The sequence below is a fragment of the Papaver somniferum genome, chromosome 8 (assembly GCF_003573695.1).
Source record: "Papaver somniferum cultivar HN1 chromosome 8, ASM357369v1, whole genome shotgun sequence".
Taxonomy (NCBI): Eukaryota; Viridiplantae; Streptophyta; class Magnoliopsida; order Ranunculales; family Papaveraceae; genus Papaver; species Papaver somniferum.
Genome location: NC_039365.1, coordinates 14,505,412 through 14,577,500, shown reverse-complemented (window position 1 = coordinate 14,577,500; position 72,089 = coordinate 14,505,412). Strand labels below are relative to the sequence as shown.

Here is a 72,089-nt window from a genome sequence, read left to right as displayed (position 1 = left end):
GCACCCCTAAAAATATATTTTTGCTACCTCTGGCAAATTTGTGCACCCGTCGCGTAATTCCTAGCTCCGCCCCCGTCTGTATTACGAGGAATTAATCACGAAGAAACCATTTTCCGCCAAACCTAATGAATAGTACTCCTAACTAAGCCAAAATATAGATATAACGACAACCACAACAGCAAAACAATAACACACTCGCCAATTATTCCAAAGGTGAACATAAAATGTCCATCAAAGATAAGAAGTTGAGAAGATGAATTACAGCCATCGACGAAGACCTAACTGCATCTGCTTGGTAAATTCGAACAGTTGTGTGAATTGTATTTGGTTCTGATCTTTAGGATAAGTATTGTAGAGAGTGTTTTAATTATATGTGGCTTGTTAATTTGTTTCAGAATATAATAATCGATATAGGTCAAGGTTGTTTATATTGAAGTTTGTAACTTGCCACCAATATAGCATGCAGTTTAAGCAATTAACCCAGTTGGTGTGACGAAACTTTACTCCCTGTTCCAATCTCTATATAAATATCCGTTTCAATCAAGTGCACATTAAAAGAGCGCCTGCAAAGTGAGTGCATATATAATTTTATCTCCGCCCGGATAAATTTACTTCCACCTTGTTTGTTTGCAGCTGACTCATCTGAGTCATCTGGATCTGAGTCGTCTGGATCTGAGTGAAATCACCTGACTCATCTGGATCTGACTCACTAAGGTCTGAGTCAGAAAATATGTTTGTTTTGTGAGTCAGACCTGACTCAGCTGACTGGATTTTTTTGGACAAAAAATGCCCTTGTGCACGTTTCAAACCATAACATTTATCACAAATTGTTCCATTCCAGTCTAAACAACTTCCCTTTTTGATGGAATTAAACATATTAAACATCATAAGACAATAAAATCTAAAGATTAAAGTCCTACAAACATAAAAGAAGCAACAAAATCTAAAGGAGACTAGCTATCTCATCACGTAAGTTGTTCATATATATCTGCTCTTGTCGTCCAAACAGACGAGGTGCATTTTCTTCCGTTTCCGCTTCCACTTCGACTTCCACCTGTGTCTCATTCATATCAAATGTCTCATTCTCATATTCTTTAAATAGCCAATCATCCAATGCATTACGACGTAGAAAGTTATGTATTGACATGCAAGCAATAACGATATCTCTTTGAGTCTCAAATGAGTAAGAAGGCATTTTACTTAAGACGGGAAATCTTACTTTCAATACCCCGAATGCTCTCTCAATCACATTCCTCAATCGAGCATGGGCTTGATTAAACTTATCCTCTTTTGCCGTTGGAGGTACTCTTCGGTAATCACCTATCCAATACCTTATGTTGCGATACGGACACATAAACCCTTGTGTATGAGAGTACGCAACATCACATAGATAGTATTTGTCTGCAAATTTTCAACAAAAACATTATGAAGTCATGCTGATGAAACTGCAGCAAGAGGTAACATATATGCTAGTCCAAACTCTAATCACATCCTCATCTGCCAAAGAAACCGGGCGCCTCTATGCTATTAAGGAGGGTAGGCACAGAGCTAATCACTACTATGACTACTGTCTCACGCTTTCATATGTTCCCTTAATAAAATAATTAGGTGTAAACTAAGAACCTACTGATGACCATAAGTTACTACAGTGATTAACATGAGGGACCGTCAAAAACTTTAAAAAAAAGAAAAGAGAAAAATAGAAGAAGATGAAGAAGCAAATGCTGGATTCATACGGGAGATCTCACATACGGTATATATAGCTTTTGGCGCAAGTGGGGTTAACTGAGGACAAGTCATAAGGCATTGATGAGTGCTAAAAAGTGCATATTTCTATATATTTTTCTTGGCATTTAACTCATCTTTTGTGCATTAATTCTACATTTTATCCCATATTCTGTATTTTCATTGTTTTAAAGAATAAATATTTTTATTAATTAATTTTGCATTTTTAGGTAATAAATAAAGTTTGGATGAATAGCGGAGCGAAAAGAGCAGAAAAGTAGCGAAAAGCCGGGAGGAATTACACAAGGAAGCCGCGAAGAATGTTGTGCACAAGACCAAAAGGCTAGAAGTGGGCTTGAAGAGGAAGAATTGTTCTTAAAGAAGATATGGGCTTGGCATACCCAAGGCCCAAAACCCTCACCCAAACCCATTACCAATATCCATACCCGCATTCATCTTCAGCTGTCAGATTGGATCATCTCAGCATCCTACGGTCGCTTCATCGTCGTGCATCGAAGTCTGAAGCTCCTGTCAAACACTACAACACCTAACTCCATCTTGGACCGTCAATTTTGATGTATTCCATATCCAACGGTCGCTCCACATCCATTTACATCACATCGTTGGATCTTTCCCTCATCCTATCATCCTACGGATTCCCCTCACAAAACATCGAGATTTGATGGGTCTGCTCAACACCCAAACAACCAAATACCCTATACCCAAAACAAACACACCCTAGCCAAAACCCATCGAGCCATCTCCTTCTTCCCCTCTTCTGCAACAGCGACGCTGTTTCCATCACCACCACCATAACCCACAAATCACTCAACCACCACCACTCGAGCCATCATCACTTCTAACAACCAAGACCTACCTTTCTAGCCACTTATAACATCACCTCCTAATCGTTTCATCTCACAGGAACCCTAGGTTAGGAGTTGATGAAATAGGTGAGGTTAGAGGATAAATCGAAGGCATGGGTAGCATCAGCAGACGACAAGGAAGCATGGGTGAGAGCTATCAATCGTTTTCAGAGATTAGGTAAGGATTTTTTGTAAAACCCTAATTTCATAAATTGGGGATTTTTGGGGAAAGTTAGTGTATGTCTAATTAGAGGCATGGGTGAAAGTTCTCGAGTAGTTTTCAATGTATTAGGTGATTTAATCTCACTTTTTGTCAGAACCCTAGTTCACTGTTTTGGGGATTTTAGGTTAAAAATAATTGTTTGTATAAATAGATGTGTCGGTGTGTAATAGAATGATCCTGGGCTAGCCAGTGAACAACATGCTTTGAGTTATAAATTTTACTTCTTAAAAATTGCAATATTAATTTGATACTTGATATATTTTCACCTTGACTGTGTATGCTGTTATGATGATATTTTTGAGTATGTCTACACCTGTGAAGATGATGATAATGGTCATGTATATGTTCTAGTTTCATCTGCTAGGGATTTGAGGAAGCCCTAACTTACTATTATGTATTACACTATGATTATGTTGTTCTTGATTGATAAACAAGTCTAGGAAAGAATCAAAGTTAGTAAATCATCATTCTACTCTCACATTGTATGTTATGAATTCATGGTATGTTATGAATACATTGTAGTTAGACTTATAGCATGTTGATAAAACTACAACTCATGTTCAACCAGACCACTCTTAATCCTTAGACTAGTTGTGTCTTAACCAAGACAATTAGTGCTTTGGAGTCATACTTTAGTTGATTTGATCTTTCTATAGGAGAAACTCCTTAGATGTAGAGAACCAAGAATGGAATCTTAATCCTTGCATATTATAAGGCAAGAATAGCATAATCTAGTGAATACATGGTGTAAGTTAGAGGTGGACTTAATAACCCTAGTAACTCAATCCTTTTTATCAACTTTTGTCACTAGCTCCTTTGAATTCAGTTAACTTTTGAAACTTAAAGAACTTTAGCAAATCCTCCAAGTCCCTGTGGACAAAACCCTTATTTACTTTTTCTTGCTTCAACTTCCCTGTGCACTTGCAGGCTATTTTAGGTACTTCTTTTCCTTTCTACCAGGCATGAGACGCGAGGACGCCAGCATGACAGAAAGTTTAGGCGAGCAAAAACAGAGTAGAGCATATATATCCTAATTCCTAAGTAGAGTTCGGTATTGTGATCAATTTCCTAGTTATAATGGAAACACACTTTAGTTTTCCTACAATTCAAATATATAAGAACGCAGTGCACAAGAATCTAAATAAAATTGAGTAAAGAAAACAAACCCAATGCAGAAAAATGAGACTTAAAATAGAGATGTTACCTGGTGGAGGTAAAGGAAACTTGAAATATGGATCACGTACTTCCTCGGTCAACACTCTCGAGTCATGAGCAGTGCTTTCCCATCCAACCACTACATACAAAAAGTACATATCCCAATCACATATTGCAAGCACGTTTTGGGTACATTCTCCTCTTCCCCTTCCTCTATACGGTGTTTGCTTCTCGACTGGAATGCTCTCACTAATTAGAGTGCCATCCAATGCACCAACAACACCTTTGAAAGCATCTTCTCTGAGACGTTTATGCCTTTTAGTTATAGCTGGCTTGTCAAATACATTAGACGGAGGAAATAAAACTTCAGCATACCAAATCTTCATAGCAGCCAACACTTCATGAAAATACTTACTAATCGTTTCACCCGAATGTTGAAAGTGATACAAAATTACACGATTCCTACAGTTGTGCCCAATTGTATATAAGAACATTGCCATTTTCTCCTCTACTTCTATATATTTACTATCCTCTAAAAGTCCTTTGTCTCGGAACTCATTGCATAATAGGGTAAAAGGAACCTTACTCATTCTCAATAGGTTGTACATATTCCTCGGATTTCTATCTAACAGGTCTTGGGTGAAAGCCTTTCCCGTTAAAATTGACTTCTTGTACTTCGGGCGTACACGCCGTTTAGCCTTCTTAAGTTTCTTCACTAACAAGCATAAAACTACTAGTTGAGATAATAACGTTTTCATTTTCCTGAAAAGACCAAGTAGATGAAAGAAAATCAATTTCAATACAATATTTAGTAGAGATGAGGAACAACAGACTCAAATTTCAAAACAAAAAACCGACCAATGGACATTAGAAGAGAAACTCAATTAATCATTCAACTTGTAAGGAAAAAAAATGAAGGAAATACCCAAACTTCAATTGAATCATAATCCGAAATAAAAAGCACTTAATTCAAAAACCCACTGAGTATGAGATGTAGAAAACAGGAAAGAAAGAATAAGATCTACAAAGATTTTTAATCCTAATAATGAAATCTCTAATTTTAACAGAGATTTGTAGAAACCCTAACTCCAAAATCTCTAATTTTAACAGAAATTAGTAGAAACCCTAGCTCCAAAATCTGTAATTTTAACAAACATTTGTACAAACCTAACTCCAAAATCTCTAATTTCAACAGAGATTTGTACAATCTCTGACTTTGATTTGATATAAGGGACGGGAAAAAAAATCATAACTTTGAAACCTGATATTTCAACTCAAAAATAATTATTCATTCATTCACAAACCTATATAAGAAAATGAGTACTTGCCTGTATTTAAGTTCTCCCCTTCTCTAAACCCTCTTCCTTGTAGCCTTTCAATCTGCAATGAAATGAAAGAAAAAGGTTAAAAGCATAAATAAGAAAATAACCAGCAAGCAATTCAATGTAACCAATAAGAAAATACGTATTCATTCATTCAACATTCACTCATTAAGCACAAATAATACTGATTCATCCATTAACTTCAATAAATACTCATTCAACATTCAACATAAAATAAAACTCGAGTACGTAAGTAACAAACACGAATGTTTTGCAACCCTAACATCTCTAACTATTTCCTAATTTCTCAACATCTCAGTGGATGAGTATTCAAGATTTCTCAACGTTCTTTTGAAAGTTTGTGTACAAAGGCAACACGACGCTCATCGCTTTTCAAACTGACAAACAATTTCTGCCAACCAGGCATCTCTGAAGCTTTTAGAGTTATGCTCAAATACTCATCCACTGTGATGCAATCAGTCTCAAGTAAATTATCCAAAGCTTTCACGAATTCGGCTGCGCTATCCTTTTCTAGAGCAAGTTTCTTATGTTGAAGATGAGTCTCCATCAATGTTACAATAGAAAAAACTTTCTCAGTTAATAGATCACTTGATTCTTCCTCCATTTCCTTCTTCCTCTTCCTGCCACTCCCCTTTGCATTGAGACTAGAATCAACCTCGTTGTCATCCTCATGATTTTTTTCTTTTCCATGAATTGTACGAGATTCAGATCCATTATTTGAAACCCCTGCATTTATAGAAGTTCCAGCTGAACAAGGCGGTTCCACTCTTCCAGGCGTATCTCTTTTAGCTCCAGTGGAGAATTTCCCATCAAATAAATTCTGCAACTTCTCTGCATCTTCCAGCCCCTTGTTCTTGAATTGACTAGCGTTTTTGATTGTCTGCATCAATTACAAAGTAAAAATCAATAAATATGTTCAGTTGTTTATACAATCAAAGTTATAATTAGATGCACCAAACAGAACATTATGGTTCATTAAGGTTATGGAAACATTTAACACATTGCCTTAACTGGCTTAACCTGATGAACTATATAGAAACTTGTTTCATAAAATATATACTTGTTTCATAAAGTATATATACAGTGTGGATTATAACGGAAGTTTATTTGCTTGTCCTCAATCAACTATACAGAAACTTGTTTCATAAAATGGTGAGCATATAATAGAAAATCTAAAGAAACTAAGAGCAAATAGTGAAGAAAGACATTGTTGACCCAAGTCCTAAAATACCTCTCAAGCGGGTATAATTGCTTTCCACGACCAAACTGTAGCAAAATCATAAATTAACAGATCACGTAGGTTGATCAAAAGTTGTCTTCCCTCCATATGAACCAAAACATGATTTAGTTTATAGGTTGACCAAACTTATTATCCCTCCATCTGTACCAAAACATGTCTTGTCGATTTGTCTGTACCAAAACATTTAACTTCTCTAATTGAAGTGGCTAATTGGCCCTAAAGCCAAAACACATTGCCTTAACTGGCTTAACCTGATGGCAAAGCGGCATTTAAAGAAAAACAACGATAGAAGTAAGCCAGACCAGGGCTTACAAGCATAAATTTAATTCAATCATAAAGTCCAAACAAAACTGAAATAGTCTCTTACCTTGTCTAATTCAATCCATTGCTCTTCGCTCCAATCAAATGTGTTCGTCTCCGCGTTATACCCATGACCGGTTCTTGCTAAGAGATGGGACCAAGTGACATATTGGGTTCGCAAGTAATCGCAGTGGTTTCTCAACTTTTTTTGTGTGATGGTGCAGTCATACTTCTCAGAAAAGAACTTGCACAAATTTCCCCACGAAGTTTGCTTCAAAGAAGTTCCAGAAAATCCATACTCAGTAGCTTGTGCCAAACACTGGTCAATAAATAGCCCTCTAAATTCTGGGACGCTCCTAAAAGTTATCTTATTTGCTTTCTCATCTTCCTTTTTCTCCATAGAGAACTAGCATAAAGTAAAACAAATACAAGACGTGGGTAATTTGAAACAAAAAGAGTGTGCTAACTTTTGAGAATTACCATACGAAGTAATTTACCACTAGGCATGACCTTTATGCATTCAGGATATACGGGTTTAAAATGAAGATAGAATATTTGACAGCGAAAAGTAAAAGCAATGGTTGGCACCAGATCCTCATTACTGTCCTAATATCAAAAGAGAGATTCGCCAAAAGTAATGATCACTAATCCATAAGAAACCATTTAACAAGCCAGGACAACATGCATAATATTCGATTGTGTGTATTCCTCTCTGCAACATGTTCTCATCCAAAAAGTTATGCTTCTAAACAAATGACAGGGTTTTCTAGAGACAGTAGGGGAATTTTTTTTATCATTGCTGGTTACCAAGAGACATGGATCCACCTTAGCATCTAGATTATCATTGCTGGTTACCAAGATGCTAAAACAAAAATTACAGTTCGGTAGTGTACTCTGGTTACCAAGATGCTAAAACAAAAATTACAGTTCGGTAGTATACTCTGGTTACCAAGATGCTAAAACAAAAATTACAGTTCGGTAGTGTACTCTGGTCCTCATATGCTAAAACAAAAATTACTAGTACTGCTCTCCTAACTGTAAAAAGGAAAAACAAAATGAAATCCCTAGTTGTATGGTCTAGTATCCTAGCTATAAACAGGAAAGACCCATGTTCTATCATAATTAGCAAGCACAGTTATATTTCTCCCCTAGGCATTTTCACAAACACCATCAAATATTCAACCAGAAAATCTAAATAAAAACCCATCTTCTAAATCAAATAAAACCCATATGAAAATGAAAGAACCCATGTTCGACCATAAAATATTAATAAAAACCCATGTTACGAATCACATAAAACCCATATGAAAATGAGTATGGATGAAGAATTATACCTGAAGATGATGAATGATTCTAAAAGAAATGATTTTAAAGAGATGGAAAGATGAGACGAGAGTGATGATTGAGATAGAAATAACTCGATTTGTTGAGAGAGGTGAAGAAGATATCAGTTGAGAATAGATCTAGGGTTTGGATCATCATCACCCGTCTCTGCTTCCGACGGAATGAACGAAGAAAATGAGAAAGGAAATGATTTTTTTTGATATAAAACGTGAGGGCATTTTTGTCGATTTTAGTGAGTCAGGGGTTTGAGCCACTACTCAGTAGCATTTCAATGCCTGACTCCCTAGGGCCCGAGTCAGGGGTTAGGTTCGACTCAGATGTCGAGTCAGGGGTTGCTAAATTTACAAAATAAACAGTCTGACTGCTGACTCGGCGCGAGTCAGGGGTTGACTCAGACCCAGACGCCGAGTCAGCTGCAAACAAACAAGCTCTTCCTCTCCTAGAAGTCAAGTTTACCTTTGCAGTTATAATTTTATCTGATAATTCACTTCCGTTTCACCAAAAGCTAAACATGGAAACCAAGTTTACCTTTGCATATTTGGTTTTTTAGCTTTAGTGACGGCGCGGATGCTCTTAATAGTTAGTATAATATGGTTTTTATATTTTGATCGACAGGTGTATGGAGAGGGTTATTCTGTCATCTTTAAATTACAGGGGTTATTCTAACTTGTATTAATGTACTACGTCCTCAAAATGAGAATTATCAACTGAATCTTCATCTGTGGTTCCCTAATAATCTTCATGTACGAAATATATAACCTAGGTTCTGGGCAGGGACGGACCCAAGAACTCTTAATTATTTTTTTTTGTCCGGGCTAATAGCCTTGTCAAGCATAACATCTCACATTTTTAGACATTTGGGCTGTGACGACTACCTGGGCTAAAGCCCAGGTTAGCCCAGCTGTAGGTCCGTCACTGGTTCTGGGGGGATTTATGGATTATGGTCATGTTCAGGATACATTGCACTCAATAACAACGAAATTCTGGAACATTTTACGCTCCATCAATAAGAAACTAGGTAATCGAAATCCCACATAAATGCAATAAAAACAAAGGAAAAGTAAATTGTATATTAATCAACTAAATGCATCATTACTTAAATCGAACTGATTCAAAATATTAGATGGTAGGGGTATACAACACCTACTAATGTGCCATCTTGCTAGATCTTGTTTCTAATGAAGGCCTTCAATTGCTTCAAGGTAATCTGATCTTTCTTGTTTACCCCCAACCAACTTTCCCGAGTTAACTGAAACCAAGCTCTATACATACACATAAACATTACGTCTATCATACTTACTAAGTCTTTCATACTTCTCTACTGGAAGACAGTTCGGTTGAAATCTAACAGTTTTTTGTTTGGGGTCATATAGAATAAAACTATCACTCTTCTCATCATCTAATAGGATCTTTCCGTTTCTTAAATCTACTATACTCCTCAAGTAATTAAAGGGTCTTGTCACTTGGTCAATCTCGAACAGTTTAGCCCAAGATTCTTTTATTCCATAATCGTTCATCACCCATACTTCAAAACCAACCTTTTTAGAGCATATCATATGGGTAGTCCCCAAATGAAGACTAACTCTTTTATATGAAAGATGACTCATTCATATGAACGAGTGAAGCCACTATGGGTAAATTTAAAAAGGAACACTAAACGGGGGACAATTTCCTGTCAAAAGAAAAAGCAAAAAAGTTACATAGACGGGGGACAATCCCCCGTTAAAATAAAAAAAAAAGCAAAAGAAATTATAGACGGGGGACAGTCCCTTGTCAAAGAAAAAAAAAGCAAAAAAAAAAAAGAAAAACAATTTTTTTAGACGGGGGACTGTCCCCCGTCTAGTGTTCCACTTACAACCACTCGTTCGACTGAACGAGTGCACGGTAATGTTGGGGTGAAAGTGAGGTTGGTAGTCCCCACTGTGATCTCTAATTAGACCAATTTGGTTGTCACTCTTTCCGAACAAATTTATAATCAAATTTGTAATCAAGTGATTTGCTCTTAACAGCAAAGACGGTCTCCCACCACACCAACAAATTTATAATCAAATTTCTCCCATTTCCCATCAGGTTGAGATATTTCCGATTCTTTCGTCTTCAATACCAAAAGAAAGTAAAACCTTTGATTTTATTTTTCCTTGAAAAGAATACACCAACCACTGCAATGCTCCACTTAAAAACACCCCTGGCAAACCATGTCCACTATTTTTTTCATTGTAAGGGATGCGATAAGGAATGGATTGTGGAAGTATTTTCCATGAATTGGAACCTAAAGTATAAATCCGAACCTTAGAAACACGTTTCTTCTCATCATTGTAGAACACTATAACCTTGTAATCCCGAGTTTTGGAATCATAAGAAAACCCGTATCCGATCTGGTCTAAATCCCAATTGAAGCCACATCTATTTTGTATTGTTAATATTACTCTGTACTCTCCCGTACATGGATTCCAAATATAAAGACCAAAACCAAAACTTGCACAAACCAACCCATTACAAGTACCTAAAACATATATATCTCTATATATATTGGATGTTTGATTTTCACTGGGATTTTTAACGATTCTGATGATAAAGAGCTATCATCTACAGACCATACATACTGACGCTTATTATCCTCATACCGAATTGTGTTAACAATTAAACTATCATGATTTAGGTTCACCCTAGCAAAACTACTGGTCAGTAAATTATACCAAGACTTGTACACGCACCTGAATCTTACAGTGGATCTCACCGGTAAACGTAACAAGATTTCTATGATTACATCTTCAGTGAAATAATCCGTTAATCTATTCAGCTCGTTCTTCTTCACCATTAATCTAGTCTCCACCATCTTAAAAACAAGTTTAGGGTTTTGCTTCAGCGTTGGTTTCTTCGGGTGGTCACTTCGTGGTAAACAGTCAGAGAGACATGTTTTTTGGGCTTAGGGCCGGCAAATTTTAGAATGTTTTTTTTGGGAGCATGGTTTTTTTTTTGAGGGGACCATGGTTTTATCAGGCCACCTTCCCTGTAGTTATATGGGGTGTCCTAAAGTGTTGAAATGACTAACCTACCCTTAACCTAATTTAATTTAAAACCAACCTAATAACCACCTATATATATATATATAACCACCACCTCTTCCCACCACCATCTCCCACCACCGCCGATTACCACCACCATCTCCGATTACCGCCACCACCAACCACCACCACCTCTATATATACAGCTTAATTTAAAACATTAACAAAGATATTCTCGCAAATCCATTACTCGTCATTCGTTTTTGGTTGAATAAATGAGAAATAATCATCAAAATGAGTTGAAAATGAAAGTTGCAGAGAGGTTTAATGGAGGTTTTTCTTTCAGAGAAAAGTTCGGTTAGTCGCAAAAAACAAGTCTCAGCCGAACTTTTAGTTCGGTTACGTCGCAAAACGTTCGGTTTCGTCGCAAAAAGTTCGGTTATCACGAATTAATTTTTTCTTAACCGAACTCAGAGTTCGGTTGATTCGCAAAAAATACTTTTAACCGAACTCCTTGTATTAGAACAACACAAGTCCATAAGTTCGGTTCCTTTGCAAAATAAGGATATCACCGAACTTGAAGTTCGGTTGGTAGAGCAATTTGATATGTAACCGAACACACAAGATGTACCCAAATAGATTGTTAAGTTCAAAGTTCTGTTACCTACCATTTTATACTAGGTAACCGAATATAGCACTATAACTTTGGTTTTTTTTTTTATCGGTGAGTTCGGTTAGATACGCTTTTGGATAAAAGTTTGCGAACCAACCGAACTATGTACAGTTGGTAAAATTTTATTTTCACGTAAAGTTCGGTTAGTTATTGTTTGCAAAGCAACCGAACTTCTAGACCCTAAAGTTCGGTTACATTGCGGGCAAACCAAACATTACAGTGTACGACCAAAACCTCCATTAACGAGCGAGTTTGGTAACCTGCGTGTTTGGAAAACGTAACCGAACTACACTTTCAGGTGTGTTCGGTTACATGTTCTTGACATATGGTAACCGAACTTGCCCAAATTTACATTAAAAAATTCATGTTTTTGAAAGTTTGGAGCAATTAAACCAACATTATCTAAGTTTGAAGTATACCTGATAACCCAAATGCTCTTCCTCCGGTTGTGGTTGGTAAATTTTTTTCATGTTTTTCTTCTTCATCTTCTCTAACTTTACTCTCTCAACAATTCTACTTCTTTAGCTTAATCATTTCACTAATCATTATCAAAAATTAATCAGGAGGGTAGTTTAGATATTAATATAAATATCTAGATAAGGGGTGACCTAGATTTACTTCTAAATGTCTTACTAAAAATACAACCATGGTCCCCAAAAAATCGTTCAAATTTTAGGCCTTTATAACTATTAAGTTGTCTTTTTACTGTTTTGTCCATAATGAATGTGCCATTTTAATCCTCTCTTTCAGTATTCAGAAAAAACCCTAATCATAACAAAATTTATTGACATCTTAGAATTTGGGAATCATCTTGCAGCAGTTCAAAATGCTCTTATGCATAGGAACAATGGGCACTTTACAGAAAATTGGGACAAGATTTGAAGAACAAGAAGATGAAGAGAAAGAGAAAATTATTCTCAAACAGAAGAAACAACGTGGTATGTGGTTGCAACACTTTGGATCTGTGGAGCAGGAGGAAGAAAAACAAAGTGATCCAGAAAGATTCTTCTTCGATTGTGAGATCTATACGGAATCAAATCTTCCTCTAAATAAGAAGTTCAACAACAAAGAGAAAAAAACAGCAGATTGCTCATCAAAACATCCATTCTGTACGGACTGTATATCCAAGTATATTCAAGCGAAAGTTGTGGACAACAATTCATCTGATATCGTATGCCCTGATTTTGATTGTAAGGTAAACTTGGATATATTGTCATGCCACTCCATTGTGGCAGAGAAAGTATTTGTCAGATGGTCTGCCTTGCTTTGCGAGTCAGAAATTTTATCAAAGTATGCTCAGAATTTAGCTTACTGTCCTCATTGCTTTGAATGTGTCTTAAATGAGTGTGGTGATAGCATTGGTACTACGAAATCAAAGTGTCCAAATTGCAAGAAACTTTTTTGTTTTTCTTGTGTGATCCCATTGATTGAGGGGGAGAGTCATACGTGTAGTAGACAGAGTAATGGAGACGCAATCAACCTGACAGAGAAAAATGATCTTCTGCTTATGCAAACTGCTAGGGAAAACGCATGGATCGGATGCCCAACTTGCAAACACTATGTGGAGCGTATCAGTGGCTGTCATGTCATTACGTGCAGGTGGCTTTTGTTCTATTTCTCAACTTGTATTCAATGTGCATGTCTGAAGCTTTTATGCATGGCTAACTTAACTGGTTGTTGTTTTACTTTTGTTTTACAGATGCAGGACCCAGTTTTGCTATAAGTGTGGTCGAAATTTGTTAGGTAGCGGTTACGGTTATTGTGGTTGTGCAGCTATTGTGTGGCATCCTGCGAGACCTCCTAGGTGGGATTGGGATTTCTATCTTGAAGTACTGAGTTGGTGCGTAGGTTTTGGTTTATTTGTAGCTTGGGCTTACTTTTGTTATATTATGTATATGTTTTTTGAAGCAATTGGTAGTCTTTTTACCACTGTGCATAGTCTTTTTACCGATGTGCATAGTCTTTCTACCGATGTGCACTGTCTTATTACCAATGTGCATAGTCTTTTTACCGATGTGCATGATGTATTTCAAGAAATTGGTAGTCTTTTTGTTGACAACTCCGAGAAGAAAGATTACAAGTTCTTCAAGACAGTTGAGAACTTACTAGCTACATTAGGTTCATCTGTCCAGAAACATCAACATCACAAGTTCTTTAAGACAGTTAAGAACCTACTAGTTATATTAGGTACATCTGTATTTTGAAGAAGTTGCTGGCTAGTTTTAAACTTTTACATCTGTATTCTGATTTCAATAGCAATATTTCTTCTTTGGGGATTTCAGAATTGCTTGATGCATTGGAATTTTTTTTTTTATTATTATTAAGAAGAATAAGTGGGATATGATTTATTGTTGACCAGCTAGCTAGTTGAAGCAGCTTGTTTATTTCTTTCAGTGTTATTTGAATTGTTTGGTGTTGCCTGTTGGAATTGGTATTGTGATTTAAGCCATGCCACGACTATGTATAATCTGTGGCTCCGAGTTTAGATTTGTTGAGTAATATGGAAATAATAAGAACAGAAAAAGATGCATTACTTTCTCAAGAATTGTGGAATTTGTATACACTCATTATGCTGCACAACTAAGAGTTGAAACGTGAAGATTACATTAATTAAAACTTATAAATCTGAAAGACTGAAATTTATTGACAATGTGCAATCATCCATTGATTGTTCTTTTCACTGCATCATATACTTTTGAGTACAATTGACTGCAAAAGAGATAAAAGAGATATAGTGATGATTTCCAATATTTATTTTGTCCCCCGAATTGAGTCTTATAGTAACTGTAAGAAGTCGTCCCTTTTAGGATTTACATTTCGTTATCGCTGTTTTCAAAAATTTGCTTGCTCTTTCTGGAACTAAAGAATATAACCAAGAACAAACTCATAAATTAAGAATTCGATAATAGTGAGGGGTTTCATGACCATGGTGAATAAAATGGCCTAAACATTTCACCGGTGGGTGTTACATTGTTAACCGCAGCTAAGAATGATGCAGATTCGAATTACTTTGTGCATTCTTAGGCTCCTAATGATTTCGGGATCTTGTTTTTGCACTACAAGAAAAACCGGATTAAGCGACCAGGCACTTTAAGTTGCAAAAGCCTATATTGAGTCGTTCTAACCCTTATAGCGATTTAATGTGGCACTCGCTCTAGAGTTGGTAAAGGTGGGATTTCTATAAATCTAGAGCAGCTAGGAAATCGCTTTAGTAATCAACCAACTATGATGTAGCGTCTCTTCCGTTAATTGCTCCACATCTAGACCGACCACCCTAGAGCAAGTAAAACACCAATCACTTACTGGCTAGACCAAGTCCCTGTGAGCAATTAAATACCTTGTCGGTATATACATCGAACAACTTGGGCTGAAGTGGGTTGTTTAAGTTTTCAAGCTACCAAATTTATTCAGATTGCTTCATCACTAGACCTGCCAACCAAGGAGCAATTAAGTATCTTCTTGATAGATACATGGAACGACTTGGCCTGAAGTGGGTCGCTTAATTTTTTAGGCAATCAAATTTCTGTATCCGAAAATGTAATTACAATATACAAATTAATACTGGACGTAATTACTAATTAAGATTCTATAATTATAAATAATCCACCTCTTAATTATAAAAACCTTCATTACATGTGGTATGTACTTCAATATTCCCACCCATGCAAAATACATTAACTTGTTACAAAAAGAAACCATCAAGTTAACGTACTGGTTTGCAATCCATCCCAAAAAAGAGAAAAAAAAAACATGTCCAAAGAACAAAAAGCATACAAGTCCAAACAAAAAAATTGGACCTATATGTTTACCAAAATAACTGCACATTCAACATTCAGAGGTAAGAAAAAGAGCCGATGGAAGGCACTGGACCTGTAAGTTCACCAAAAAAAACTGCACATTCAGCATTCAGACTAATCATCCTCTCTAGAGGATTCATTCTCCTGATGATCATCAGCACATCCATCCTGCAAATCATCATCATCCCCAGCATAATCATTATCATCTTCTTGCAAATCATCCCAAGTAAATCCATTATCTTCAGGTCCACGTTCATCTTGGGACTCATCTTCTATATCATCTGGCACAGGTTGACAACCAAGGGTCGTCAAAGCCTCATTCAAGTACTCCCTGAGATTACGCTCCCTCCTTTGAAGCTTTGAGATTTCTTTGTCTTGCTTAGCAACTTTCTTCTTTTCAGAGTCCAGCTGTTCTTGGAGAGCAGCCAACTGTGCTTCATTTTTCTCATATAAACTGAAGCGGGCAGCAACTTTCGACTTACGAGCACCCTTAGCCCCAATACGGCGTGGATCAACAACCATTGCATATATTTCCTCGGGAGTGTAATTGACTTCCCCTCGACGAACCTGCTCACTAATCAGGTTCATTTCTGCCTCTATACCCATTGTAAAAACAAGCAACTAAGTCAAAATTCAAGTTTATGTAGCTACTATGAAGAAAAGACAAAACAACACAACAGTTATAGAACTATCCTTGTCTTTTAAGCAGAACTTTCATTCAAAATGCAGTAACTATAGTTAAAAAGCAAAAGATAGATTGATCAAATACTATCCTAAAACTACACTTAAACAAGTATGGTTCTATAAGTTCTTATGTATGATCAAAGAACCCAAAATCTGCAACAAAAAAATAGTTCATAACAAATCATATTTTGACAGTATAAAAGCATGCAGACAATTAAAATATCAACAAACAAAGTATTAATGGATCTTAAACATGGAAAACTATGCGCGATCATCATATTTTATATCATAGTATCATACCAACAGTAAGAAATGCATAGTCAAAAATATAAACAAATTTGAACAACACATTGATATTATACCAACAGAAACAAATAACACATGTTGCGTATCTCGACCTTGTAGCTTGGGATGTTTAGTTCACATTTACACCAACAGTAAGTTGCAAGCATTATTAAATCTATTACTAGTGAGGAAATTTTTACCTGCCAATCTGCACACAGTTTACCAAGCTTACTAGCTTTGTGAGTTTCCATGAACATACTGAGTGGATCAATCGGGAGATTTTTGCGCGCCTAATTAAATTGAACTTGTAAGCTTACCACAATTTAAAATTTATTAAGACATGAAGAACAGGGATAAGACATCAATGAACAATTTAAGGCTTACCCTATCATACGCTTTTCTGGCGAAACTCTGTGTACCATTGGTATGGTTCAGAGCTAGTGCCTTTCGCGCAGCCCTTGCTTTTTCGGACGCAGCCTACCATTAAATATGAAAAATAAAAATGATAAGCACTACCGAATTCACCAATAATATAGATTTTTTTTGTTTCTTATGATAGAGAAACCATAATCGGTTTTATGAGCTCATAGCTGGACACCACTCCATGTTAAAAAGTCAAATCATCAAAGTACATTGCAAAGGGTAAGACCAGAAAAATTATATACCTTAAATTTTACATCAGTGTTAAAGAAGTCACACATATGAGCCCAATCATCAACATTGCGGATTCTTGGGGATGGATTTCGCAGGGCTTCCTCATGACTATCAAACGATCTGTAGTGCGATGCTAACTCAGATCGATATCTAACATAAGCCAGTCTTATCTGTGTTCTTATAGCCTCCTCAGCATTTTCATCATCAGGTACTAAGATATAGTAATCCTAGGAGAAAACTAATTTGTTAAACAATGACCAATGTTTAAAAAACTCAACGAAACTACAAAAAAAATAGAAAAGGTGAATTAAGTATTACCCTGACAAGTTTAGATACTCTTGATATCTTTTCTTTAGGCATGTTTCTAAACAAACGGACAGTCAAAGGGAAGTTGTCACCTTGGCGCACCCACATTCCTATCGCAAGAATACACTCAAGGCTGAATGTATCCACCAAGCTCTTTTCAAAAACTTCTACTTTCAGTTTATCCAAATCAGTATCTCTAATAGCAACTTTAGGAAGAGTGGTGATACCCCTAGTAGTCTCTGTGTAAGAAAGGACAGCAACCAACAAAATAAGTTATTAAGATAACCATGTTAACTATCAACTATGGCAGAAATAGATAATAACAGGTAAAAGACTTCAATTATAGCCGGTGGATTGGCAGAGTTAGATGCCAAAGGAGAATTCGAAGCCTCATGCGAAAAACCTCGACGACTTAACTCTGGTGATATATCTTCATTATCATCTAACTGATTTTGTTGTCGACGAGACAATCGAGGACTTCTACGAGGTGTTGAATCATGTTCATCACGAGCCAACAAAGTATGCCGTAGAGGGCTCCTACGAGGTGCTGAATCACGTTCATTACGAGCCAACTGAGTTTGTCGTCGAGGAGACGCCCGTGGACAGCTGCGCTGCACAGATGTCGGATGACAAGCTGAAGTAGATCGTTGCCTACTGCAATCTCCAAATTCAACACGCTGTGGAAGAGATAACTGCCTAGAAGTAGAAAGTTGCCTATGGTCATCTTCAACGTCATTATGTGGTGGAACATATGATTGCTGCTTTTCTGCATCGTCCAACAATAATGATCGCTTTGCTTGAATCAAAGTTTGGGGCCTTTGACGTAGAAGTAGAAAGTTGCCTCTTCTATCCTCTCTTAGATTGTTTCTCCAGCACAAACACTTTTAAATTTAAGATCCATATTCTTATTTTCACAATCTCAAGATTCAAGTGAAGATATCGATCTCCATGAAGACGAGATTTAGGGCAGCAAGATTGAAATGAAGAAGTTCTATTCCTGATTAGTTCGTATTTAGCTGTAGTAGAACAAAATTTTGTACGGTAAGAACCCCAATTTTGTTTGGTTTTACCTTAATTTTGCATTTGACACTTCAAACTTATAGATTCAAGCTTAGACATTCTGTAAAAAATAACCCTAGATTTGTTTCTCGTCGGTGATATTTAGGTGTTTCAATTTGATCTGTTTCCAAGTTAAATTCTATTGCTTTCTTCATATTTCTTGTTTCATTTGCAATTTATTTAGCTATATTTTCATACATTCGTAAGGGCATTGTTAATTGTGTTTATTCGTAGTTCAATATTATCCATGTAGTTTTTGTAACTTACATCAGTTTCGGCATTTCAACTTAATTATGCGTGTTTAGTACAGATATTATAGCATCGATGGATAAGAGTTGGATTAAAATGCATAGGAATGAGGAGGCGTTCCGCAAGGGAGTCAAAAGCTTCCTAGACTTTGCGTTTGTGGTGTTACATGTCCCACCGCCGCTTTTTGCCAATGGATCATAAATGGCGCGATCACAAGGCAGCCTTCAATGGAGAAAAGGAGAAACGACCACCACCAAAGATATTAAATGGGGCCGAAATACTTGAGCAGTTGGATCATCTAGAGCAAGTTGAGTTTGGTAAGAACTCCAATCAACAAAGTCTAGTAGAAAAGATACCCTTTGATCACAATTGGAAGAAAATTAGCATTTTCCAGCTGGAATTACCCTACGTGAGCACGATTTTATTGTTCCACAGTCTAGATGTGATGCATATCGAAAAGAATGTTTGTGATATCGTGATGGGGACTATATTGAAGGTCAATGGGAAGACAAAAGACAACATAAAAGCTCGATTGGACCTACAGGGGATGGGTATACGGAAGGACTTATGGGCGACGAGAACAGGGGATAAGTATAGGGTGCCAAACGCTTCATATGTGATGTTGAACAAGGAGAAGGATTCATTTTGTAAACTTTTGAAGGAAATTAAGGTTCCTGAAGGGTACGCATCAAACATTTCTCGATGTGTGAACCTTAAAGAGCGGAGGCTTATTGGTCTAAAGAGTCACGATTGCCATGTTCTATTGAAACATTTGTTACCTATAGCAATTCGTGGAAATTTGCCAGATGATGTGTGTGAAGCAGTGACTGAGTTATGTATGTTTTTCAAAGTTCTGTGTGCTACTGTCCTTAATATGGCTGACTTAGACAAACTGCAAGACAGTATTGCAATCACATTGTGCAAGTTAGAAAGGATATCCCCACCATCTTTTTTTGTTGTGATGATGCACTTGCCCATTCATCTAGTAGAACAAGCAAAGGTTGGTGGTCCGGTGCAGTATCGTTGGATGTATCCAGTTGAGAGGTACGAATATATATATCAATGTCATTTTACTTGGAAATTTTACCTTTTCTGTGATCTGATGGTATTGGTAAAGATTTTTTATTACGGTTAATGTATATATATACACACTATTAAGATACTTTGGAATTTATTAATGTATGCTATTTGGAATATACTATCGAACATGTAAATAGCTTGTGAATGGTTGTTACTTTAGTCAGGATCATATACGATTTGTCTAAGTGATATCACAGATTTTAGCTATGGATGAATTTCCAAATGAGGCTTTATATATGTCATAGTTACCCTGATATCAAAGATTGATTGATTTTCACTTGTTCATTTTGGTTACTGTCAATTTAGTTGAACTTTGTTTATCCTATGTATCAGGTACTTGCGGAAGTTAAAGTGTTATGTGCGGAATAAAGCTCATCCCGAGGGCTCGATGGCGAAAGGGCAAATAATAGAAGAATCCCTCGTATTAATTGAGCGCCATATCACTAGTGTAGTTAAGAAGTTTAATCAACTTGGTAGAAACGAGGATAACACTCGATTTGAATCAACAGATGATAAGTTTTTTGTTTTCAGACCATCCGGTGAATTTCAAGGTAAGAAACGTGTGGCCTCGTTTTCAGAGGAAGAGTTCCAACAAATGAAAATGGCCGTTCTCAAGAATTGTGATGACGTGCACCAATATGAGGAGTACGTGTTCTCTACTTGCTATTTCTCCTTATGTACAGTGAATAATGCTAGAATGTGACATTGTTTTCGTGCACATGTAATTTGAATGATTTTCTTATGGCAATATACAGTGAACACAAAGATATGCTTGAAGGAACTAGCCACGCACATACAAAACACACCCAAGAATTTCCTAGCTGGTTTGAACGTAAAGTTAGTCTCAATTCCAGACTATTAACATGCATGTTTTGTTCGCCGCAAAGGCTTCTTATGATTTTTGACTTCGGTGGGATTTTTTCTATAACAAACAGATTTACCAACAGCACAAAGACACCGGTCAGGTGAGTGAAGAACTATTATCATTGGCCGGAGGTCCTTGTCGTGAAGCTCTGTCTTTCAACATTTACACGGTCAACGGGTACCGCTTTCAGACAAAACTTTGGGAGCAGGGAAGAACGACACAAAACGCTGGAGTATGTGTAACTATCGAGAAGGATTATTTTGGAGTGTTAACTGATATTATAGAGTTGAGGTATGTGGGTGGATTCCGTGTTGTTCTTTTCAAATGTGATTGGAGGGATGTAGATAGTGATAGGGGATGCAGGAAAGATAGACATGGAGTTGTTACTGCTGTTAATAAAACCGTAAGTTGTTGGAAGGATGACCCTTATGTGTTACCATCTCAAGTATCCCAAGTTATGTATGTGAATGAAGGAGAGGAGTCCCAATGGCAGACGATGATAAAACTAAAACCTCGGAACTGTTATGATATGCCGGTGCGTGATATTAATCCGGAGTTGAGTCCTAGTGAAGCAGCACAGGATTTGTACTCGGCTTTTTCTATGGAAGATGTACAACGTGAACCGCATCAGGATGATGATGACAATTTTGTTTGGGGTAGGTGTGATGTTCCGTAAGAAACCGTCACTTATGTTGCGCCAGAACAAGGTCGAGGGAAAGCTGTCGATGAAGATGATGCTGATATAGAAAGTGTTTATACTACTAGCGATGACGATGATTTGCTCGAATTTGAAGATTCTGACAACGAGATGAACTTGGATTAATTTTAGTTTGTTTCCTTTCATACTGCGGTGAAACTGTAAAAGAAGCTTTTTAGCTTTGTAAAAGAAATTGGTATCTTTTTTTTAATGAACAAAAGAAGACTGATATCGTTAAAACCACGCAGACAATATTACTTTTACTTCTTTAATATGATGAAAAGAGAATTCCATTTGAAAAATGCTCATTACATTGGACCCATTTTCAAATCAATATCTGAGAAAGGAACAAGAAATTTAACAAACCCATCCTATTGCATTCATTTATGCGTCCATTACAGAATTTACTGGCACTATTCACTGGCCGAAGATCTGAATTGTGGATAATTGTTTACACCGATGAGTGTTGATTGATCACGTTTCTCATTCGATCAGTTGTTTTAATTGGGGGTTTTTCTTTCTTAATAATCTGCAAAACAAGACAATTCAACTAAATGAAGCTAATTTTAAAGAAAAAGTCATTTAATCACGGGTATGGGTAATCATGGAAAATCAAAATTGAAAATTGATCAACATCGCTTACTACTGCTAATCGTGGACGACTCCTTTTCATTACAACTCCAGTTTGTGATTTTTCCGTAACCCTTCTAGTCGATGTTGGAGTTTCCATTGACAAAGAGAAGTTTTAATTTTGAATTTGGCCATTCATGTTTTACATCAATTGCTTCGGGCTTGAAGAAAAAGAGAAATTATTTCGAGATTTTGGTAACACATTGTTGGATAAATATTAAAATCTCATATAATCTCTCTAATGAACGGGTGGTGGCTAAACTTAGTCGCTCATATAGGTTTGACCAACCAAATACTTATTGAATCGCTGGTCATCCAAGCTCGAAGTAAATAGCTACCAAACCTACAACGGCGGTTGCTCTATTCTTACCGGGAAAAGCATTTGACCGACTAAACTACTCTATGTGGTCGCTCAAATTAGTGGATATATATTAGTACCGAGTCGCTAGTTTGATGGTCGCAAGTTTAGTAGCTTTATCCTTAAACCGACCAAAATTTTGGGTGCTCGCTAACATTTTAGTTGCTTAAGCCATGTTTTCTTGTAGTGTTGGTTTAAACCAATCTAAGAGTTTTTGGTTTGAATCAATTTAAGATATTGAATTTCTTGTTAGTTATCGGAGAAGTAGACTTGTATTGGTTAAGATTATGCCAATTGTGGGTACAAAATACCGCACACTCATCTAATATGCGAAGAAGCTGCTTAAGCATTAAGCGAATACGATCGCATACAACATATTCAAGATGACGAACCAGATGATCACCTAATCACGAGTAAAGTGTGAAGATCTATGCGGTAATATAGAAACCATGCATCAACGATAAATCACTATGCGACAGTGAGGCACACCAGATCCGAAATAAGGGGCTTTATTAGCTTTCCTCCACTATGTAAACTCCTATATAAAGAGCCGAGCGCCATTGTAAGAGAAAGAGATCTTTTAGAGAGCTTATACAAGATATTGAGGAGAGAGAAAGAAAGATTATTTGATTCCCAAGTCAGGGTTTTCTCATATCTTTGTAATTGTTCTAAAGATTTTAATAAAAGTTCTTGAGATTCTCATGATGATTTCTTAAATTGTTCTATAGATTTTACTTAGGGTATAGTTGTGAGATTTCTCGCAACTACATTTTGGCACTAGAAATTAGCTCGGAATGATATATCATGTTGGTGAATTTCTTTACAAACAAGTTTAAAAATATTTGAGAGTTTTGAAAATGTAGATATAAAAGTTTCAACAAAAGATTTTATCTCAGAAAAAACAATTTTTCTAGTGAAGATTTCAATTCCTTGGAAAGTACCTTTTCCTTCGCCAAGAGAAAAAAAATCGTTCACAGACAAACAAATGGTGAGACCAGAATCTGCAGCAGAATAAGCGGTAACAATTAGGAGGAGCAGAAGAATCGCTGGAAGAAGAAGAAGTGAAATTGCTGAATCATCAAGGATGGGAGAAAGAAATAATCGAGAAAATCAAGTCCAAACTCCGATTCAACGCGAGCCAGTGCAGAATAACACCATTGACTACGATAGAGTAAGTGTTCATACTACACATACAGATTCAACAGAAGAAGATGAGCAAAGAACTGGAGATGGAGGACCAATAACAAATAATGAGGACAATATGACCATAGAGGAACTCCGACAAAGATTAGCCGCATAAAGAAGGAGAGAAGAAGAGGTATGTGTGAATCTGACGCGTCAGAACAATGAGCTACGAGAAGAGAATATCAGATTACAAGAGCAAAGGTCACGAAGTACAACGCGTACATGCTCAAGATCTAGAACAAGTAAAAGCACGTCAAGGCGTAGTAGATCCAACCGAAGAGATGCCAGACAAGAACAACTTTTAGAAAAGAACATGGTAGATGATAATATACAAGAACAACGCGATTATAACTGCACAGAGCATCAACAAAATGATGATCGATATATACAACAAAGCGAAAACTACCACATACAGGAAGATTATAGAGGTGAACGACATGAACAACAAGGCGAACGCTACCAGCATGCACCAGAATCAGGATGATGAAATTGATGAGGAACAAGGAAGAATGATATTGCAAGGAAGAGAAATGTTAAGAAACCACGTGGCCGCGCAAATGAAGCTGAAAGATACAATGACGCACAAAACAACGCAAGGAACAAAAGAGAAAGGCGAAGGAGAAGAAGTTGAAGAGCGAGAAATACAAGAAGCAATGCGTCAAAACAATCATGACAACCGAGTAAGACAAGCAAGGTTGAAAAGGCCAATGCAACAGGATACAGATCAAATCATGAACAAACAAATCTTAAGAGAATTAACAGAAGTTAGAGATATGATGACAACGCGAAGATATGGAGGCAAGCGACAATTGGATGAGCCATAGAAGAAGCGGGGAAAACAGCATTCGCAAGAAACATCCAAATAGCAGGGATACCAACTAAATGTGTTTTACCAGTATTCACCAATGTTTTCGACGGAACCACATGTGCAGTGCAACACATAAAAGCTTACAGCGGATCTTTATTGCAGTGTGAAGATAATGACGCAATATTGTGCAAATATTTTCCTTCGAGTCTAACAGGAGAAGCTTTGAAATGCTTCGAAGGCCTACCCATGGAACTATAAGATCATTCAACCATCTACAGACTATATTCTTGGGAGCGTACATCAGTAACAACGTGATACGTCCTGGAATAAAGAAGGTGTTTAGTCTGCAAAGAAGAACCAATGAAAGCTTGTGAAGTTTAACCACGCGTTGGAGAACTATGTGTAGCGAAATGACTGGAAGAGTAGAGGAGGAAAATCTTATACTAGCTTTTATTAACGCGCTCTTTCCTACAGACTTATTATACACGCAGATATTCAGAATCAAAGATACCATATCGATGACAAAGCTGCCCGAGTACCAAGAAGAGTACATCGCTCTGGAGGAAAAACAAAGAGAAATGGAATCTTATCCTGTTGCGAATACAAATTTAAAAGAGGGGAACGCAAGTCTACTCCCAAAGATAACAAATACAGTAGCAAGCACATCTCAAAGGAGTCAAGAAAATATGATGATGAAAGATAACCAAAAGCTAGTAACCATGGGAAGCAGATATTAACAGATATATGAAAGAGAAGGTAGAGAGAGGCAATACAATAATAATGCAGGCAATAATAAAATTCAAAGACTTAACAACCAAGCAGAAGGTTGTGGAGGACAAAAGAGATACCATAACCAAGGCTCAATAGGAAATAAAACAGTATGGGAGGAGATCAAGATGCCGCGCTTGAATACCGCAATAGACAAGATCTGGGAGGCGGTTATCTTAATGGAAGACATACCATAACCACCAAATATAGGTAATGAACCGCCAGTAGGAAGCAAAAGTAGAGAATTTTGTGCTTATCATCGCTTTCACGATCATATTACCAGCAATTGCAGAAATATACAGAAAATCATACTAAGAATGATATATCAAGGAAAGTTAAATCATTTCCTTGTGCATCCACAACAGAATTTACCACCACCACCAGAAGGGCAGGCGTCAGGAAGGGAAGCTAGAAAGCCAACATACTTGATTGAAGTAGGAGCGAAAGAAAAGAATTTATATTGTAACTCTATAATACATTCATCTAAAAGCATGGAAGACTTTCACGATAATGTTTTAAGCAGTGTGTACGCAAGAGACAATGATGGAAAAGAGATACTCAACCTGGAAAAGATATCACCATTGAAGGATTGGCAGAGGAAACCAATTTCATTTAACGCACAAGAAGTACCAGAAGGTGGAGAACTGCATGAGATCCCATTAATGGTTAAATTGGAATTTAATCCAAAAGCAAAGATGGTTAAAGAAGAAGAGGAGGACGCAGATACGTGGGCGATAAATAGGATATTGATATATCCTGATAGCTCAGTTGACATACTGTTTTACCACACCTACAAGACCATGAGCGGAAGAGATGATGAACTCATCCCATCAACTTACAATATTTATGGTTTTAATGGATCTGCAAATAAGCCAAAAGGAGAGATAACGATGCGAATTCTACTTAAAAACATAACAACAGAAACAGTATTATGCGTGGTTGATGCCGAGTCTCCATATAATGCATTGATAGGCAGACCATGGTTACACAGTATCTAGGAGTCGCCTCCACTTTCCATCAATGCATCAAATTCCATTTGCCTCAAGGTGTTGGAGTAACAAGAGGAGATCCAAATTAAAGGAAAAACTTGTCATGATATAGATGTTGACAAATGTGAAGAACGCGCGAGTAAGCGAAGAAACTGGAAGAAATACATACAAGAAATCAAGTGCAGGGAGATATTAATGGTTGATATTGTGGATAAGAGTATCGAGATTAACCAGAATTTTGCTAAGGCGACAATGTTCGCACAGGAAAATGCACATAACAAGTGCGTTAGACAGAATAAGTTTCATATAGGAGAGATGGTGTTGAGACAAGAACCACCGTTCCAGAAAAGTGGAAAAGGAAAGTCAAAAGATGCATGGGCTGGACCATTCATCATTAATTGATGGAAAATAATGAAGAAACACAAGTTGGAGAAATTTGGAATCAATTTTATAATATGGTCTATGCAGCAATAATATCACGGCAGAAGAAATGGCAAATGTGCGAACAAGTATATTTGAAAGTATACGCGAAATTAATGAAGCACAGAAGGAAAAAGAAGTAGCAAGTCATCCCAGATGTAGAACTTTTTACACTGTGAGCGAATAAATGAATAAAGAGACATTAGAGTTATACTAATCGAGCATATGAATGAAAATGAAATATTCTTCTTTATATACATCAAACATTACAGCAAGGAAAAATTAAGACCTTATATTAAGACCTTAATAAAAAGGCATCAGAAGTAAAACCTCTAACAATGTGGGTACAAAATACCGCACACTCATCTAATATGCGAAGAAGATCCTTAAGAATTAAGCGAACACGATTGCATACAACATATTAAAGATGACGAACCAGATGACGTCAGCTAATCACGAGTAAAGTGTGAAGATCTATGCGGCAGTATAGAAACCATGCACCAACGATAAATCATTATGCGACAGTGACGCACACCAGATCCGAAATAAGGGGCTTTATTAGCTGTTCTCCACTATGTAAACTCCTATATAAAGAGCCGAGCGACATTGTAAGAGAAAGAGATCTTTTATAGAGCTTATATAAGATATTGAGGAGAGAGAAAGATTATTTGATCCCCAAGTTAGGGTTTTCTCATATCTTTGTAATTGTTCTAAATATTTTAATAAACGTTCTTGAGATTCTCATGATGATTTCTTAGATTATTCTATAGATTTTACTTAGAGTGTATTTGTGAGATTTCTCGCAACTATACTAATCATTTAAAATCGTATATGTGATTTCATTTACATTTTGCATAGACAAAAAACAAAAGAACAATCTAACAAGGAGAAGTGCTTGTCACTAGGGTGTTCTCCTATTCCGGAGATCCCAAAACGTGAATGTCGTGTCATGATATCCACTTATAATAATTGTTTATCCCAAACCCATCAAACAGAGCCACCTCCTCCGCTGAGTTACGTGAGTAAAAGTTGCCACACCATGTCATCGTAGGTCCGACTTCTCTCTTTATATAGTGTTGAATCGTAGAATAGTGTTTGGATAGAACAATGTTTAGACAGAATAGTGTTTAGATAAAAGTTTACCATTTATTTTTCTTCTCACCGTACACACCACCACCTAATTACAGTTGGTTCCTTATCTTGTATTTACTCCTCTATTTCCTTTGTTGACTACATATACCTCCTGTTAGGAGATGAATAATTAATAATAATGAAAATATGAACCTTAAGTTTAAGTTGGTATCAGAGCTTCCATGGTGAAGTTGTTTACTTCTTAATAGAGTGAGTGCTTCTTACTTCGGTCGATCATTATTCCGCTATCTTAAGATTACTTGTTCTTATTGCGACAACAAGTAAGTTCGTCTTGATCCATTAATCTTTATTCCTTTTTTGAGATAAAAATACTTCATCTTGAGCATCTTCATTATATCACTGATCTAGTGTCATATCACCGATCTATTATGATATTTCTTTGAAAGCTTAATCCCAATTTTCTTATCAGCTACACTTATGAAATTTGTAGTCGCTATCCTCGATCTACTGAGGACGTAACTGAAATTGATTACTATTGATTGTTTTTGTTTTGCCTTTAATCTTTGTGTGTTTGTGTTTACGGTATCCTCAAACATTTAAACAAATATAATACTTATTTTTGTAAGTCAAGAGACTATCTTGATTTGTCTTTTCCTTTACTATTAAATTCAAATTAGTAGTACTGTTCGTTTATTATGGCTAGCGGTGACGAATCTGGTGCTATTGTTACGCCAGTAGTGAATATGGTTGCATCCCAAGAGCCTATTTCAATTCCATACGAAGTTAAATTGAATGATAAAAATTTTACCCTTTGGTATCAAATTGTGACTATGTTATCTCAAGTAGAGGAAAAGGGGGGTACTTAACTGGGTCTACCCCAAAACCTAATGAACAAGGTAATTCGTATGATGATTTGGTTATGAAAGATTCACTTGTGAAAGGATGGCTTGTTGGTGCTATGGAACCGGAATTAATGAATGTTTTCATCCGCTTACCATCTCCAAAAGAGGTGTGGGACGTTGTGTCTCATAGGTATTATGAAGGGGATAATAAACCGATTCTGTATGATTTATCCCGTAAGGATATGGAAAGAAAACAGAGGGGTCGACCAGTGGCTACAATTTTTTTCCGATCTTACTACTATTTGGCAAGAGCTTGACTATCGGAAGCCAATTATTTTTACTCAGGCGGATGTGATAAAAATTCGTAGAGAAGAAATTGAGGAAGACAGAGTTTATTTGTTTCTAGCCGGTCTTGATGATGCGTTTATGATTCGATTAGAGGAGAGATACTTCGCAGTAATCCTCTTCCAGGACCTGAAAAGACTTTGTCTGTCGTGAGGCGTGAAGAACAACGTCGTAGTACTATGATGAATCAAGAAGCTTCTTCTCAGGTAGTTATGGCAGTCAAAAAATATACTCCTAATTTCTTGTCCCAACAGTCTCCTTCAGTGAACAATAGTGGGAAGTGTACTCATTGTGGAAACAGTAAGCACACCGTCGAAAATTGCTTCAAGAAGATTGGGTACCCATACTGGTGTCAAACTCGGTCCAAGACGGAGAAAGGAAAAGGTATTCGTGTCCCTGATTGCTCAACAGTTTCTAATGCCAATGGAGTTCCGTATCCGGTAACAAGAGATGGGAGAGTGGATTTAAACTCTTCTTTGACCTTGGAACATAATCTTTTAATTCCATCTCTCTCTAATAATCTTTTATCAATATCACAAGTAACTGCACAATTAAATTCCTTAATATTAATCTATTCGACTTTTTGTCTTCTTCAGGATCTCAGCACTTGGGAGATAATTGGGCGTGGTACTAAGAGAGAGGGGTTGTACTATGTAGATGATGTATGCGCAAGACGTTCTCTGTCAGCAAAGGGATCTTCACACGCTTACAAAAATCAGATATTATTATGGCATCATCACTTGGGTCATGTTTCCTTCGGTTATTTGGAACATTTGTTTCCAAAGTTTTTTTCTGTTTGCAAACCTTCTGATTTTAATTGTGAAACTTGCATCTTAGCAAAAATTCATCGCTCTACTTATCCTGATAGTTACAGTAGAAGATTTGTTCCTTTTGCCTTGGTACGCTCTGATGTTTGGGGACCTTGTCGTATTTATGGTAATTCAGGATTCCGTTGGTTTGTTCCATTTGTTGATGATTGCACTCGTATGACTTGGCTCTATTTGATGAACAATAAAAGTGATGTAGTCGGTCATTTCCAATATTTTCATAAGATGATTCAATCACAGTTTTCCGCTACTATAAAGGTTCTTCATTCTGATAATGGTGGTGAATATGTTAATGAGGTTTTACGAGGTTATTTCCAGGAACATGGTCTAATTCATAAAACTACGTGTCCCTCTACACCACAAAAAAATGGTGTTGCAAAGAGGAAGAACTGACAATTACTTGAAATCACTAGAGCATGTTTAATTGGAGCAAACATGAGGCCGCAATTTTGGGAAGAAGCTATTACTAATGCAGTATATCTTCTTAATCGAGTACCTACTAGTGTGTTGAAATTTCAAACACTCATTGATAAACTGGCTTCGTTTGTGAAAATTCCTTCTCATCTAAAACTTCCTCCACGAGTATTTGGATGTGTTGTTTATGTCCACATACAAAAACATCTACGTAGCAAGCTTGATCCATATGCTCGAAAATTTGTATTCGTTGGTTATCACCCGTATCAAAAGGTTTACAGGTGTTATCATCCTTCGACTCAAAAGTATTATGTTAGCATGGATGTTACATTCTCTGAGCATGAGAGGTTTTATTCCGCATATGCTTCCAGTTCTCCTCTTCAGGGAGAGAGTAGTAGTGAAGTGCTGAATTGGACAGATATATTTCCGAGTAATAGTGAGATCAACATCCTTGAGATAGAAGAAATTCGAAGGATCCCTCCAGTTTATGGTGATGTTGTAAGAAGTGAGTCTATGCAACCCTCAGAATCGGTTGAACAAATCGAAACTCTTACTATAGAAGACTCCTCTCTTTCTTCACCAACAGTACCTACACCCAGTTATTCTCCTGCTGATATTTATGAGGTAAGCATAGATACTTTGATTAATACTGACAATATATGTGAGTTAATTGAGACTGACAAGTATCAATTGCCACAACGAATTAATGGTGGCGTGCCACCAGATCGTTTTTCATACGAAGCAATAAAGAAGGTGAAATATCCTATTTCCAACTACATGTCTACTCATAGATTATCAGAAGCTGGAAAAGCGTTTGTCAGTCAAATGAAAGATGCTACCATTACCAGAACGGTAGAAGAAACACTATCGAATCCGAAATGGGATGGTCCTATGAAAGAGGAGATGATGGCACATGAAGAAAATGGTACATGGGATATAGTCTCACTATCAGAAGGAAAGAAAACAATTGGATATAGGTGGGTATTTACTATCAAGCATAATCCAGATGGATCGATTGATAAGTTCAAAGCAAGACTTGTGGCTAAGGGATTTACCCAGACTTATGGTATTGATTATCAAGAGACATTTGCTCATGTTGCGAAATTCAATACTATTCGAGTCTTGCTTTCCCGGGCAGCAAATTTAGGATGGGCTCTACAACAGTATGATGTAAAAAATACTTTTTTACATGGTGATTTGCAAGAAGAAGTCTACATGACACTACCTCCAGGTTATAATGATCCAAACAATCCTAATGTTGTATGTAAGTTAAAGTAGGCTTTATATGTTTTGAAAAAATCTCCCAGAGCATGGTTTGGTAGATTTCGTCTTGCAATGAAGAAGTTCGGGTATATCCAGAGTAATGCTGATCATACCTTGTTCCTTAAAAGAGTAGGTGACAAGGTAACCGCTCTTATTATCTATGTAGATGATATGGTGGTAACAGGAAATGACCCTTAAAAGATGAGTAATCTGAAGAGTTTCTTGTATTCTGAGTTTGATATGAAAGATTTAGGAGGACTTAAGTATTTCTTGGGAATTGAATTCATGCGTTCTGAGAAAGGTATTTACTTATTTCAGCGAAAATACGTGATTGACTTATTGAAAGAAACTGGTATGCTTGGTTGTGAGACGATTGGATCTCCTATGGAATAAAACCATGGTATCGAAGAATGACCCGATCAAATACCAATAAACAAAGGCCAATATCAAAGGTTAGTTGGACGCTTGATTTATCTTTCCGATACAAGACCGGATATTGCCTATGCTATTAGTGTCTTAAGAAGATTTATTCATAATCCGGGTCAACATCATATGGATGCAGTCATAAGGATATTGAGATATCTAAAGTCTGCACCAGGTAAAGGTTTGATGTTCTCAAAACATGGACATCTTGATATTTCGGGTTACACTGATTCGGATCGGGGAGGCAAAGGTGACAGGAGAAGATCAACATCGGGGTATTTTGCCTTTGTTGGAGGTAATTTAGTGAGTTGGAGATCTAAGAAGCAAAAGGTTGTTTCTTTGTCCAGTGCTGAAGCAGAATACAGAACAATGGTAAAAGGCATTTGTGAATTATTATGGTTGAAAAGACTTATGGGGGAATTTGATTTTTCCCATAAAAAGCCAATGAAGTTGTTTTGTGATAACCAGTCAGCTATCAAAATCGCAGAGAATCCGATACAACATGATCGAACAAAACATGTGGAGATTGATATGAACTTTATCTATGAAAAATTTGAAGAAAACATAATTGAATTACCATATGTCCGTACTACACAACAATTGGCCGATGTGTTAACCAAGGCCGTGTCAAATACTATATTTAACGATTCTTTTATCAAGTTGGGCATATGTGATATGTATGCACCACCTTGAGGGAGAGTGTTGAATCTTAGAATAGTGTTTGGATAGAACAGTGTTTAGATAAAATAGTATTTAGATAAAAGTCTTACCATTTATTTTTCTTCTCACCGTACACACCACCACCTAATTACAGTTGGTTCCTTATCTTGTATTTACTCCTCCATTTCTTTTGTTGACTACATATATCTCCTGTTAGGAGATGAATAATAATAATGGAAATATGAACCTTACGTTTGAGTTATAGGACCCACCACTTGACCGCTCATTACTAGGATAAAAAATAGGCAACTGGTGGAATCCGCAACTGGTATAATTTCCTTTTGCAAGAAGATTCTGGTGTTTGTGCAACAATACATGCTGTCGTGATCAACCTATAAAATCAAGAGTCATTAGTGGAAAATGAGGTTTTTTTGACCCATATCCCAGACCCTCGATGACGGTCAAATGACCGTGGACCGGTCAAGACGGTCCTTGCTCTAATAAAAATGCGGATCACAACTTCGAGCGTTAAAAACGGTCGTTGTATAAGATTTTTTATTATTATTTTATCCCACATTCTTTAACCCACACTGTGACCGATGATCCTAGATTTTGCTATAGTTAAGATTTCCTGGGTCCCACCCTTTTGATGGTCACGATTAACTGTACTGAAGTGAAGGCTGGATTAAGCTAACCTTATTTCTTCTATTGACCACCTCACGCGTATATCTTCCCTATCCATTTCTTATCTCTTCTCTATCAAGAGAGAACGAAACTCAGTTCTCTTTCATCTTCTCACAACCACGACTCAAATCCTTCTCTAACTCATTTCTCTTAGGGTTTGATAATCATGTCTAATAAAATACCAAAATTTTATTTTCTGTGTCACTAGAAATAGAAGTGTAGGTGGTTAATCAGGAAGTAGAAGAAGACATGGGTTTGAATCTGAACAATCTTAGACTAGTGAATCTCACAGTATTGTTGTTGACTAGAGATTTACAATATCTTGTTTGATGGAATACGTTACAGGGTAAGTTTTTTATTTTGGTTCTCTCTTGTATTTTAATTTAGGGGTTAGGGTTTTGATTTTATAGTTTCTAGGGCTCGATTGTTTGGATGAGTTAGAATGTTTTATGTTATTTGTTATTGATTTGAAATAGTTTGCTCTTGCTAAATTAGATTCGAAAGGGTCTTTGTCGATTTTCAGAAATGAAGATCTAAGAATAGTTCCTGTTGCAGATGATGAGATTATGGAGGTTGATGACTATGAATTCCCTGATTAAATCTCTTACTTCTGGTTGATATTCAGTTTCTTCTACTCATGTTCAATTTTATATTTCATTTTGTTTGGATTTACGGTTTATGGGTTTTGGTTCTAATCAATTTCTATTCGTGGTTTGTGTGGTTGTAGATGTAGAAGAATTTTTCATTCAGTTGGATCCTGGTGAGGATAATTCTTCTCCTTCTATCTATATCTCTATTTACATCATTTTTATTAATTTTGGGCTAATTTTTCATGTTTTGGGGTTTTTTCTCAATTTTTAGTTTTTAATGTCTGTATGATTAGGAGTTTAGGGTTGATTGGATGGGTTTTTCTGGTTAGGGATTTTGTTTTATTGATTTTTTGATGTACTGGTTTGAACGAATTAGAGAATTTTGATTTCATTTTGATGAAGAATTGTTAGTATTTGAAGAGGATTTTAGCCTGGAGTTTCAAAATGAGTGACTGTATGTTGTGTTAGCCTAAGATAATGGTTTTGATACTCAAGAATGACCTATACACATGATTCTTGTGGTTATTTCTGGGATTGTTGCTCAAATGGAGTTGTAATTGTCAAATTTTGGGGTTGATTCTCAAATTGGGTTATATTGATCCTGTTAAGCATTGGGTTGGAAATGTTGGAAATGCAGCATTGGTATAAATGTAGTTTTAGCTTAGTGATGATAGTGAAAGACGATTTATGTCCCTTCTGCTTATATGCCACCACTGACTTTGTATCATTGATTAGGTTGTAGGGTTACTATTGCACTCGATGGCTATGTTTGTTGAACCTGATAATGATCCTCCTCGTAACTCATTAGGTATTTCTTATTTGCATTTTATAATTATCCGTATTATTATTGTTTCTTCTTCTCCATGTCATTTCTAATTTGTGATGCTTTTATAGGTCGAAGGAGAACAATACTGTGAAAGCATCGCAGTGAAGGCGGAAATTTGAGAAAAATGCAATGGAACACCAAGTGGCTATTGAGTAGAAATGTAACCAAGCACGAAGACGTGGATTAGTTTAATGCTTGTATGTACCATGAATTGTTTCTTTCCTTTGACATTACTAGGAAGTTTTCCACTTACATTCTGTATATTTTTATGCTCTTTATTTGATGCATATATTCGGGTTCATAAATTTTAGGAATGTTGAAGACGAGGAAGATATCTGGGTTCGTAAATTTCAGGCCATTACTACTGAATATTTATACGAGGCGCGTGATTTTGATACAGGGTGAGAAGTCTTATCTTTCTGTTTACAATGTTGACACTAATTTGTTTGTCACATGTGTAGCTTCATTAAAAATTCTACTCATTTTTATTTTACTTTACTGATTTAAGATATTTCTTTTAGTCCAGTTTGTATTTTTTGCAATTTGTTTTTCACATAAATACATGTATTATTTGTGGCAGTTAGGAATTTGTCGTGCATGCTTTCTTCCAAATGTTAGGATTCGGAAAGGTTAACTTACTGATTCTGCTTTAACCTGTGTTAAATGTATGATAGGCTCACGTGCTCCCTGAATACTGAAAAGGGAAAAAAGTTTATGGCTTTAAAGCCCAAATAAAGGCCCCCGTTTTTATATCTTTATTTCTCTGACCTGAAATAATAAAATAAAGCCTGGAAATTTTTTAAGAAGCCAATTGTGAGAAGTGGAGGCTACAAAAAGCGTTTTTTTACAGCCCCTTTCCTCTTCTTCTCCTATAATTTTCTATTCCTTCATATTGGCTTGGAAATATCCAAGAAAAAAGAAGGTCCAACTAGGGGATATAGCACTGAAGTTGCAATTCTTGAGATGAAGGTTTCATATAGATTGACAAGTTTTTGTTGATTTTATATTTCGTGAGGGAACGCAAAACAATCCCTTTGTAAAATTTCCTTTTAAAAGATTTCCTTGTATTGTAAGTCATTAATTCTAAAAGTTTGACATCCTATCCAATTTTGATGGCTTGTAGCATATGTTTGCAGGATTTATTATGTTACAAAAGTCACAGTGTACTGTTTTCTTACTTAAGCTATAAAAGTCATCGTCCCAGAAAAAAATTAGACATCCTTGCAAGTTCTGATGGTGTGGGCTGTAGCATGTTTTTGCAACCCCTTTTAGTTTTCGTTGAGGATGTGTTCTTAGTGGAAAAAGTAGTCATTTTCTTATTAAGGAATGACTTGTTCTTCTTAAATGAATTGCAAAGTCTTGATTCCAAGCCTTTGTAACTGATGGCAAAAGTCTTCCTAGAAAACAATTTGATTTGTGGAAAAAACTCCCGGATGCTTATAGTAAGATGGTTGATAATTTTTCTATTAAGGCATCACATCTTTAATGGTGATTTTCTTTTCATTTGATATCTTTTCATGTTCAGCTATTTTCTCTTGAATAGCTTGTATGTTACAATTTCGGCAATGCAAATAGTTGAAAGTCTGTACAACTTTCTGATAGATGGTGTATTATGTTGTTGGAATTTAGAATACTTAAATATTTATTGATGCTCACTAGCAGATCGTTTCCGTTAGGATGGTATTACTGAGCTATTTATTTTTTTGCAAGGAGGATATTCTTGGTGTTGGCTTAATATAATCGTCTATTGATTTTTCTTTTACTTTGCAGATTCAAACTCTGCTACTTCTCCTGGTAGTGATTCTGATCGTGCTAGAGCTTCATTTCCAGCGAGAGCAAAAAAGGTGGATGGTGTTGTTATTAGTTTGCTCTTAATGCTCTCCTTTATCTTTACTTGATGTGATTCAACTGACTATATCTCCTCGTTGTGCAGGAGTTGATGGGTTCTGAGAGAAGCATTATTTGACCATTAACAAATGGTTTAGGTGATCTAAATGATGCAAAAGTTGTTTTTTTCTTGTTTGAATACATTACGGAATCATAGCTGTTGTTCCACAATGATGGATGTGACAGCTGTATTTGCTTGCCAGTAAATTTAGATAATCAATTATTTGGGCGTGACACATGATATTCTGGTTTAGCATTATAATGAATGACTTCACTTGTATTATCTTTGTTACATTGGCGTGACAACAAGCACGCATTTTTGTGAAAGGGAGTTTAGTCATATTGAATCTTTGAACCAGAAACTGCTATTTGGATATGTAAAGTGCACCATCATTCATTCTATGTGCAGACTGGAGTTATGATTGCTATATGTTCCATGGAACAGCTTTTGTTCACATTTTTGCATTGTTTTTTTGATGCAACACTACTTGTTAATATCTGTTTTTCTTTTATCAATGCAGAACTTGTTAGTGGACTTGATCAGGTTGAGCAGTGTTCTCTGCCTAAGCTACCTTCCAGTTGAGGTGGATAGCCGACAAGATGGTAAGAAAATGAGTGGTTTGATCTTGTTGGTTCTAATGTTTTCAGTGTCGGTATATTATTCTTAGAATGCCACCTTCATTGCTTGCATCACTATTTTTAGCACACCTATCCATGCACTGCATGTTACAGGAAAGCATTAGAAGATGTAGACTAAGGGACAGACGTACATGTAAATAATCCATACTGCAGATATCATTTTGGTAAATTTAAAATTTTCAAGTACCTTCCGGACCCAACTATAACTATCTTTTATTTTACAAAGTCGCTCAAAGGACGATTTTGTGCCTTTACATCTCCTAGCAACACCACCAGTTCCCTGTTAGACATGAAATGTAGGCACACCGAATGTGATTCACTGATGTTTCAGATTATAAGTTGATGAATGATAAGATAAAAGTTGGATGAATCATTCAGTTGAGTATTATGACCTCCCTACATTAATCAGCTTATGGGGGAACTTAATTTTGCAGTGCAGGTACACCATTATGAAATATGGGCTAAGTTCATCATCAGCGGAGTTTATCGGATTGCTCTTTAGTCAATCGTTTATTAGTTTATCGTTATGTAACTGAATATTAGAACTTGATTACTTTTCTGGTTGTAAGAACTTATATCGGTCTGAACTTAAGATTCTATACCTTTCTTGTGTAATTTGAACCGAATGAATGTTGAATTGAAATGAATTTAAAGACTATCTGTGTGCAAGTTTAATTTGATTCTCATTTTTATTTGATTTGAATTTGGTTTTCATTTGAATTTTAATTTGAGTTTCATTTGATTCTCATTTAAATTCTAATTTGAGATTCATTTGATTCTCATTTGAATTTGATTTTCATTTGATTCTCATTTGAGATTCATTTCTGTTTGATTTCAGATTTAGTCAGATTCAGTCGGCCAGACAGCCAATCTAAATCTATTTTTTTTTATATTAAGATTCATATCTATGACTGATTTAAGACAGTCATAGTGTTTTGACCGTTAAAATTGGTCGTTGATATAAGATTCTCAACGACCCCCAGAGACACGTCATAGTTGAAAAAGACGCTCAAACAACGACCCTTTGTTCGACCGACAAAGCAAGTCATAAATACGAGTTAAATGACTAGCTTTGTTGGTCGCGAAACTGCTGATTTCCACTAGTGAGTGGGTACCAACACAAAATTAATTACATTCAATCATGTTTAGCCGCTATTGGTCGATCGAAGGAAGACCTTTTGTTATGTAATGTTCATGCTTCTTTTGACAATAAAAATAGTTGTAGTTGCAGGAAATCCTACAACCACACAAGTATGATAATCTAACAATGATCAACCAATCTCAATGTAAATCATCTCTTTATTAATCAAAATCACAAGAACAATTACAAGATAATGGAAACTCTTAAGTTTACTCTCTCTCTACAATCTTTCTCTCTCCTGATTTCTTGACCAAGGATTCTAAAGAACTCCCCTTTACATGGACCATCTACTCTTTATATTGGGTATTACATAGTGGATGACAGCTAATAGATCATTTATTTTCGGAATCCTTGTGCGTTATTATCGCACATATACATTAGTTATATTCGCAGACTCTACAGGCTTCGCACGGATCTTCACATTTTACTTGTGACTAAGCTGACATCATTCAATACGTCACCACATCTCAGCTGAGCGACGACCTTCGCACACACCTGATTGTCCTTTGCTCGCATATAACACATGTGCGATATTCTATTCCTATATTTTGCCTCTTCTCATTTCGTTCCTTTCATAGAATGAGAGAAATGAGAATCTTCAACTTGCCTCATCGCACATACCTATCTTTTCAAATTCCATCCAACCGACATTCTTCTGCAATTTCAGTTTATGTTCTACACGTGTCATCTTCATTGTTACCGTCACGTCCTGTTTTCAATCAGTCACCTTGTTCTACCTATTTATTGATCAATTTTTAAGAAAAGTTAGTTCTTTTTTTTTACTCCTCTCTTCTTCTCTGAGACAATTTTCTTTTCGATTTTCTTTTCTGCTGTTGCCTCTGCTGCTTGTTCAATTGATCATCATCATTTGGTATAACTGTTGTTTTTTTATCATCATCTTCCTTCATGAATCCCGATCCAAAGTAAGTATAATTTCTCGAAAAAATCTTCTTTTCTTTTGATTATCCTTCATCTTATCATTAATTTAATTCCCATACTACTTGTAGAACAAATTCTCGTGCTGGTGGTATGAAGATAACTGTCAATAATCGTAGATCTTCTTTAGATCAAAAAAATATGGAATCTCACAAAAGGAAACCTTCGCAGAACAAAGGAGTGAGAAATATTTTGTTTTTATTAAACAATATTGTTGCCTCTATTTCTTATCTGTGTTATTACTCGTAGGGTTCCGACAGTGAGATAGAGAATGAAAAAGAACCTAAATTGAAGAAGCTTCGTAAGCCTACAACACTTATTTCCAACCTTTCTATCCCCCAATTCGGTTCAAAAACCACTCCTCCAACTCAAGTTATTACAAGTCTTCATGTTTCCTCTTCATTTGTGTCTATTCCTGCGAACATTCATTCTCCTCTCAGAGAGTCTTCTCCTCCTAAAGACAATGCTGCTAATGATATGGGAATAAATGATTTTCCCCTTCCTGCCTCTGCGACATTTTCGGATGCTGAACTGACTGTTTCAACCCTCGTAAATACTTATTCGCTTGAAAATGTGAACATTACTAAAGATAATATGGACATTGCGAACTTCATTGTTCCTTCTTCTTCCATTTCTGCCTCTTCTTCTTGCTCACACTCCTCTTTCTTATTAAAATCCGTTTCTCTTGATGAGAAAGTTTTGGAGAATGTTAAATTGGATTCTCAGGCTTTGTCCGAGATTCTTAACATTTCCCACTCATCCACCAATGATCTTTTTAAACTTCATATTTGTTCTGCCCTGAGCAAATTATTGTGCGAGTTTCCTTCGGACAAAGCTTCAAGAGAAGAGATCTATGCCCAGATTGATCCAAATGTTCACACTAGTCTAGATGTCTTGGTAAGTATTCCTCGTATTATTAACAAGAATTTCTCGCATACTTTTTACTAACAAGAATTTCTTCTTAGGAATCTCATCGTCGACTGATTTTGGACAAAGGGCGTTTTGAATCTAGCTTCTCTAAGCTAGAACTTTCACGTCAAAATACCTCTTTAGGGAAGGAAGTTAGTAGATTAAAGGGAGAACTTCAAGTTGCAGCTTTTGATTCGGAGACGCTTCATAACCAAATCAAAAACTTAGAGGTAATTTTTCTATTTATTCTTCATAATCTATCTTATTAATGCTCTTCTTCTCTTATATTCATCTCTTAAATTTCTTCATGTATTTATTAAGATTTAAACTGGAAGTGAACCTCATAGAGGTATCATTTTGAATTTCTTGTTGAAGGTACCCGTGCGAATAACGAAGAGTTGTAGACTCAAATAAGCCAATTAGAGAACGAATATTCGTATTCTCTTGATCATATTGATAATTTAACTCAGGAAAATACTCATGTAAATCAAGAGAATGAAGTACTAAATTCGCAAATCTCTCAGTTATCTAATTTTCTGTATAGTGCTAATTTAATACATCAAACTTTATCAGAGGAAAATCTCCAACTTTCCAAGGAGAAACGTTCTTTCTTAACGAAGGAATCAGTGTTTTCGCATCAATATCCGATTCTTCATAAAACTTGTGATGACCGAGAACAATCCTTTGGCTCATTGAAAGCCCAATACGAAACATCTTTTGAGGAATTAAGCACCCAAAATCAAAAGATTATTCAAATCAAGATAAATCAAACTGTAGAGATGAATCAACTTCGAGAACGATATAACCAATTAAAATAATATCATGATCTCCTAAAGAAAAAACACCGTTTACTTTCTGTTGATGAAAAGAAGATTCGGTCCATCCTCAATAGTTCTGTTGGCGATGACTTCGATACAACTATGGATAATATGAAGAAAAATACCCTCGCCTTTTGTCAATCCCTCCTCTCGCAGAAGGAAGGTAGTCACTTAAAGTTGACTGCCCTACTCATTTTTTCTATGTTATGCTACTTATTTATCTGTTCTTTCAAAACGTTAATTGTATAAATCTTAATTCTATGTTATTTTTGTAGAGTCCGAAAAGTCGCACCTGGCCACCCTTTCCTAGACGAGATCTGACTTAGCTAAAACTCAGAAGGATCGCACAAACCTTGAAGTTTCACTTTCTATTTCTCGAGATCGTGCGCGTAGGCGACTTTCACATCTTTAAAATTTCTTGGAGATTAATGCTAGAAACCTTGAGAAATAAGCTTATCGCAAGGCTCATATTAGTGCTCAAACTCTGGTTAATGGGATTTTTTCGGACAACTCTCTTCCCCCAGTAATTATCCCTCCTCTTGATGTAGGCGAAGATGAAGAATTTCCTGAACCAGATAGCGACTATGAATTTATAAGCGAGAATGAAAAAGATCCTGAAGGAAATAATGAAGCTTCTTCCCTAAGAGGTCTGTCCGAGAAGGATAAATCTGACGAAGCGAATTTTAATGATAAAGACAGTGCTGAAGCCACTAATCCAGATTCGAGTCGGAGGATTGATGCTGAAGTTCCCATAGTTAATCAAGGAGCTTCTTCTAATGACTCTTAAATAGATTGATACATTTTGAATTTGCTTTAACTTGTTTCTTAACAAGAGAGATAATATTTGTTCACTTGAATTCCCATACTTGCCTCTTATTATAGGTCTTATAAGAAACAAGTGTGCGAAATTACTTTTCTTACTTTATTTTAAATATCTTGCAAAGCAAACATATAATTATATAAGTATATTTTTATTTTCTCTTGAGGTCTTATTGTGCCTTCCTAGGTAAAGGTCTTATTTTGCATGTCTTCATTTTTCTGTGCGACGAGATCGCAGGACGTCTTTACATTTTACTGTATCGACCTATTGATCTCGTCTTAACTTATTCTTATTTCTGTGCGTAAATGCGATAAGCCTTAATACTCCCGTGAGTAAAAATCCTCATGACATTTACTTCTTTGACAAATTCAGCTCCCTAATGGAGGGTGTCGTCCCTATCTTCCCCATGGTTGCCCCTTCAAGGAGGCTTACCTCTACCGGGTTAAGGTTGGCTCCTCCTATCCGGTAATACAACAACCAGTTGATTTCGCAGTCTCTTTTCCCTCTACCGATGAGGTTTATGGTTACAAGACTGCACCCTAAGTGGGGTATCTTCGGACCGAGTGCATCATAGTCAGGACTTGTCAAGAGTGGTAAAGTAGGCTCCATCGCCCCTCGCACTCTTGACTCAACCGTGTACCTGGGCGCCCTGATCGAGTTTCTGCGCTCCTTGGGAAGATATTATTATCTTAATATTTCGATTTAGGTGTCTTCCCGGATGGGCTTTTTCGTTTTTCTCACCCCAAATCTCCATGACTCAAGTTCCAGGGTTGGTATGGCTTTCCCTTGAGTCATGCATACTAGTTTACCCGAAAACGACGTGTTTTAGGTCTTACTCTTTCCTCTTGCATGTACGCGAACTAGGGTGCACGCCACATTTAGATTCCTAGCCTCCCTAATTAGAGTTTTTATCTCTGACGCCTTCTATTAAGGTCTTATTTATGTCTCTTCGTTATAAGAGAATCTCTTAAGAAAAAAGGAAATCTTTAATCTTATTCGTTCTACCAAACGGTACATACATATTCAAGCGAATAATATTTCACGCTTATATCTTTCGTATATCTGTCTTTCTGGGAATAATATCGCAAGCTTTTATGGGTAATAATTTTTTAAGTACAACCTATTCCATGGACGATATAGCTTGCGACCTGTATCTTTCCCATCTGGATCAACTAATTTATAAGATCCATTTACAACTATCCTTTTAATGACATATGGTCCATCCCATTTTTTTTTCTAACTTCCCATCTGGTCCTTTTTGATAGATTGGTATCTCTCGCAGCACTAATTCTCCTGGTTAAAATTCCCTAACTTTAACACATTTGTTGTATTCTCTGGATAATCTTTTTTCGTAATTTTCCATATGTTGTAGAGCAAGTTCTCTCGTTTCTTCTAGATCATCAAGTTTTGTGAGAATTAAATCTGCGCTTAAATTCTCCTCCCATGCTTCTTTCTTTGTTGTAGGGATAATTATCTCCGTTGGTAACACTGCTTCTACACCATATGTTAAACAGAAAGGTGATACTCCCGTGGCTTCTCTCATTGTTGTTATGTATTCCCATACTACATTATGTACTTGTTCGCACCATCCTTTATTATGCCCTTCTAGCTTCTTTTTCAAATTGTCTGCGATCGTCTTGTTTGTCGCCTCTACTTGTCCGTTACTCTGCGGGTATAAAGGGGTAGACTTTCCATGTTAGATTTTAAATGCATTAAGTAACATTTCTATATTTTCTCCTTCAAACTGTTTTTCATTGTCAGACACTAACTGAGCTGGGATGCCAAATCTGCAGATTATATTCTCAAATATGAACGTGAAGATATCTTTATCACGAATATGTTGCAATGCTTTTACTTCTTGCCATTTTGTGAAATAATCCGTTGCAACAATAAGATACCTTCGTTGTCCGGTTCCTGGTATAAATGGACCAACCATATCAATTCCCCATCTTCCGAACGGCCATGCATTTACCGAGTTATTTAACATTGCTCCTGGTGCGTGTATTCTTTTCCCATGAAGATGGCATTCTTCACATCTCCTTGACACTTGCTTTTCATCTTCGTGCATATATGGCCAATAATACCCTTGTATTCCTCCGCTATGATTTCCAGCATCTCCATAGTGTAGCGCCTTTAAAATTTATATACCTTCTTTTCGCGTCATACATCTAAGTGAAGGTCCAAGAAATGATCTTCTATATAAGATACCATCTCTTAACTCATAGTTTGTCGCAGGACTTTTTAATTTATGAGCCTCTAATCTGTTTCTCGGTATGTCTCCCTTTTCCAATTATAAATGAAGCTCAGTTCTCCAATCTTCTTCTTCAATTTGTTCATATGGAATGTTTTCTACTATCATCGCATCCACATTTTGTCCTTCTTCTTCTTCTTTCTTTACGGAAGGCCAGAAGAGTGTTTGGATTTTCAATTCTCGCGCCACTGGATCTACTAACATGGAAGGAATAAAGTCCAATGCATCTGCGAATCTATTATCTTTTCTACCGATGTGTCTCCATCTTACTCTTTTGATTTGTGCGGCCAATTCTGATACTAATTTCTTATATTTTTGTAAAGATGGATTATTGGTACTATATGAACCTTCAATTTGTCGAATTACCAATTGTGAATCACTAGTTATTCTGGCTTCTTTTATCTGCATTTCAATTGCTATTCTTAACGCATGGACTACTGCTTCATATTCAGTTTCATTATTTGTGGATGCCAATTCCAACCTGAAAAAGTAAGCTATTGGCACCCCCTTTGGTGAAATGAATACAATTCCGATTCCATTTCCTTCTCCATTAGACGATCCGTCGACTAGTATTTCCCACCTATTTGGGTTATGATCTGTCAGTAAATCCTTTGGATTTCCATATTCTTCATCAACATCCATCATATCCTCAACATATTCATCTTCCTCTAAGGGAAACTCTGCAAGGAACTCTGCGATAACTTGTGATTTCGGTGATGACAATACTTCATAACTAATATCGTAGTTCCCCAACTGTGTATTCCATCTTTCGATCCTTCCTGATTTTTTCGAATTCTCCATTGTAGGTTCTATTGGTACTTTTGTTACTTTAATCTTATGAGCCTGGAAATAAATGCGAAGTTTGAATGATGCATAAACCAATGCGAGAATTAATTTTCCTATTTTTGAGTAATTCCTCTCTGCTGAGTTGTATGTCTTGCTTATGTAATATATTGGTTTCTCAACTCCTTGATCCACGCGTATCAAAACATCACTTAAAGCATACGGTATTGATGCCAAATATAAGAGCAATTCTTCTCCTGGAATTGCCTTCTGCATGATTGATAAATTCATTAAGTAATTTTTTATGTTCTGTAATGCTTTATCGCACTTTTCTGTCCATTCAAATTTTGTTCCCTTCTTTAGTATATTAAAAAAGTGTTTACGCTTATCCGAAGAGCGTGAAATAAATCTCCTCAGCGAAGCTATCAAGCCATTTAACTTCTGAACATCTTTTACCGAGGCAGGTGGTGGCATGTCTCGGACTGCTTGTACTTTTTCTGGATCGACTTCGATTCTTTCTTTTGATATTATGTAACCCAAATTTTTTCCTGAAGATACTCCAAAGATACATTTTTCTGGATTTACCTTAACATTAAACTTTCGCATTTGTTCAAAAATTTCTTTCAAATTATCCACATGGTCTTATGCTTCGTTACTTTTTACCAGCATGTCATCAACATATACTTCCAACGTTTTATGTATCCACTTCGCAAACACCTTTTCAACCATTCTCTGATACGTCGCACCAGCATTTTTTTAATCCAAACGGTATTTTCGTGTAACAATATAATCCTCTGGGTGTGAAGAAAGTTGTATGTTCTTGATCTTCTTCTGCTAAAGGAATCTGATTGTAACCTTTATATCCATCCAATAATGAAACTCTATCATTTCCTGATGCCGATTATACCATTTGTGGGATATCCAATAATGGGAAGCTATCATTCGGGTATGCTTTGTTTAGATCAGTGAAATCTATACAGATTCGTATCCCTTTGTTCTTTTTTGGCACTACAACCATGTTTGCTATCCATTCCGGGTATTTTGATGGTCTTATGATCCCTGCTTGTAACATCTTTTGTAATTATGTTTCTATTTGTGGATGATATGTTGTTGCTATTTTTTTTATTCTTTGTTTGAACGGTTTTGCGTTCTTCTTAATATCCAATCTATGACATGCGACAGACGGATCTATTCCTGGCATTTCTTCCATTCTCCATGCGAAGACATCATTATATTTTCGTAAAATGTTTATTGTTCTTTCTTCTTCTTCTTTTCCCATCCTAGTTCCGATTTTCAATATTTTCGGTTCTTCTTTTGTACCCACATTTATTTCTTTTGTTGGTTCTGCTGCAGTCAAATTTGGTTTTGGATCTCCCATTGGTGTTGGGTTTTTTTTATCTCTTGAATTGGTTCACCTTCTTCTTCTGGTATTTCTCTCGGAATTCCTTTTCCCTCTTTCGCTCTAATCATGTATATGCGAAATTCTTCTTCCGTCTTTAATTCTTTTTCCCTTCTCCAACGATATTTTCGTTTCTTCGCACGACCTTCATAATTCTTTACATCCACTTCATTACAGAGCTTCGCATCTGCAACATCTCCTTTAATCTCTCCTATTCCACTTGGAATTGGAAACCTTATGCATTGATGTAATGTCGACGCTACAGCTTTTATCGCGTACACCCACAGTCTTCCCAACAACATATTATATGGTGAATCTATATCGACCACACAAAGTGTCACCTCTGTGTCTATTTCTCCCAGTAATATTCTCAACACAATCTCTCCCTTTGGTTTTGTAACTGCTTTATTGAATCCTTGTATATTGTAAGTTGAATGCGTCATTTCTTCATCTTTGTATCTCATTTCCTTGAATGTGCGATAAAATAAAATATCAACTGCACTACCTGTATCTTCCAATGTTCTATTAATCGTCCATTTCTCAGATTTGTTATTTACCCTACAATGTTCTTTTCATTCAGCCGTTAATGTAATCACCAATGGATCTATACGTTGTAAATTTTCTTCTGAAATTTCGTCTACTGCAAACGTTATCTCCGTTTTTTCCCATTCTCGCAATAGAGATTCTTTTTCCACCGTCTCCACTTTCTTTCCTTCGTCATCTCGTTTGTGGATTCTTCCCGTTATTCTCTTTTGAAAATCCTTATCAGAGATTAATTCTTTAGTTATGGAATTACATTGTATATATCTTCCTCTTCCTTGTATCTTCATAATTCGTAAATTCCCCGTAGATTCTATTATTCTTCTTCCTTTGTAATTCTAATTTGGATTTCGATTTCTAAACAAATTCACCAACAGGATTTATCACTCCGAAATGTTTCTAGCCTCAAATGTTGTTGTAGGAAATCCCACAACCACACAAGTATGATAATCTAACAATGATCAACCAATCCCAATGTAAATCATCTCTTTATTAATCAAAATCACAAGAACAATTACAAAATAATGGAAACTCTAAGTTTACTCTCTCTCTACAATCTTTCTCTCTCCTGATTTCTTAACCAAGGATTCTAAAGAACTCCCCTTTACATGGACCATCTACTCTTTATATAGGGTATTACATAGTGGATGACAGCTAAGAGATCCTTTATTTTCGGAATCCCTGTGCGTTATTATCGCACATGTACATTAATTATATTCGCAGACTCTACAGGCTTCGAGCAGATCTTCACATTTTGACTAAGCTGACATCATTCAATACATCACCACATCTCAGCTGAGCGACGACCTTTGCACACACCTGATTGTCCTTTGCTCGCATATAACACATGTGCGATATTCTATTCCTACAATAGTGTAATTATACGACACGAATACCCAGCTGAAGGAGTAATCATTTTTCCATCTACCTATGGAGGATGGATTGTTTTATCACCGTGGAGATCTATCCGTTGACCTTTATCCAACGGTTATAAGCACATTAGTTCTGATAAAACACGCTGTGCCTTGACCACCGGACTATTTTATAAATAAAAATAAATTTCCTGAGAGAAAAATTCCGTTAGAGAATCAGTTTGGCGTGGTAATAGGCTAAAGGGGGAAGCCATTCATTATAGTTTTACATCGTGTATAACCAAGATACTCCTTAAAACAAGGATAATTCTCTCTTTTTCATCTGAATGAATACTTAATTCACTCGATCGATTAGAGTCCAACAATGGGTGTTAAAAATCCTACATAGAATTTTTTTTGAAACCTTTATTTAAAAGAATTTGTATATATAGTAAATGTAGGATCCCATGACTAGTAAACCATCTCCAGCAGTATAGAGAGATTTGACCCTTAGAAAATCTTATTTGATAAAATCTTAACCGTTTAATTGTTTTTTAATTAATTATTAAAAATAAAAAATATGACATAGAGGTCATTCCGGAGGTCAAGATAAGACTTTCTTCAAAACCTTTAAAATTAGTATTTCATCTCTCCTGTTTTATAGGACCTACTGCTGGAGATGAATTTAGTTAAAATGATGGTCTAAAATCGTATGTGTCACTAAAGTCTTCCACCTTCTCTTGGAGATGCTCTTAGTAAACTTCAAATCCATCAAGTAATGGCATCACAGAAGTCGATCGATGTTGTTCCTTGAAAACCATTAGGGTTAGCCCAGTTGGCCAGGAGCCTGACTCTCAAGTAGGAGGTCAGCGGATCGAGTCTCCGCTCACAAGTTTGGAGATCTCATCAAATACTCCTTATATGTAGTTTAAAATCTAGTTTAAATATCACGTATGTTCTTTCCTATTAAAAAAAAAAAGATGTTGTTCCTTGTACCGGTAAAGCTCAGATACTTAATACTGGATATTCAAAGAAAGCTTATGTAACATTTTTAGCGGGTAATGGTGATTATGTTAAGGGTGTAGTTGGACTAGCAAAGAGTTTACGTAAAGTTAAGAGTGCTTACCCTTTGGCTGTTGCCATACTACCTGATGTGCCAGAGGAACACCGAGAAATCTTGAGATCTCAAGGATGTATTCTTAGAGAAGTCAAGCCAATTTATCCACCGGAAAAGCAGACGCAGTTTGCTAGGGCATATTACGTGATCAACTACTCAAAACTACGTATATAGGATGTAAGTAGTTTCATGCACATTTTCATGATTCATCACTGTATAGTAAGTAATGCGTTAGACTTGCTCGGAGTGGGATCTAAGGTTTATATAAAATTTCACAAGTAATCTTTATGAACATTCTAACCATTCTTACACTCCGCTTATACCCCCTTTATAGGCTACGAATTAAGGGATACTAGTGTTGCGCCCGTGCTTTGCACGGGCTCAAATTCAACATTCTTGTAAATTACTGATAGTGTAATCTCAAATAATGATTGGATTCTTGGAGAATCAATTTTACCTTTTGTTGCTCCCATAAACGTCTTGCTTTGTTCAAGGCAAGATGATGTATAATGTTTCACGTTCTACTTTTTATTGTTTAGTAACTTATAGAAGTATAAAATGCATTTTAATCTTAAGAAACTAAATGCTGCTTGCAATGGTTGCACAAAGAAACGAAGTGTAACACCACTAAAACAAAACATCACAAAGACTGAACACCGTTAAAGAGACGGGATTGAATGTGAAACAACCATTGATCCCACATCAAACATGATCCAAAAACCCCACAGCATCACTGTAGTCCACAGCAAGAGATCTAGAGATAGTAATATAGGCTTAAACCCTACACTCTTCTCTAGCATCTTTGTTATCAGCGCCACTGTCAGTACCTGCAAACTCAATGAATAGTTGGAGTTCTGTGATTAGCAACGCATTTATTGCCTTCTTGGTATTTTCCAACTTAGCGGTTCTTCTGAAATTAAATTTCTATATATTTGGCTAAATCTCCTCTTTGATTTCATCATCTTCCATCTTCTCCACAGTATGACCAACTGCACATTTGATCAACTTTTTAAGTTCCCATAAAGGCAACTTTCCAGTAAGTTTTTGAAATTCAAATAAGGCAGCTTTCCAGTAAGTTTTTAAAACTCAAATATTAAGCAAAAGGAACCTATGTAACCTTCCCTTGATGAGAAATCTACTGACCCACTGGATGTAAGAGGAAATGCGTGCATTGCACACATAAAATATCTGAACTTTTCATTTTGATCATTCTGCAGACCTACTCCACCATTGTTGATAGCTTAAGACATTTTGTTTCACAACAAAATAGATTTAGTCAACTTGGGAATACATTAAAAACATCATCAAATTGAGTAAGTTCAAGGAACACGACGTGCAAACCTCAGGCTAAAAATGTATAATGATTGGCGCTTCAGTAAGTAGGGCCTCAAACATTTGTATTTAACCCCCATTAACCTGTCATAACAAAACAACTGTTCCATACTTCCATTTACAGAACTTCACACCTTTGTAAATCAATAATAATATTTCATGAAGGAACAAAGATTCCCAGGATAGAATGTGTCGGTAATTTTTTTTTAAGCTTCAACTATTTTACAATCAACATATTATTTTCTGCGATCCAATTCTAGGATCAGTATGAAAGAAACTGAATTACTCTGTGTAACTTCAACTGATATATCATCCTAAAGTTTTATGAATAGATTGAATCAAAACATTGGTGTAAACAAATAATTGTACTTGTTAACTTACACATATTATCCCAAACATTTATGTACGATGTTTAGTTAGGTAAAATAAACACAAATTCTAATAAAAATTCTAAAACAAAATAGTTAACAGTATAAACTCATATCTAAAGTACTGAAGCTCCTAAACAATTATACTAATAAGTAGAAACATTAGAATGATGCTTTAAGTACAGTTTTTGTAAATTTTGATATGTGCAATGCCGTCTAGTAACAGATATGGGTCAAGATTGTTACTTTGAAAAGTGATAAACATGAAATTCCAATAACCGTAGACATATAAACAGATCTCAGAGATGAGTTACATCAAGGAAGATACATAGTAGAATGATATCAACCTATTAGTTGAGAATGCACAGGGAAAATAACAGTATTATTATGGATGCATTATGGACAAAATACCTATTAGTTGAGAATGCAAAGGGTAGTCACTATATGAGATTACCTTTGGACATTGAACACATCGCTTCTTACTCTTCATCTAGCCTAATGAGTTACTTTCATATTCAAAATGCAGGTATGGAGCATGAAAAGAAAGGTCAATAAATAACTTTAGCCAGTTGTATTTGTATAACTCCACTAAATACTGGGGCTTAACCTGACGTGAATCGAACACGTAACAGTCTGATGTAGACTCAGACACGCTACCGTTGCGCCACAGGTGGTTAGCCTACCTAATATCTAGTTCAAATATTCTCTCTTTGTTGTATATTTTGAAATTTAAGTGCAAAGAAAACTTGTAAGAAGAGATAAGATATATAATAGCTAGCACATAGAATTTAAACAAACATCATCATCGGAACTAACATTAATTTGGATTCTGGTTGCATTAACGTTAACCTTCCTAAATTCTGAAAGCAGCGCACAATTTTATGTTTCAGGAGATGATGGAGAATGCATAGTGGTGTGGATATTAGGTTTAATTAGGATTAGGATCTGTTACCAACTTTACTGCTTTTTATTGACAGGATTGTATGCAATTCTACATGTATTAAACATAGAGACCCGTTATGTTGTTGAGTTGCCGCTGATACTAAGAGATCAAAACCGTTCGCAAGGCAGGAACAATACCGTTCTTGACAACATTCCCTACAACTGCTTCCACCACAACATTTCTAGATGAATGTTCACCCTGCCAATACCAGAAGAAAATTTTAAACAATGTTTTTTTTTCCTCTCACTGTGGGATCATGATTCAATCCCGAGTCTAAAGAAACGCCAAAAATAGTAGGTTAGAATATTAATACCAATGTGCGTCGTTGATCAGAAACAACTCCAGCAAACCCACTTTCTATATCAAGCCAAGCTCCTCGAAGTGCCGCGCGCAGACTTGGAATTTTGTTTCCATTTTAATGATTCACTTCCGAATGCGAGAATTGCACCCACAAATGTAAACTTCTACGAAACCAATTCATGAAACAAATTACCTTCATTATTTTGTTTCCATTTACATGGTAATCTTTTGAGTGCAACAATAGTCCTTCTACAGATACGTACAATAACTTTCTAGTGCTTTTAACCCGTGTCTCTCCATTGCTCTCCAGCAGAATCTAAAAATCCACAAAATCATCATAGATAGGATAGCAGGCGGTAAAAAAAACAAAAAAAATACTGTAAAAGAGAGTATAACGATTAGGTGTTGGGGAGAAACTTCAATCGGATAGATATCACCTTCCCATTTTGGCGTGCGGCAACTGTTCCCATTATTGGTCTTACCTATTAAAGTTGTCATACCGTAAGATACAGGAAGAAGAAGATCATTCTCGGCTGTGTAGGGTTTCATGAGAAAGGAAGAGAGTTGGGAGAAGAAGAAGCGCAAACGGGGGAGTAAATATTTGATTAGGGTTATGTATGATTTTTGGGAAGGTACTCATCACTTAACCAAAAACGTGTGCGGCAAAAAACACCAAAAAGATCTGAAAACCCATGAATCCTATTGGACTATATTCTCTCAAGTGGGGTCAGGAGCTCTAGAATTCGAGCTTTGTTCAGCTTTTAACCACGACTCTCTAAATTATATATAGAATTTATTTATCTTCAAAAGGATAATCAAGTGACAGTAGTCATTTAAATAAATTTATTTTGAAATGGTTATTGTCTTTGTACAGTTTGAGGAGCACAGCAAGATGATGTATTTAGATGCGGATATACTAGTGGTCGAGAATATAGACCATCTTTTCGATGCGGCAGATGGATATTTCTACGCTGTGATGGGTTGTTTTTTGTGAAAAGACATGGAGTCATTCGCCTCAATATTCAATCGGCTACTGCCAACAGTGCCCTGAGAAAGTTATATTGCCTACTGAAATGGGTTCACCTCCTCCTTTGTATTTCAATGCAGGAATGTTTGTGTTTGAGCCAAGCAGGTTGACTTGTGAAAGTCTTCTACAGACTCTCCAAGACAGTACTCTACTACTCCAACGTCCTTCGCTGAGAAAGTGAGTTTTCATAGTGTTGAGATACCCTATGAAAAATGTCAAGTTACTTTCCGGGGTTCGAATTTTGATTGTCTTCTGTTTTCTAATTTTCATGATATAGGATTTCTTGAATATGTTCTGCAACCACATATATAAACCTATCCCTCCCACATACAACTTGATGTTAACCATGTTGTGGAACCATCCAGAGAATTTTGAGTTCGACAAAGTTAAAGTGGTCCACTTCTGTGCTTCTGTAAATTCCATAGTGTCAAAATATCTTCTTTTTTTTTTTTTTGATGATTTTTTTAAGGTTAAAAAATCAAAATGTTAAGTAACCAGATTCAATTTGGAAAATTTTCAAATGTAGGGATCAAAACCATGGAGATACACAGGGAAAGAAGCTAACATGGATAGGGAAGACATTAAGATGTTAGTAGCAAAATGGTGGGATATTTATAACGATGAATCACTTGATTTTAAGGCCAATGATGCCATGGTTCCGGAGGAGATACATTCACAAAGTCTTCTTCAGTAATGGCTACTTTGCCGTAACCTGCAGTTTGTTATGTTCCCGCACCCTCAGCAGCTGAAAGAACATGTTAGACTGAGAAATCAGAAAAGATATAAGAGAAGTGTAAGATTTTATCGAATGCGTGTTTTAATTATTGATCTATGAACGAGGTTTATAAGGATTTCGGGACCTCGGTGAGTCTCTCTGTTTTGTATGTTCTTTCACTTTCCGAGTGGGATCTCTTTTACGTCTTATACTTCTTGTACTAAGATTTTGTTGTTGTTTTTGGTTTAAATCAATGGAAGGTATTGAATTTCTTGTTAGTTATCGGACAAGTAGACTTTTACTGGTTAGAGAATGCGAATTAATATTTAAGTAATTTTATTTACATTTTGCCTAGTCAAAAAACTAACGAACAAACTAACAAGGAGAAGTGATGTCCCCTAGGGTTGTCTAACATGAAGATTACATGTAACTGAACTAGCATCTTTCCCAATATTTGTGGAATTTGTATATACTTATTATGCTGCATAACAAAGAGTTGAAACAGGAATTCGAAAGGTTATGTGTAAAATAACTTATTATGTACTTTTGAATATACTCACTTCAAAAGAGATGTATTGACGATTTGCAATGTTATTTTTCTTTTTCTCGGATTGGTTCCTTTTTAAAAGGGAGTTCTTGAATTTATAATGGTATCACACTAACATATCCCATACGGACGGAATAATATCCACTCCTCCTTCAAACTTCATGTGCTTCTCTAGTAGGAAATCGTCTCTTCTCTAGTAAGAAATCGTCTCTTTAATTAGGACAAGTAAACTTGTACTGGTTAGAGAATGCGAATCAATGCATAAGCGTTATTATTTTCTTTTGAATAGACAAAAAAACAAACAAAAGAAAAACTAGCAAGGATAAGTGCTGTCACTAGTAACTAAAGAGGCCATACGAGCACGAACAGTAGGAGGGGACCAACCACCAATCATCAGTCCATACCGAACCTGATTAGAAACGTTTAACATCTTTCATGTCACCTCCAGGCTCCAGACCTGATCAGGTACACATCAGGCTCTCCTTATTGACAGTCACTGGATTTACAATTAATGCCTTCTGGTGAGCAAGCATACTGTGGTAAAAGTGTCCTTCAGGAAGTCTAAATTTCTTTATGTTATAGTTTGCACCTGCAGAAAGAGACTCTGCTGGATGAATTTTCATTGACCTAACATATTTCTTGTTGGAAAAGTAAATTGTGATTACTGGATAAATCTAGAATAATCTGTACAGTCTGTTGTTTGGAAAGTATTAGCAAAAGAAGCTAAAAGAATTCTAGAATTAGCTGGAGACTAGAGTTTTCCAAGGACGTCTATGACTTACCAAACTAGTGTAAAACGGCGGTAGTAACTCGTCCGGTAGTAAAATAGGGAACTAGTATACTTTCCTTTAACTAGAGGATTCTTATTCCTTTGAGATTCGGCTTCTCAGCCTATAAATATACGTACACAGATTTTCTCGTCTCAATTATATTTTTCATTCAGAAAAGAAAAAAACCTAGAAAGATGGGATCACAAGACAGTTTTAATAGATGCGAGCAACCGGAGGCACATAAGCCTTGTGCAAAAAGATGTGGGTTTTTCGGAACAGCAGAGAATTTGGATATGTGCAGCAGGTGTTATAGAGATCATCTTAAAGAAGAAGAACAATCTCTTTTAGCCAAAGCCGCTTTTGAGAAGTCTGAAAACCCTAAGAAAGCTTTGACAACCTCTCCAAAGGAATCAGAGGCAAACTACTCTACCGATGATTCTAATGTCGCTGCGAAGGAGACTACTACAGCTTCGTCGAGTTCTGCATCATCATCAGCAACATCTGGAGGAGAAAGTGATGCAGTAATGAAGAATAGGTGTTTCAGTTGTAACAAGAAAGTGGGGTTGACGGGGATCAAGTGCAAGTGCGGATCAGTTTTCTGCTCTATGCATCGCTACCCTGAGAAGCATTTATGTGACTTCGACTACAAGGCCGCTGGAAAAGAAACAATCGCAAAACTGAATCCACATGTCAAGGTAGACAAGATTGAAAGATTTTAATTGGATAGATTTGTTTTCCTATTTGAAGGTAATTTTTTTGTTTTCTTGAAACATGAAAGATTACATATAATTAAACTACCATCTTTCCCAATAATTACGGAATTTGTATATACTTATTATGCAGCATAACTAAGAGTTGAAGCAGGAAAGGTTACACGTAAATAACATATATATGCTCTCTTATATCTTCCAAAATGTACGTAGCTTCATAGTGACAATATGTACATGCATGAATATCCATGTACCGTTCTTTTCACTACATTCGTATACTTTTGAATATACTCACTGCGAAAGAATTGTATTGAAGATTTGCAATGTTATTTTTCTTTTTCTCGGATTGCTTCCTCTTTAGTAGGGAGTTGTTCTTGAATTTCTTATGGTAACATACTAACATAAATATATGATTTCATACCGAAGCAATAAGTCTTTTAATTAGGACAAGTAGACTTGTACTGCTTATATAATGCGAATCATTGCATAAGCGTTATTATTTCTATTGAATAGACAAAAAAACAAAAGAATAAACTACCAAGAAGAAGTGCTGTCAGTATTAACTAAAGAAGCAATACGAGCAGGAATAGTAGGAGGAGACCAACCACCAATCAGTCTATAACCTGAATAGAAACGTCTAATATCTTCATGTCATGTGGTTTGTAATTGAGTGGGCGAGTTTCTGGTGTTGCAATGTTGGCTTTTTTCCACATCTTAATCGTCTTGTCAGCCTCACAAATAACAAATGCTGAGCCAGTTATGTCATAAGATAAGGTGTAGATTACAGCTTCACTATTTAATGAACCAGGCTGCACAATAGTTCGAGTTTGCTGAAAGTTATGTCGACTCTTCCAGTCCCAGAAAAACAGGCTTTCATGTCACCTCCAAGCTCCAGACCTCAGGTATCACGGTCTTCTGATTGACAGTCACTGGATTTACAATTAATGCCTTTTTTTCCAGAAAGCATACTGTGGTAAAAGTGTCCTTTGGGAAGTCTAAATTTCATTATGTTATAGTCTGCACCTGCAGAAACAAAAGTATGAACTGTGTCATTGACCTAACAGATTTCTTGTTGGAAACGTAATTTGTTATTACCCGATGAAACTAGAATAATCTATATAGTCCGTTGTTTGGTAAGTATCAACAAAAGAAGCTAAGAGAATTCTAGAATTAGCTAGAATTTGGTAAGGACGTACATGGCTTAATTTGAAAGCAAAACAACTGTAAGACGGTTGTAGTGTGAACTAGATTCTAAAGCCGGTTGTTTGTGAGCTTTCTAGATAAGAAAACTCAAGATAAACTAGAGTATATGAATGACGGTTTACGTAACCATATATTTGTAGCATCATTTGTATTCAAGGAAGGTGCTAATAAGGAAGTGAGTTTTAGAGAGAGAAGTCTGGATTCAACTTCTAGTTTATTAGGAGCTCTATACAAGCAACTCTAACTTCTATATATGCTCGTATATTACCAGTAGCATTATCGAGTGTTTTAAGTTTAAAAAAATTCTAACATTTCTTAGGATGAGCTGGTGTTCCCATCGTCCAGCCATTCCGAAGATCCCAACACTTCACTGTCATGTCGTGAGATATATCCAGTTATATAACGTGTGGATCTGCAGCCATGTCCAGAGAGAGCAGAGATATCCAAACCCAGCAAACAGAGTCACCACCTCCGGGAAGTAAAACGTTAATAGTAGCCATACCATGTCATCATAGTGGGTCCCACTTTTACCCTATAAGTGGGACCCACCACTTTGTCGATCCTTATTAACGTGTCATGTCGGCCATTATTACCTGGAAAATAAATAGGAAACCAGTATACTTTCCTTTTACTATAGGATTCCTGTGTTTGCGATATTCCGTCATGATTCGGTTTGTCAACCTATAAATACGTACACAGACTTTCTCATCTCAGCTATATTTTCCTTTCAGAAAAAAAAAACTAGAAAGATGGGATCACAAGACAGTTTTAATGGATGTGAGCAACCAGGGGCACATAAGCCTTGTGCAAACCGATGTGGGTTTTTCGGAACAGCAGTGAATTTGGATATGTGCAGCAAGTGTTATAGAGATCATCTTAAAGAAGAAGAACAATCTCTTTTAGCCAAAGCCTCTTTTGAGAAGTCTGCAAACCCTAAGAAAGCTTTGACAACCTCTCCAAAGGAATCAGAGGCGAACTACTCTACAGATGATTCTAATGTTTCTGCGAAGGGGACTGCTACAGCTTCGTCGAGTTCTGCATCACCATCAGCAACATCTGGAGGAGAAAGTGGTGCAGTAGCGAAGAATAGGTGTTTCAGTTGTAACAAGAAAGTGGGGTTGACAGGAATCAAGTGCAAGTGCGGATCAGTTTTCTGCTCTATGCATCGCTACCCTGAGAAGCATTCATGTGACTTCGACTACAAGGCCGCTGGAAAAGAAACAGTCGCAAAACTGAATCCGCAAGTCAAGGCAGACAAGATTGAAAGATTTTAATTGCATAGATTTCTTGTTTTCCAATTTCAATGTAAATTCTTTTCTTTTCTTTACATTGTGAATATAAGCAAATTTTAATTTTATTGGATTCTTAAACCTACAATGCAACAAAATTTGCAACATCTCTCTTTTCTTTCCTTAGGTCAGTATGACGCAGTTCTGATCAGATGATACTATAACCAAGGAGTCTTTCATGCTTCCTGGATGGCAGCCTTTGCTGTTGTAGTGTTGCAGAAGTGTTTGATTGAATCACACGGGTTATTTTAGATTGCCTCTTGTTTACGAGGAATGGGCCCGGTTCTCCGAACCAAACAGCCTTCACGAATTGCCCCTAAACATCTTTTTTTTCTTCTTATTGCACCGGTTGAAGAGAGGAATTGGATCTTGGAATCGAGGAATAAGTATTACAAAAATGATGATCGCTTTGCCCTTGATGACTTTAGTTGTGACGCGAGTAATATTATATAGTATTTGGGTGGAGTTTAGGGGAAATTTAACACCTGTATTATTTTATTGCTCGTGTATATTCAACTTTGGAGTTTGAATGCAGAATTTGTTCAGTTTAATCATCAATAACCGTGTTTTCTTTTCTTGGCTGTTATAGGGTATATACCAAATTCCGTGCATGGTGAGTTAACAATCCACTAATAAGTGTTGTTTTGTTTTATACGAATTTTTGTGATCTCCTATCAGTTTGATACCTATGTAGCAGCCTTGCAATTTTTGTCCAAGTATCCACGGAATTAGCCAATGAAAACGATATTGGGTTGACTGAGTCGATGGTCTTCCTATTGCCATGCATGAGCTCTCTTTTTTTTTTTTTTTTTTTTTTTTTTTTTTTCATTTTTTAAAGGTATGATAAGAGGATTTGATCAAACCAAATTACTGACGTATAGAGTTGTTATCTTCCTGTTTTATCAGCGCTAGAGTTTGCTGATCTGATTACAGCTGAACAAGTCTAATTGCTAAAAGAATGTGAATTAATTTGCAAGGCAATCTTCAGTCATACTATTCGTTGTCCATTTGAACACCTGCAGAAACACCGCCCCGAGCCTAACTCGTTTCAGTTTATCAATTAAAATGGCATATGACTTAGTCAGAAAACGTAAACCTCCAGGGTAGGTGTAGTCGTCGTGTAGAAAGATGGTATAAAAACCTAATAGAAGAGGTGTGTTTAGTGGAACAGGACTGCTTCCTTATGATTATTTTTGTCTATGATCATTATCACGAAACTTTATAATGAAAATAAAATAATTAATTGATAGTCATTCTTAGTTATTATCTATAAATAACAAGCATTGAAACCTCTAAAAGTCATCGTCTTTCTTTCTCTAGTTTCATCATTCTCACTTCTTCGAAACACTTTTTATTTCAGTTTCTTGTTCTTGTAAACATGGCAACTCCTAGTGCTGCAACCATATCCCTGATGGTTCTTCTATTGGTAGCTCCCGCCGTTTTTGCTGCCAACTATCCAATCTCTTGGACCCAAGGCACCAATTATGACAATTGGGATTCAGATAAAGATTTAGTTGCCGGTGACACCATAAGTAAGTATTCATAATAGATTTTGCTTAAAGACAACTTTCTGCTTTTACGATACAGATGTTATTAATTGTGGATGAATTCATATCAACTATGCACAGTTCTGTTAACTAATTTTTCATTCTTTGATAATCTTGATCAGCTTTCGAATACGGGCCATCGCATACAGTAAACGTGGTAGACAAGGATGCCTATGATAACTGTGGGTCAGCTGCCATAAGTAAACACAGTGGTGGAAGTAGCAAAATCACTTTAGAAGCTGGAACCATGTATTTCATTTGCCCAGAAGGCAATCATTGTGCTGATGGAATGAAATTATCGGTCCAAGTCGGCGATGCAGATACCCCATCACCTCCAGATACTCCTACCACTCCTACAACACCCGCTACTCCTGCCACTCCTGCAACACCTCCCACTCCTACCAGTCCTGCAACACCCACTGATCCCTCAACGCCAACTACTCCCTCAAAACCTAGCCCACCTGCAGGCGGAACTGGTGCAGCAACTAGCAGTGTTAATATGAATTTTATTGTGATCGGAGGTTCAATTTTGTTGGCTTCTTTGTTTGCATTTTTGGGCTAGGAAAGAGGCAGTGCCTATGGATTACAGTTACGTTTGGTTTGTGGATCCTTATTATGTATGTAAACTGTGCTCATTTGTGATTTATTTAGTAGCTATGTATGTACTCTGTGGAGAATTTGATTGTTGAATGATCTTCTGGATTCTTTCAGCTATGTTCAATAAAATTTAAACTAAAAGAATAAAGCAAGATGATCAGATGTACCAGAAAAGTGCAAAAATATGGAAAAGGGCGACAAAAAAATGTAAGCAACCATGAAGTACCGAGCAAATTGTTTGCCCTTAGACATTTATTCATATCCCCAAAAAATACAAGTCATACAAACCAAAGAAATTTCACATTTTTTGTATTTTGTAAGTTACAATAATAATTTACAAGAATCGTTGAATTCCAGAGAAATAAATTTTAGAAAAATGTCACAATCGTGCTCACGTCTAAAGCTTATCATAGATGTGTAATGAACCCATAGTCGTTGGCTTTCTTCCTTGTTGAGTTACATTTCCTTTTGCTCTTACTGTTCTGGTATTATTCATTAGAAAATTAACTAGTTGTGTACTCGTACATTTTTAGATTTTCTGATATGCACAAACTCTTTTTATTCTTTTCCCTAATTTAAAGGTTCGTTAAAACAGAGGGAAAACAAAAACACAGTTACAAAACCCAAAGTCTCGTCTAATAGGTAAACTAAGAACGTTTTTTTGGGCACTGCTCTAAAATGAACGTCTAATAGGAACATCTACCCTACACTCTTAAGGGTGTCCTAAAGATTAGAGAAGACTAATCAACCTCAACCTAATTAAAATTATAGCTAATTTTAAGATTATAGATAATCTTAAGAACAGTTCGGTGAGCTCGAACTACATAGTTCTCGGTGGCCTAATATTTGGTAACCGAACTACATAGTTTGGTGAGCTCGCAAAAAAAACTGTTTCAAAGCAAAAATCGAGTTCGGTATTGGCGATATTGTTTTGGTAACCGAACTTTGGTAATATGTAGTTCGGTTACCTCGCAATTTTTATCAGGTAACCGAACTTTAATCTGATAATAACCAAATAGTTGGTTCGGTTACCTCACAATTTATACCAGGTAACCGAACTTTTGTCTGATAATTACCAAATGTTGTGTTAACTTCAGTCTTTAGTTGTATTTTATTTGATAACACAATATTCTATTTTGTTTAGCTAATACTTTGGTTTTCATTCATTAGGAATAAAGAAAAAAGATATAATCCAGACATAGATGAGGACTTCAAAACTCCCACCTCTCCTGGTAGAATACATTTTGATTTCCGAAACCGTGGTGCCAAAAATGCTAAACATGGAGGGGGTTGTTACCGGAAGTCAACCAAGAGAATGTTCGTAATGTAATCCAAGGTGTCAGTTGTTAATACCAGAATTCGATTTAGGTTCTACCCGCCCCTAGTACACCATGTGACCTCTGTTTCTAGGAATAGTATGAGAGAGAGTTTCCTTTCCATTGTACTTTGTCCTTCCTTATATAGACTTTCCAAAAGTCCCTCCTTTTTATGACATTATGCCACATGTCCTAAACCTTCTTAATTACTTCTAATGACATAACTTTCCTAACATAACCTCTTCCTTTTCAATTAATTCCTTATTCATCCTTCTTGTCATGAGGACCTCCTTTTTGGGCTTGGTTCTAGTCCCCAAGTCCCCATTCCTTATGTTGGGTTTCTCCCCTCTATCTAAGGGCACCTCCAAACCCGTTAAGGGGTATTATTTTTCATGTATCAACATCACTAAATAGGTGATAGATAATATAATATATCATGCCGTGGAAGAAGAAAAAGATGATGAAGAAGAGCAAGGAAATGAAGATCAAAGAAATCAAGAGGATGAAGAGGGAGAAGAAGAGGATGAAGAGGAAGAGGCAGAACAACAAGTACAAGGAAAAGAAGGAGAAGAAGAGAAAGAGTCCGAAGAAGATGAAGGACAAGAGGAAGAGGAAGAAGAGGAAGAAGAGGATGACTCAGAAGAAGAGGAAGAGGTTGAAGAACAAGAAATTCAAGAATTTGTTCTTGTTAAAGAGAAGAAGAATCCGAAGACACCTGGGTCCTAGATATTCACACATTCCTCTGATAATTTGTGTTTGTCACCAGTGAGCCCAAATTATGGTATTCCAAATGATGGAGGGGCAACATTGTGTTAGAGCACTGCTCGGTCGAACTCGCATGCGTTGCCATCTCAAGCATGTTTATCAATGTTAGTGATCAAAACTATAAGTTTTGATTTCTAGTCTGCTATAGCTAAGTCTCGGACTAGGATAAAAAGTGTAGAGCTCAAGAAATCCATGGAGATCATCATACAAGACGAAGAACTACTCAAGGAATTGGTGGAACTTCATCGACTAAAAGGTATGTGGAGACTTGAGATTATCTATCACTCAAAAGTATATCTACTCTATCTCCTATCTTGAGACAAAAGTCGTTTTGCTATGTACACATTTTCTATTTCGAGCCGAGTTTATCTCGCTTATCTATTTCTCGAAATATGTGTTGGTAAGCTTTCGCTTTGGCCAAGTTCATCTTTACCTAGTGACGAAAGTCATGTTATGTTTCAATCACTTGAAAATGGCTTTGACGAAAAATAGTTTGTGAATAACAACTATATAACGTCCTCTAAGAATGTTTCAATGATTGAAATGAGAGTTTATATTATATAACCAATGTTAGATATAAGCATTGTGTGGTAACACATACATGTATAAGTCCTTATTCCTTGAACCAAAGTATGCGTACCGAAGTTTGTGAATTGTTTACAAACTTATTTCGGGTAATTAAGTCTGCGAACTCAATCCGCGTACTTAAGTTGGTTATTTCTGAAAATGATTATTCGTGAACTTATACTTATATAAAATAAGGAATGCAAGTTTGCAAACCGTGTCTATAAAGTTCATGAATCGATTCGAGTGAATCATCAAATCATTTTCGCTTCGATTGTGTCTTGTATACTTCTATAAGATCTAAGCAATTGAACAACTCTCTAACTAGTTCATTTGAGTCATTTGAACTAGTTATGGTGAAGAAGAACATGGTTGATATGAAAGTGCTCATATGGCTAACCATTTGGTTAACTACTGTTGAACCAACGAATGTACATGTTTGGGTACGGTTACACAAACCTAAAACGTGCATTTCATTTGTGTGTAACAAGCTAAGTTTTCGATCTAACGGTTGAAAGATATTAACTTGAATCTAATCAGGTTTTCAACTAACGGTAAATATTGAATGCTTTGTTACTAAGCTAACATTGATTGCGAACCATGATTTGAAAGACTATATAAGGGAGAACTCTAGCAACTGGGAAACCTAATCCCCACACCTCTTGTGTGATACTAGTTGTATAAGATAGAGTCCATTCTTCTTTAACCTTAGGTTTCTACCGAGACCCTGTAGCTAGGTTAACGAATTGAAGACTTCATTGGTATTGTGAAGTCAGACCGATACTACTTTCTTGTAGTTGTGTGATCTGATCTTGCTGATTCTATCGTGTTGAGATTCGATTGAGATTGATATCTCCGATAGGCAAGATATAAAAGTGACATAAATATCTTCGTCTCATCGTTTGTGATTCCACAATATCTTCTTTCGTCGCGTCGATTAAGATTATTGTTAGGTGATTGATTATACTGAGCTTTTCTTCGGGAATATAAGTCTGGTTTATCAATTGGTTCATGTTCACCTTGATTTATCAAAAGACGGAAAAAAAAACTCGTGGGTATTTCTGTGGAAGACAGATTTATCTATTACCGTATACTTTTTTGTGTGATACATATTTTTTTATTAAAGTCTTCGACTTTGGGTCGTAGCAACTCTTAGTTGTGGGTGAGATCATCTAAGGGAATCAAGTACGTAGCATCATGTTGGGATCAAAGACGTAGGAGCATAATTGTACCTTGGATCAGTGTGAGATTGATTGGGGTTCAATTACAGTCCAGAAGAAGTTAGTTTGTAGTAGGCTAGTGTCTGTATTGGCTTAATACAGTGTGTGTTCAATCTGGACTAGGTCTTGGGGTTTTTCTGCATTTGCGGTTTCCTCGTTAACAAAACTTCTGGTGTCTGTGTTATTTTTTTTCCGCATTATATTTTTTTATATAATTGAAATATCACAGGTTGTGTGTTTGAATCAATCAATTATAATATCCAACCTTTGGTTGTTGATTTACATTGATTGATACTTGAACATTGGTCTTTGGTACCGTTCAAGTGATTTCTCTTGTATTCAATTAGACTCGCAGATTTCTATTTGCTTGAGTAAGAATTGAATCGAGAAAGAGAGATATAACTCTTTGATATACTTTACTAAGATTGAGTATAGTTGATTCTCTTGAAAGTATATTGGAGTTAGTCCATACAGATTACTAACCGAAATATTGGGTGTGGTTGTTGTACCCCCGCTTTTTCACATTGTTTTATCTACAAATACTCATGGGCTGCGAAGATCTATGCGAAAAATGTATTCTTAAGTCTATTATTAACTAAAAAGAACAATTTTATTTTTTTTGGACATGTTTAGTGTGATGTTCTTTTCATAGGATCATAATGATGCAATTCGTCTTATTCGTCGTCAAAAGGCGGCCAAATGGGTTAAAGAATATGTGTTATGGAGAGATACTGAGTATGCACATGTAGAATTTGACGTTTTTGTCATATCCACATATCTCGAGAGATATTATCCTGAGACATATACGATGCATCTTCCATTTGGCGAGATGGGAATTACTCTCGATGATTGCATGAGAATCACCGGCCTACCTGTGGAGAGTAAATGTCTTCGAGAAGGCTACGAACCCTCGATGCATTATGAATATATTGAAGCATTGTCTCTAAAGTGTCTAAGATGGAATGCAAGAAAGGCCCAATGTGAGTTTAGACGTTCTGTGAAGTCTCCTAATCGTGGGGATGAGTATAATCCCAAAGACGAACATGGAGCCTTGAAGAAGATGATCAAGAAATTCAAGTTGGTAAAGTTGAAGAAAGCATTTGAAGGGACAGATAAGAAGGTGAAGAATGTAAAGTTGGTAATGGACTAGGAGACGCTTAAGCACCATGTTACTTCTTATTGGTTATATCAGCTAGGAACTGTTATTTTTCCCGACATTTCTGGAAATAGGGTGAATGCACATTATCTACATCTTTTTGAGGACCTCGATGAGATAAAAAACTACTCTTGGGCCACTAGGGTGCTTGAATTTGATCTAGGATAGATGAGAAAGGGGTCGAGGATTAAGACAACTCAAATTAGAGGTTACTTAACTCTTATTCAGGTGACCTTCTACATTGTTAATTAGCAAATTATTCGTTAAGATTTTTTCCTTCCAATTCAATTTTCATCTATGTGGTTAATGTTTTCCTTTTCTCTCATAGGTTTGGATCTACGACCGCTTCCCTTCATTGGGATTCGCTAAGGAAAGGACACCTTATCCCTATGACGAACCTACAGCAGGAAAATGGGTGTTCTTGGACGCCAAAAAGAAGTCTAAAGAAGAGAAGTTGACTTGGTTGAGGGATAAATTTGATAATATGACGGTGAAATATGTGTTATTTCACCCATACACCGTACCCGATGATGTCTCTGTAAATGAAGACGACGTGGTGGATTACTCTACTGTCTCGGGTTACTATGGACCAATTTGGTAGTCCAAGGAGAGTACTAAAACAAGTTTCCTGTCCAAATGGATCCCATCGTGAAGAATAAAAATTTCATTTTGGTGGTCAAGGAACAAAGAACACCGAGAACTATTTTTTTCAAAACACGAACCAACTCCTACTGTAGAACATTCGAATGAACTTAGTAAGTACTACTTACGTTTAGGTGATTATGTACCTAGAGGTGAAGATGTAAATGCAGCTGAAGAAGAATATATGGAGTGGTATCAAGATTTTAGTCATCTTATTGTGATAAATAGACAACAACAAGCTCGTACTGATAAGCCGAAGGCGAAGGAAAAGGAGAGGGAGGCTAATAGAGCTCAGAAGGAGATGCCTATTTGTGGAGAAGAAGCCATTAAGTTACGGGATAATGCGGTAAGAAAATGTCTTCTCTTTACAATTTAAGTTTTTACAAAATATTGAAAATATATTTACTTATGGTTAAAATTGGAATCAGGTCAAGAAGGGTAAGAAATCATTGAAGAAATGGATGACTGAAATCCGTACGGGAGAGTCCATGTCGACAAATGAACAAACCGACCTCTACGGCCAGTGGGAAGATCTTATATCTCAAAGATTGGTGGATCCAAGTAGGCCCAAGCAATTGAAAAAGGGTCGACAACAAGGAGACAATTCAAGTCGCGACGCTCTTACCACGGTGGAAGAAACCGGTGGAGGAGATGAAACCCCAACTGATGAGGAAGCTCAACCTAACATTTGTGGTAAAATAAGGAAATAAAAAGGTTCGTCTTAGTGGTTGTTAGTGATTTCGTATGGTTGTAATTTCAAAAAACATCTTATTTATGGATTTCGTATGGTTTAATTTCATGTGTTTGAGTGTTTTAAACAATTAGTTAAAGGAGTTTCGTAATTTGGTACATATAACAATTTTATACTTGTTTTAATTGGGTTTGTGTTTAAATTTTATGTTTGTTTTATAAGTAGAGTCCGACAACTCTTCAATCAACAGGATACAGAGTATAGTTCGGCTAGCTAGAAATTCTAGTCAGAAAACCTAACATATAGTTCGGCAACCTGTGAAATTTGAAAGTATAACGAACAAGGATTTAGGTTACGTCGCAATATTTTCATAGGTTGAGAAACTTTGGTCTGTAGGATGTAGCCCAAGGCTTCATCAATTTCAGTCTAAAGAGATTAGTTCGGTTACCTCATCAAATCACCAAAGAACCGAAGTCCAAAGTTCGGTTTTCTCGCAACATTTTAAGAGGTTGCAATACTATTATCTGTGGACTCAAAGTTTGCTTGGTACACAAGTTGAAAACTCATCCTCTTGATGCAAAAATCGCAAAACTGCAGCTTAAGTTTGTTTTAGAGTGTAATGTGTATCATTTATACGTCGTTTTGGTTTGAGGCTTCAAAGCACAGTTCAGTTACTTCAAAATTTCAACTGGTAACCGAACTCTGTAGTTCGGTTATCTTTCGATATTTTAAGAGGTTTCCGAACTACTCTTTGTGGACTCAAATTTTTATTTGTACACAAGTTGAAAAACTCATTCTCTTGATGTAGTAATCACAAAACTACACTCTTAAGTTTGTTTTAGAGTGATATGTGTATCGTTTATATGTTTAGTTTGGGTTTGAGGCTTCAAAGCACAGTTCAGTCACCTCAAAATTTCAAACGGTAACCGAACTCGGTGGTTATGTTATCTGTCTATATCACTACACCATTTTAAGGTTTTAGCAACCCAGAGTAGCAACAGCATTAGCGTCATTGCGAAATTTCCGTTGCTAATATTTCGCAACGTCGCTTTGCTTTTCTGTTGCGAATAGCAACCGCTAGTTGTTCATGAATGCGAAGCGCATGTGTGGCCGGGAACACTCTGACTTGTTTTTACGCCCAAGTCAATGTTTGGTCAAGTCCTCTTCTTCTTTTTTCCACCCCTTCAACCTTATTCGCCTTATCTTTCCTGAGTTTTCTCAGCCACATTTTTTTTTCATTCTCTTTCTTCTTCGAGCTGCAGCTCTAAAGAACCCTAGTTCAGCATAATCTTCAAAACCTTATAACCAGATCGGTCACATGATCACCATCAATCTCTTCACTTCTCCAGACCCATTTTAGATTCAAAAGAAAACCCTAGTCTCTTCTTCAACTGAGTTCTTCTTAATCAAGAGCAAAAAGTCATCAGAATCATCTTCAGATCCCCTTTCACAAAATCGATTGAACCACAACAACCCTAGTTCGATCTGCAGGTAATAATCGTTTTGTTATGTGTATATGTTGGTTTGAGGTTTATGTTTGCTAATGGATTTTGGTTGGAATTTTTATTGCAGTTGGAAGCATCAATCTAATTAAGATTTTAGGTCATTTGTGAGATTTGGAAGCATCGATATGATAATCAGGTAATAAGGTCATGGTTTTGTTCTAGTTTTATGATTTGGGTTCAATTTTAGGTTTGGTTGTCTGTGAGATTTGTTTTTTTTTTTTGTTTGTTCTTTTTTCGATTTTGAATAGTTCTCACTTGAGTATGGAACTAAGAGATCATGATAAGCTTCAGTTCTCCTCATCTCTGTTTTTTTTTTTAAAAAACTTATATCCAATCTTGATTGGTTTTTATGTTTCTTCATTAATGGTGATTTCTGAAATTTATGTTTTGATGAGGTGATTCCTTTTTGTTATAATTTCCATGGGTTTCTTGTTGTTTGATATTTTGGGGATGTTGGTACAGGGTTCAACGATACTTAAGGACCTATATGTCATCTTGGAGTTCTGAAATTGTGGTAATAAAAGAGAGGTGTATATTTTTGGGAAGTTTATTTGCATGTGCGAATTGTTATTAGATTGATTTGATGTTTTTATATAAGATTATGTATCTGAATTTAACGTTGAATTGAAGTTTTCACTTTTAATTGAATTTCAGATAAAATTTTTAATAATAGTTCTGTTACAGTAGTAGCAATCTCCTTTTTGGTCTTTCTTTCTTCTAACTTCTTTACCTAATAAAAGAATATAATGTGAGTGTGGATGTTTACTGGAGTAACTGGAAATGGTGAAAAAAATTCTTTAAGTTGGATACAGTTGACGAAGACTTCACAATTAAATACATTGGCTACTCGTGATTCTTATGTCCTCTGACAGATTTTGATTCATTTAGCTCTTTTCCTTTGCCGGACTTATGTGCTTCAACCAGTAGTATTATCACAGTCCATCATTTTGTTGAGTTCCTCATGCATTATATCAGAGTTTGATACATTTTTATTGACCTACCATATCCTTTGATTTGAAGAAAATTGTTTTTTTGTTCTAATTTGGTTATTTACTGTGTGTTTTGAAGATTGTAGTTCCAGAATATCATCACCAACGTCATCAATATGTCTGCTTTAATAGAACGAACCGGGCGACAAAGGCAATGATATGAGAATGATTTTCGCCTTGTAGCTAGGTAAGTTATCAAGTCCTTTTCCTTTTCCAACTTTTCTCTCACTTTTGACTTGTTTCATCATTTTTCTTGTATTTTCGACTCATTTTTTGCGCGTAATTAGGATTCTACAGTTGTTTTCCATTTTTGAAATTCCAGTAAACGCGATTACCATGTTTATTGTGTAATTTGGATGGTTCGATCAATATTGTTTAATCGCGTTAGAAAGTTGGCTTTTAGAATTGTTGTTTTATGCCGTTTTCTTGAATTATTGATTGGGTGTGCATAGGATTAAGCTCATGTCGTTGTTTCGCGTTGTAACGATTCACACCACAAGACTAAGTTTTTCTTTCGGATGAGAAGTAAACACCAAATTTGGGTATTTTCAATCATGACGATACGGGGAAGTTATTGAACCTCGGTCCTCTCCGAATGAAATATATGGAATCTGAAAGTTTAACGTATATGAACATTTCTAATGTTTTTTCTTGAGGTGTATGTTTGTATTTGCCGTCCAACTAAGTAACTCTAGTTGTAGCTAATTCTACTTTAAACATGAACAAATATGTCAATGGAAGTTCATATCTTTTGGGAAATTCTACGGGAATAGAAATCCACAAAGGGTTGAAGTTTTTAGGCCGTCTGAGTGGATGATGTCATTTTCATGTGCTTCTTGAGAGGTTAGGATACCGATATCAGACAGTCATCAAACATGTGATATCCAGGGCAATTTGTTCAACTTGTCTTTGTAAATCTGCTTATACTAATTAGATAAAAAGAGGAAAATACTTACTTATTTTTTGTAAATGTAGTTGACTTTCATCTGAATCCTTTTTTTTTTTGAGCTATCTGCTATATCGATAGACATGAATCTTTTGGTGATGATGTATTCATGTCTAATTTCCTACCTAGCCATACTGTGTTAGTTATTTCTCTGTCTCTAGTTATTACTGCATCTATGTTCGACCGCATTATGGGGAATCTTTGCTGACTCTCTTATCATAAAACACGGACGTATTTCATACAGAATCAAGAAAGATGGTGAGAGTGACACGGTTGATTGCCAGAGTAGGTTGGAACTTCTTATGGTGTCATCTCCTGATCGAGAAGACCTTGTTTTCCCAAAGGTATGTACTAGCCTGTTTTCTCTATGTTATCTTCATTTTTTTTTATTATTGAGACCGTGCTAAGGATAGCAGCACTGCTGTATCTGGAGTGTTATTTGACATTCTTTCATAATTTGGTATCAGGGTAAGGATGACGAGACTATAGGCAAAGTGGCATGTCATGCAGCGTTGGAGGAAGCTGGAGTTAAAGGAATACTAGATGTAAGCTCATCTTCTTGCTCATGATACTAGTAGAAATTCTACGCTCTGCCTATTGGGTAAAGAAAGACAAAACGTTATTTCATTTCAATTATGACTAAAGAATTCGGAATGATTTGGGGAAATTCATTACTTTTGTCAGGTTTGATGATGGACGAGCTCTTTTGTTCAGACTCTCACATAGTTACTATAATAAAGATATAAATCAATTATGAGAAGTGACTTATGTTCATTTTGCCAATCACCAACTTAAAGCTCGATTTTTCGTGTACAATGCGTCAAAGATTATTTCTTATAGATTACGTCTTCTCACTCTTTATGATGTTTTACTCTTCTGTACAGGAAAGTCCCTTGGGAATGTGGAAATTCAGAAGTAAGAGCACACAGAATAGCCGCAGTACGGAAGGATCTTACAGAGGTTACATGTTTGCATTGGAAGTGGCTGAATAACTTGATACCTGGACAGAGGAGGATAACCATGGCAGAAGATGGGTAAGTCCGCCAATGCTTGAATTGTTATTGGTATTGAGTTACTAATGTTTATGTCGTTGAACTTATCAACATTAGTAAATTCCTCCTGGTTGTGGTAAAACTATAATTTCCAAGTCTATAACAAATGAGGTTGGAGCAAATTTCACAGAATAAGGTCCTCAGAATTGAACAAATTAACTATGATCACCAACTAGGTCCCTGAACTTCTGAACTGGTAAACCTACTACCAGGTGTTGAAGCTGTTGATCTTGTATTTTTGATTTCTGTTGCAGTTTTGGTTATTCGGGTTTACAATGGAGCACTTCAGCATGTGCGTGACCTTTACTTGGAGTTAGGGAAGAAATATAGGTAAAACTATTACCATATGTCTATTCAATAAATAAACCAATCTCTTATACATGTATGCTGTTTGTAAATATGATTCTCATTCGTGGGTTTCACTATGTGCTGTAAAATAGGGACCACACATATGCGCTGCAAAGTTTGTAAGTCAGTGGACCTGTTTTCAGAAGCCTAAACGTCAAGCTCCTAAGGCTTTGAAATATTTTCGCACAGAAGGTTTTGATTACTAACACTAAGAATTAGTAACTCTAGGAGATTCTTCTTTTGGTAGTTACTTCTCACTGATAAAGCAATGCAATTAATCATGTCATTTTACATTGAAAGATGATTAGTGCATGCCTGATCATATTTAAGTTTGCTGCAATGTCAATTCTCTTTCTGATTCTCCGGTTATATGGATTGAATCCATAAATATCCGTGAAGGGAGAGATGGATGTACAAGTAAACCAAGTTGATGAGGAGGTTTAACTAGGGAACGATGTATATGCTTTTTTTCAATGGACTTTGCTGGTGAATCCCCATGATAAGTTGGTTCGGTTCAACCTGCATTTCTTTATCTTCTACATTTCATCCTATTCCAGGTAATGAAGATTGTAACTTCAGTGATTGAAATGCAAACACTTAGGTTATTCTAAGGGATTATCATCAGTTTCCTTACAAATATCAGTTGGTTTTTGCAGAAATATTTCCAGTTGGTATTCATTACTCCGACATGGGTAAGCACTCCGATAAGATCATACTGGAAGTTCTTTACTTGACATTTTTCAGTTTCCTCACTGCTGAGTTTAGCTTCACAATCCTTCGTG

The 72,089-nt window shown here is 36.3% G+C and overlaps 2 protein-coding genes and 1 long non-coding RNA gene across 9 annotated transcripts; all 3 read left to right on the top strand.

Moving 5' to 3' along the window:
• Positions 1–33,334: 33,334 nt before the first annotated feature.
• On the top strand, positions 33,335–37,858 carry LOC113302808. 7 transcript variants are annotated; one of them, XR_003337105.1, is made up of 10 exons: positions 33,335–33,604; positions 33,814–33,871; positions 33,986–34,018; positions 34,584–34,656; positions 34,743–34,871; positions 34,986–35,075; positions 36,445–36,518; positions 36,608–36,659; positions 37,083–37,164; positions 37,635–37,858. It is a non-coding gene; the product is annotated as an uncharacterized LOC113302808 (long non-coding RNA). The 7 variants fall into 7 exon arrangements; XR_003337110.1 differs by having other exon boundaries at positions 33,754–33,830; positions 34,591–34,656; XR_003337107.1 differs by having other exon boundaries at positions 33,754–33,830.
• Positions 37,859–57,224: 19,366 nt separating this feature from the next.
• LOC113302934 (zinc finger A20 and AN1 domain-containing stress-associated protein 1-like) lies at positions 57,225–57,984 on the top strand. The gene has a single exon (XM_026551908.1). It carries the CDS (start codon positions 57,430–57,432, stop codon positions 57,952–57,954), a length of 525 nt encoding a protein of 174 aa, XP_026407693.1. The 5' UTR covers positions 57,225–57,429; the 3' UTR covers positions 57,955–57,984.
• Positions 57,985–59,286: 1,302 nt separating this feature from the next.
• LOC113301991 (uclacyanin-2-like) lies at positions 59,287–60,206 on the top strand. Its single transcript, XM_026550817.1, has 2 exons — positions 59,287–59,501; positions 59,639–60,206. The coding sequence occupies exons 1-2, from the start codon at positions 59,348–59,350 to the stop codon at positions 60,076–60,078; spliced, it is 594 nt and encodes a 197-aa protein (XP_026406602.1). The 5' UTR covers positions 59,287–59,347; the 3' UTR covers positions 60,079–60,206.
• Positions 60,207–72,089: the final 11,883 nt, after the last annotated feature.

What these genes read in the sequence shown, in the direction of transcription:
- LOC113302934 (XM_026551908.1), top strand. Translation starts at nt 57,430, where the DNA reads ATGGGATCACAAGACAGTTTTAATGGATGTGAGCAACCAGGGGCACAT.
- LOC113301991 (XM_026550817.1), top strand. Translation starts at nt 59,348, where the DNA reads ATGGCAACTCCTAGTGCTGCAACCATATCCCTGATGGTTCTTCTATTG. An exon ending in AGTTGCCGGTGACACCATAA is followed by an intron (nt 59,502 to 59,638) that starts GTAAGTATTCAT and finishes AATCTTGATCAG; the next exon opens with CTTTCGAATACGGGCCATCG.